The 72,089-nt window shown below is 41.8% G+C and overlaps 1 protein-coding gene across 1 annotated transcript; it reads right to left on the bottom strand.

The window, feature by feature from the left end:
• Nucleotides 1–28,620: 28,620 nt before the first annotated feature.
• On the bottom strand, nt 28,621–69,230 carry TAFA4 (TAFA chemokine like family member 4). Its single transcript, XM_058032119.1, has 4 exons — nt 69,151–69,230; nt 66,036–66,151; nt 32,283–32,438; nt 28,621–28,772 (listed from the first exon to the last, which is right to left on the bottom strand). Exons 1-4 carry the CDS (start codon nt 69,228–69,230, stop codon nt 28,621–28,623), a joined length of 504 nt encoding a protein of 167 aa, XP_057888102.1.
• Nucleotides 69,231–72,089: the final 2,859 nt, after the last annotated feature.

The raw sequence follows: 72,089 nt of genomic DNA, 5'->3' as shown, positions 1-72,089 counted from the left end.
AATGCCAGCTGCAAAGCACGTGGTGTGTGCTCTGCTCCTCTTCAGCAGCTTCCCCTTTGCACCCCCAGTTAATTACCACTTTGAGGAACAGTAGTCTGTAATCATGGATGTGCAAACTCATTTCTCTTTAAATGAAACCTGGCTAACAGTTGAGCTTTACTGGAACAGTTTTTAAACAAACAAGCTCTGAAAGTTAAAAGGAATCTTAAACTCCATTAAATAATACAGTTCCTTCACAGGGATTTCTCCTGGGAGGGGATGTCTTCGATTCAAGTGCCATGTTATGACAAGCATGACAGACTTGATAGCGATCTGTTCCAACTCATGACATTGCCTAAATTAGGTTAGATAGAATCTGTGCAGGCTTCCCAAGGAAAGCTCCTCTGGGTGAAAGCACTATTATTTTTATTAATGGCATTGAATTATGATTTCCTTCTCCTAGGAGTCATAAACTGTGTTGCTACACAGTACTACATCATGTAATGTATGTAGTACATGATTCCTTGGTAGGGGTGGAAACTGTTACATTTGCATACATTAGAGCCAGAGTTGTAATCAGAATGTGTTTTCCCGCTTCCTTCATTGAATATGTATGGATTTCTTTCCCACTTCCCCCTCTGCTGCACATGTCTCTCCTTGACCTGGTGTCTTGCTCCATCTCACTCAGGCTGTGGAAGGGCTCGTGCTCATGGCATGCTCCTGGTGCTCAGCAGTCACAGAGCCTGGCTCCTTTCAGGCTGCTCTGAGCCTCACTCACCTCCATGCACATGCAGCCCCAGCCTCAGCTGTGTGCACAGACAGATGGAGGCACAGAGCAGCTCCCCTCCATCGCTGTGGGCTCAGCAGCACATCCGGCCAGGCAGCTGCTGGTGGCACCAAGGAGATTTTAAGGTTGTAGCAACACCTGAGCAAGCCTGGAAACACCACAGGGTAGAAAGGCACAGATGCCTTCAGTGCTGTGCTTCTGTGTTCAGTACATTCCATACAGCTATTTCCAGGGGCTCAGATCTCTAAAGGTGCTCCTAAATCACTGAGGCTTTACTCAGAAATCATATTTAGCAGCCCACCAAGCAAACCCTGTATTCTTCCACAGCTTTGGTGGTTTACATTTAATTTAAAAAGAGTCATTCAAGTGCAAACACAGAGGATAGACTTAAAGGATTTGTTCTGAGCTCACATGAGCATTACCTGTTTTCCCATCAAGACAGGAGACTGACACCTATCTGTAATTTGCAGAGGGGCTGGGGCCATCTGAGCAACCTGGACAAAGGGAAGCAGCAAGTGCACTGGTTTTGATGCCACATGTGAGCACAGAAACAAAGCAGCAAAGCTGGAAGACTATGAGAAAGATCAAGAAGCAGAAGAAATTCAAATTGCTTTTGAATGCTATGAAACAACAAGAAGTTGTTATAAAGTTCTAAGAAAAAATGCTTGGATCTGAAGTGCACAAACCCACACTTGGTCCATTTTGCTAAATACATTGTCTGCACCTGGTGTGACAGCACATCTCCAGTGTCCCCTCCAGATGGAGTCTGTGCAAGTGCCTGAGGTCAGGGACAGAATGGGAGCTGGGTGAGATCCCTGGCTCCTGCTGGAGCACTCAGGTGCTGCCCAAGGCAGGGACTGGGGATGTGCTCCCAAGCACATTGGTGCTGATCAGAACAGAGTCAACCTTCCTGGTGTCCATCCTGCTGGCAAGGCTCAGCCACGTTTAGAGGAGGTTTCCCACCCATGTGTCAAAAGCCCTCGGTAATAATGGGCTGCACATTCAGAACTGAATTATTGCCCCCGCCAGGAGCCTAGAGAGGAACCAAGAGCATTCCTTACAGGCTCAAACCAATTTAATCTCAGGTTGCCAGAGTGACATGCTGTTATTTCTTAGCTGAGAGATGGTTCAAGGCAAACTTGAGCCCTGCAGGCAGCGTGTGGGCAGCCCAGGACACAGCCAGGGCAGGGGCTCCTGCGTGGGGCTGGGGCACTGCAGGACGGAGGGCACTGCCTCCAAAAGGACACAACAAGATCTCTGTGCTGCCACAGAGAGGATTTATGGCTGGGCTGCCAGGTGAGAGCTGCCTTTAATGGAAAGGAGCAGAGAGGGTGGCTGCAGAGTGAGATTCATGAGTGTGTGTAGACCATAGTAGTCCAAGGGTTTTAGTACATTACCAAAGATGTACTCACAGCTGAAAGATGACCAGGTGGCTAAAAATGCAGGGAAACACATCGGACCAGATCTCTGAGGAAGAAGGTTTATCCTGGGATGGGATTAAAGGAATTTCCAAGTCCTCCCAATCAATGGAAATGCAATGACAGGAGTATGGCACCTCTCTGCTTCTTAAAATTGCAGAAATAGCTCTGCAGAACTGGTCATTGTGCTGAAGAACAGTTGTAAAACTGAAAGGGAAAACAAATTTTAAATAGGATGTTGCAATTCCTGTGCCATTGGGAAAGGCTCAAAGCAAATAGCATCAGGTGATTTTACTTCCTGCATTTGAATTTGTGACAAGCTCATGGTAAAAAAAAATATTAAAAGCATCTTGAGATAACTTTGGCCTCTCTCTTTCCACATGAGACACTAATCATAATTATCTAATAATTATGTTACAGCCATGTGCGATCCTGGGAAGGACAGACACTGTCACTCAGCTGCTGCACTCATCCTGGAAAATCATTCACCTAATGCAAACAAGGAAGGAACTGGCTTTAAAACACTATCCAAACTCACAGTCCCTAAAGCTGGAGGGATCACACACCACTGAGCAGACACGAGTCCTCAGTTCCCACCCAGTTCAGGGCAGATGCCCCTGCAATCCCAATGTATGGGAAAATTTGCTATTGTATTGGATCATGGTTTTCCAGTTGTTAACCAGCAGATTGCAGTGTTGTTAATCTAAGATCTTTGTGAAAACAACATTATTTTCAAATAGAACTCTATATTTATGGCTGATAAGTGTCATTTGATCATTTTTGTGAAACTAAATTTAAGTTCATTCTGCATGCTCTCCAAACTACTCTATAAAATTACACTTAAAGCAAAAATTATATAAATCATAGACAAACTGATACAATCCTTAGCCCTTAAAAGTACTGCATGGGTATTATTTAACCATGATATATGCAAACGAAATGCAAATTAAATGGCAGTGGGTGTGGTATATATGCAAATTTCAAACCCTCCCCAGTCCCAATTTCCCCTTCATGAACTGCCTTACAGCTATAACTCAGAATTTATAATCCTCTCAGTTTCTAATGCAATCTCTGTCATGGGAATGAGGCAAAAAGAATGGAAAAGGATACAGAATCAATTTCTGCCTTAGGCCCTCTTCCTACCCAGGGATTTGGCCACCCAAGGAGGAGTTGGCTTGCAGATGGCCAAGCAAGGTGAGGCGCAGGAAGGTGTGGGACTCCTGAAAACCCCGTGTGCAGAGGGCACCTGGAGCTTTCTGTGTCATCCAGCAGGGAACTGAGAACTTGAGCGATGGAATTCACACATGGACAGCACCATGGACAGAGCTGGAATTCATTCATGGACAGCACCATGGACAGAGCTGGAATTCACCCATGGACAGCACCATGGACAGAGCTGGAATTCACACATGGACAGCACCATGGACAGAGAGTCGGAATTCATTCATGGACAGCACCATGGACAGAGCTGGAATTCACACATGGACAGCACCATGGACAGAGAGTCGGAATTCACACATGGACAGCACCATGGACAGAGCTGGAATTCACACATGGACAGCGAGCTGGAATTCACACATGGACAGCACCATGGACAGAGAGCTGCCCTCGCAGCAGCTCATGGGGACACCTCACTGGGGTATTTGCTGGGTCTCTAGGACAAAGGAGGAATTTATGAACTTGACTATCTCCTTAGAAGGCATATTAATTATATATTATATTGTATTGTATTGTATTACATTATATTCTGCTATACTAAAACTATACTAAAGAATAGAGAAAGGACACTTACAGAAGGCTTAATAAGATATTACTGAAAAACTCATGACTGACTCCTCAGAGTCCAACACAGCCGGAATGTGATTGGTTATTAATTAAAAACAATTCACATGTTGGATAAACCATTTCCAGCCACATTCCAAAGGAGCAAAACACAAAGAAGCAATCAGATAATTGCTTCTTTATCAGATAATTGTTGTTTTCATTTTTCTCTGAGACTTCTCAGCTTCCCAGGAGAAGAAATCCTGGTGAAGGGATTTTTCCAGAAAATGTGACAGTGACACCTGACCAAGGGGAAGCCCTGCAGCTGCTGTGCCCATCATACCCACTCTGCTCCAGCCCTCAGCCCTCTCATTTCCACCACAAATATCTCACTTTCCCACAGCACAAATTGCTTTCATCAGCATCTCCCCACGGCTTCAATGCAATCTGTCTCCTTGTTTCCCAGCAATAATGTGAAATGACAAATTCCATGAAGAACTCTATCACACCTCTACCTAGAGGGGATATTTTTTATGTTGCTAAGGCCTAAGTGCCTGGATTTAATTTCTATATAGACAGAGCCCAGGTGTTTGGACAGAAAATATTCCCCATTTCAAACCAAATTAATATTTTGGAGAGTCTTCACTGCTAAGGTGAGAACTGGCAGTAGAAATGACCTGTGCTTGGGACACATAGGCCAGTATTTTTCTGGAGGAAACATGAAATTCATCCTTTTGGCTGACTCGCCTGCCACTGGCACAGGACATCATCCCACTCACCCAGCACTGAAGGAGAAATGCCAACAGCTTGAGCTGAGCCCTATACTTCAAACCCACACTGGTCCCAGAAAGAAATTTTCCATATGCTAGACTGACAAAGCATTACAAGTGTTCTCCTCCATCTCTCCTAATACTTGAAGGCCTCCCTGCTTTTGACTCCCTTTTGAATTTTCTTTTCAAGCATTTGCTTGAGCCTTCTCTCAAAGGCTGTGGGACTTTCACCCTGTGACAGCCTCACTGTGTTTTCCTCAAGAGCTTTCCAGTGGCCTTGTTTCCCTCCAGGGCCCTCACCAGGGAGCCAAGGCACCACATTCAGTTTCAAGAGACTCAGTAACAGAGGATCTGTCTGCCAGACTCAGACCTTACAGATCTTTCCTTCACAGTTTCAAAAGCAATAGGACAAAGCAGCCCCTAAGTCTCTCCTTCACCTTGCTCCTTAACTCACACTACAAAAGGAAGTTGGTTATTTTTCATTCCTTTATTGGACTCACTGCATTTGTTCTCAAGTCTTTCCCTTTAGGACAAACCTTAAGCCACACCTAAAGGACAGAAATGAAGGTTTCCCTCATCCCACTGATGGAGGACTTGGAGAGGGAGCAGAGCAAAGCACACAAGACAGGTCTGTAAATCTGTCCAGTGCAGTTCCAGGACTCCCAGATGTGCCTCACCACCCCCAGCCCTGGCCACTGAGTGGATTTTCTGACTGTTACTACATTTTCTGCTTTTATTAGACCTTCACAAGCCACACAGCCTTCACAGTCACAGCCATGAAACTTAGTAGAAAGGAAACTTAGTATATACAGCAGAGACAGGGCTCAGAGAACAGAGGATTAAATAATTAATTTTAGTTCTGAGAAAGTACCTCAAAGAAGCACAAATGAGAGCCTACTTTTTAGTTCAAACTCAGTGAAGGCAAAATTTCTGTTCCTGGAGACTGAGAAAGTTGCCTTTTCCCCTGTGAACACCTTTTGGAGATAGCACAGTTTCTCTGAGTCCAGAGAAGCCTGAAAATTTCTGCATGACAAAAAGGTATTTGAAGAGGAAATCAAGGAAAAATGCAGCTTTGAGCACAAAGTTCTTGAAGCCCCATCCACTGCAAATAGAACACCCTAATTTGTGACTGCAAACCTGGGAGTAACACGATGATCAAAGGCAGTGTCTGATAGTGCAGTACTTGTGACTTGTTCCTGTCTGTTCTGTTCCCACCTAATTATCCCCTCCTGAAGTGAATGAAAAATAGTTTAATCTGTTTTTACAAAGCTCCTTCCATCAAATTAGCCAGTGAGGTACATGGTGCAGTCACTGCTGGTAAAACCCACACCTAGGAACAGCCAAAGACAGAGAAACTATCTCTCAGTGTCTTGGTCTTTTATTTGACAAATTTAAATTTAAGGGGAGGTAGGAAAAAAGTGTGCAGGAAAAGTCTCAGGAGACAGCACCTTGCACTGGCACTCAGGTGCCAGGATGGTGGTGCACATACAACACACCAACTCCTTTATCCCTATTGATAGAAACAAACAAAACAACAAAAACACAGCACCAAAAAAACACAGCACCTTTTTCTCTCCCCAGTCCTCTCTCTGCCCACAGGAGATATTCCATTACTGATGGTTAAACTCCACCAAGGCTGCTGTGATACGGGATGCTGTCCTCAGCCCTTCCAAAACTTCCTGAGGAATGCTCCCTCATACCAGGGACCACACAGCTCTGGTGAAAATCCCACACTCCTCAAGGATGGAGAGAGCAAGCAGTGTTTGGGTTAGCAGGGTTAGACAATTCAGGAGTGTCTCAGCCTGTCCTCACCCTTAGAAGGAGCAGCTCCTACCCTGGTCTCATTGGAGCATGAGCAGCTCTGGGAGCTCTCATTAGCAGCCAGCTCTTGCTTTATCAGCTGCTGTGAGGCTGCACCTGTGCTTTGGTCTCCTGAGTCTGTCAAAGCAATAATCCACTTGACATCTCCTCAGTCTGCTGTACATTTTATGGTTTTATGGCTTATTCCTCTCTCCCATCACTGTGTATGTGCACTTCGGGTGGGCTGACCTTGAGAGGCAGAAGCTGCTGTTAGATAACTACACCCATAAATCCAGCTCAGCCTTGTGTCCTGCTGATCCCTCTCCAAGCTGAGCCCAGACCAGGCCTGGCTGAAACTCCTGGGAAACCTCTGGCACCAGATATATTCTCCTTTATCCTCTCTTCATGCTTCTCTGACCAAGTAAGCTGTGGTGTTACTAAGCTTTCCATCTAAAAACAATCCTTCCTTATTTGGAAATAAATTTAAAGCAATGAATTAGGTAATTATGGAAGACAGATCCACAAGGGGACAGAAAAGGTTACCAGCCTGTTCCCCCAGTCCCAACAGAGAACCATATCTCCTTAAACTATTCATGAAAGATCTTCTTTAAGCTCTTTTGAGAGTTTCCAGGGGTGAACCCTGCTGCACTTGTATTTAGGCACAATTTTAAAATTATTCACATGGTTTAATCCTTGCACAGGTTTTCATCTCAATTCTAGGTCCATGGAGTGAATCAAATCAAAGATCATTATATTTGAGGGGGTGCCAAGGGGTGGTGTTTGCTTTAAAAGGGTGCGTAAAATACACAAGAAACTGTCAAAACAAGCTGGGAGTCTCTTTGTCTGCACTTTTCAATCTGAAAAGATTCCAAACTCTACAGCACAAAACACACCAAGTTGGAAAGCAACCTATGGGGAGAAATAATGAATAAAACAATTTGATGCCTTTCCAATCTGACAAAACAAAGAAACATTCTGAGCAGCAGTTCTAAGGGATAAAAATAATCCAGCTTTTCATTATATGTGTTAATTTATGCTTTACATATTTTAAAAAAACCTTGAATTTTTAACTTGGAAACCTGCTATTGCATCTCACTCTGAGTGACACTTGGGCAATACACAGAGAAGCACTGGTAGATCCAAGCACTGAGCATGGTGCATTTGCAGTTACTACCAACACTTGCTAATTTAGCAAAGGATGGGGCTTTGCTGAATAATTGGTTTTCCCAGGCACAGATGGCCATCTCCCTCCACCCACAGCTCTGGCCTTGGTGACATTGGTGGGAGGAAGGCCTTTGAGCATTTGACTCTGTCACCTTACAAGAACAACAAATTCTTTGACCTATACTTTAATTCGTTAAACAAGTTGCACCCACTTGAAAAAGAAATGCAAATCTTGCACAGAGTCCAGCAGAGCGGAGAGAAGCCAATCCCACTAGGGCTCAGGAAATAGAAACCACCAGGATGAAGTTGCCGTGATAGCAGTGCCCTAAACCTTCTCAAATTGCATAAAATATTTCTTCAAGGTTCCCCATTTGTTGAATCGTTTCTGAAGACAGTTGCTCATTCTGCAGCACCATTGAACAGAGCAGAGAGGGGGAAGCCTGACACTGTCAGGTGACTGCAAGATCAGATGCCAATAAACCCAGTCAGACTAGGCAGGATTTCAATTTGGCTGCTGCATTTAGTCATGACTGCCTCACTGAGACATGAACCAATGCTGTAGACTCTTGGAGAGACACCTCTCTCACCTTTGCTCCTTCTCATCAGAAAGTCTGGGACACATTCCACACTCTGGGATGTATTTTAGTACATACCAGACGAATGAAGAGGAGGGGTTAACTGTTCCTCAGTTTCAGATGTGCAGAAAGTATTCCTGCATTGAATAATCAGATTTAAAAATAAACACATGAAGAAAACCCATACAGCAAGAAAATTAGATGATCAGCAGCATGTTCTCCTCCAAAAAGAAAGACTTCTGACTCTCTGAATAAAATTATAGATCAGCTGCCTATCGCCACATGGAAACTTCATATGAAGACTATTATGTTATTATCTGGATTTTCTTATGAGGTGAACATATTTTGCATAATTTTTTAGTGCAAAATCTGAAATCTTGTATTCTGGAAGCACTAGGAATTTCAGACTCTGTTGGAATTATTACCAACTAATGAGAGCAGAGATCAGAGGCTAAACTACACACCAGCATGGCTTAGAACAACTGAAACTCCTTTGCCTTTCAAAGAAGCCTCAACTTGTCCTAGGTGAGCAAACCAGTCAGAAAAAAAATCACTGTATATTTTCTTCTACTGTTTAGATGTCCTCACTCTGCCTATTCCCTTTATCCCTACCAAGAAGGTCACCCCATGAATCTGTAAGCCAGCAAAACAAAAAGTTGTAGAGAAGTGTCAGCTTATTAATCAAGTGCATATGGCTCTCCCTGGAAAAGAAACTTTCACCTACAACCAAACTGATGTCTGTGTTTCTGTACTCCAGAAAAGTTCTTTTATTAAAAAAAAAAAAAAAAAAAAAAAAAAAAAAAAAAAAAAAAAAGCCAGGATTCTAAATAAGTATTAAAAAATCAAGTCTTCAAAATCCTTCTTTCAATGATAAATAATTTTCTCAACCTTTTCAAAAGCTGATCCTTGACCTTGAAGATTCTGACATGTGTTCTCCTCTTGATGCCTCCCTGCTCCCTGCCAGCTGTCTCACTTTGGCCAACATCCTGCACAGAACAGGGCTGCAGCCCCTGAAACAGCACAGAGGGCTCTGCTGGCACCCAGGTCTCGTTGTCACCATCTCCCTTCCACTCCTACATTAGTCTGCAGCCTTTGATATAAAAATTGAAGAAACAGCTCATAACAATAACACAATAACATAACAACAATAGAAGTGGACGGTTCAACCCCAACATAGCTGCTGTCAGTGGTGCCCAGCAAACCTAAGCATGGAGGCAGGCTCTGTTCTCCCATCCTTGAACAGCCCACAGACATCCATGTAGCCCTTCTTCCTCTCTTTAACTGGGAAGGATGGCTGGGAGAGATGGAGAAGGGGCTGCAGGCTTGGTGAGCAGCAGCCTGCAGAGGACAATGTCCTCATTCTCCACAGACAGCACCACTGACACTCACAGCACACCAGGGCCCCTCCAGGAGCTCAGCTCTTGGAGAGGAGCAGATGGCTTGAACTGCATCCAGGGAGGCTGAAGTGAGTGAATCCAAGCACAGCCAAAATGCAGGATGAGGGGAAAGATTTCTTTTAGCAGCCCATGGAAATGTTGTTTCCTCCTCTGTGGAAAAGCACACTGCTCACATTTGTCAGGGCTGTGCCTTGGGTCTCACACCTTGCAAAGTCTGGCTGCTTAGGTGGCATCAGTAATCCATGAATTTGTCACCTCTGGGCTGGATTATAATAATTCAATGTGTTTTGAAACTCAGTGTGGAAACTGTACACCAGCTCCAGCTGGTTGGGAATGGGGAACAACTGCTTGTTTGATGGCTTATGTTGCCAAGGGCATATCTGGTTTGTGCTCAAGCCTTTCCCATGGCTCCCAGCCAGTATCTGATGCCAGCTTAAGGCCCTGGTTCTATTTTTCAAAGCAATTAGTGTCTCAAGTTCCAACCACATCAAAGTTTGAATTCTCATCCATGAACCCCCATGGCATCTGTGAGATTTTGAGAGGTCTTAAAGCTCAGAACAAAGCACCTAGGGGAGCTGAGAAGAAAATAAGGTGGGTTTTATCAATAGCTGGGGAGTATTTTTCTAGCGGGTATCAGGCAAGTCCTGACTCTGGTACACTTCAGGCATATTTCTTTAAGGTGGATTTACTTCCTGACCTAAATTCACAACTCAGATAACTGTTTCATGCCAAAACTCTTCCCAAAGCCCTCATAGGATCAAATGTCATGAGTTTCTACTCCCATTTGGAAGAACTACAAAGCCCATTAGCCCACACTGCCACTGACCTTGCCCAACACACAGATGCTCCAGCAGGTTAATATCCATAGAGAAAGTACAGAAAAGCAAGAACAGGGAGAATGTGCTGATGCTTCAATCTGTCCTTGACATTTTTTAGATGACAGACCATACCAGAGAGGAAGTTAGAAATTATTTCCATTTGGTATAAACCTACCTTCCCCCATCTGGCAGTTTTGTAGCTTCATCAGATGAATTCTTTTGTTCCATTCCTATTATGAATTAAAAGTAGATTTGGGAGGTTTGTTATTTACTCCTCCAGGTTAAGCACCTTGACAAGAATCCAGGCTGATGTTATCCTACCTAGCACACCAGCCTGCAGGCAGACTGATTTGTCTCCAGTATCACCTAGTGGAATTACCAGTTTATTTCCTGTGAAAGCTTGGTTTTCCCACTCTCCATAATTTTAAGAATTACAAAAGGACATTCTTTTGTCAATGGACAGGATTTTATACACATTATGTGTGTCAATCAGACTTTAAAATGCAGTTTCTTTAGGAACTGTATTTTTTCTGTATGTTTTCACTCAATAATTCTCCTGCTGTTTTCTCCCCCTTCCCAGTGCATCCCTCTCCTCTTGAACTTTCTCAGCATCGAGTCCTGCTTGTGGTAGATGTGATTATCTTGCTGTTCCCACCAACATCCATGACATCTCTTGTTAAAAAACAAACCCCAAGTAGCACGGGCAACCCCTCACATTCATCATATTCTGCCCTTACTCAGACAAGATTAAAGACCTTTCAGTAATTAAAGATGGAAGGGTGTCATTGAAAGGCACAGGGCAGCAGGGGAAGGTGAGTTATCCAAGCAACACATCCATGAGTCTCTTGTCTCTTCTGACCCCTTCTTCTGAAGGCTACTGTTTGTAAATCAAGATTAATGAGAAGAACAGCACTTAAGTGCACCTGATCATAAATCTGGGAGAGTTAGTACACTCTCTGACAAGATGAATATATTTTATATCTGACACTGTCTGTGAAACATTCTGTGTTCAATTTATTACCGCCTCAGACCTGAAAGTGAAGCACGGATTTCCTTGCAGAGCAAATTTCACTTTTTGCAGAGTGTTTCATTTGCAACTCTGTATCCATTTTCATTTCTCTTGAGGTTATTTTCATTATGAAATAAACTTTTAATATAATTCCAGTATAATTACACATAAAGCAACATATTGGCAAAAAGCCACGGAAGAGTGTTGTTGGTTAGATCATTAAAACAATTCCGGAATTTTTTGAGGAAACATCAGTAAATGCCATTTCACCTAATTCAAAACATTTTGAATGAAGAATTGTTCAAAAATTTGTTAGCTAGGGAGAAAAAAATCGGTAACCTAAACTACTTTTTAATATACTTTTTTTACTTGAAACAGACTGAATTTCACATAGACCTGCTTTCTTCCTTTGAAATTTATAATGATCAGCAAATACTTCATTTACATTTTAAAAAGTCTGAACTCAAACTGAAGTAATTGCAATTTACTGAAACAGGTTTTTTCAACTAAGCCAGCTCCTTCCTTTAAATTCCCTCAGCTGATAAATAAGAATGGTTGAGATTTTGGGTTGCTGTCTCAATTTGAGATAACAGCACTTTTCAAATCTTGAATTTCTCAGCAGTTAGGAAATTATTCCCACGGTGCCATAACAGCCACAAGGACTCTACAACAAATTGTAGCAGATATTCAGATGTCCAGAAGTTCTTGAGCATGATCAGTGGACATGGTGATGATTAATTAGCTCCTCAAGCTCTCTTTGGTGGGCTTTGCACACCCGGGATCAGCACCAGACATTGCAGAGAGAATTGTTTTGTGCCAGGCCACACCAGCTGCAATGACAGTGTGACACAACACAAAACAAGGAAAGGTAAAGCCACCCAACTCATCCCTTGTAGCTGAAATGCAATGGAGCAAGGGGAAATGGGATTCAGTCCAATTGAAGGAACTCCTCTCCAGTTGCTTCCTCCCAGAGCTGCCCCAAGGTCCCAGGGAGTGAGTGAGCCCCAGGCAGGATGGGCTGGTGGCACATCTCCTCCCATGGCCATTCCCTCCTCCCAGGGCTGTACTCATACAATCATGCCAGGAAATGCCTCCTGTCCCCTGCTGAATCAAAACCAGACCTAGAGAATAACCAGAGGGCTCAGTTTTATTCCTCTGAAGAGCAACCAATGGACACAGAACATCTTTAGGATGCTCCTGCAATTCACACCACAGCTCCCCTGGCCTCCAGGCTGACACATGGCACAGGAAGAGCATGCCTGACAGAAGGCAATTTCCCTCCCAGGGCTCATCCCTGTTCTCAGCTCCTGTCTTTACCCTATTTGATTCCCCTTCACACAAAGGGCCCTGCTCTCACCAGCTCCTGCCCTCTGACACTGCGTTCCTAAAGGCAGCACCCCACAAGAAGTTTGCTTCTCATTATATTTCTTGATCTTCGCTGCCACTGTCACCTCCTCCCACCACACCATATGTTTCCTCATCCCTTCCCTGCTGAGCAGTCTCTGGTCTCTGCAATCTGACAGCTGAAGTGACCTCCCCCTCCTGGTCCCAGCCCTGCCTCAGCACAAGTCAGGGACTGCAGTTGGCACACTCTGCTCTCCTCAGGAGCACACCTGCAAACAAGGGTAAAAGCACGTCCTCATTCCACCCTTAACCAGCTCTCTCTCCTGATGCTCTGGGGGTTTTGGGACACAGAGGTCTTCTGTTATTTGGCTACAGAGTGTTTAAGCAGGTCCTCTCACCTGGTTGAGGTCACTGGGTGCGTCACAACACATAATCTGCCCCAAATATTACTGCAGATTTTCCATTTCTAAAGCCTTTTTGTCACATTTTTCTCATCAGCACCACAGAAGAGCTTCTGCCATAGTGTGAACTCTCAAAGAGATTCTCAAGACACAAGGTCACAATCTCACCCATATACAAACCAGTCACTCCTGTTCGTGCTTCAGCTCCACGGCCAGGACTGAAATAAAGCAAAGTCAAGTTCCCTAATCTTCCACAGTATAAAACACCCAGCAATCAGAGGCTTATTAGCAGATAATGATTTACTTTCTACCCACCAGTTATTTGCAAAGATCATCCACTCTCCCTGTCTGAAGTATCATCAGGGTTTCTCCAAAAGTCTACTCCATTTATCATTAGGGGGATTTACACTGTAAACAGGACAGCTGCATTACTAAGTCTAATTACCCTGAGAAGACAAAGCACCGTGTGCCTACACATCACCCTGGAATTAGAAGTCCAGGTAGAACAGAAGAGAGGCTTTTAATTAAACAAAGTCAGTTTCCTCTCACAGAAAGCCTACAATTTAATTTAAGCACACACACAGGAAAAACAGCAGGTCAAGCACCTTCCCCATCTTGTGAACCTGGAGTCTTAGTGATTGCCACACACCACAATCAGTTCTACCCACCTGCCTCACATTTCTCTTCAGGAGTATTTCATTCTCTTCTTGGCTTTCTTTCCTTTAATTAGGAGTAAGGAAAAGGTTGTAGTGACTTCATAGCATGTCAGATTTAATCTGCATAAGACATGTTGGGGGGATGTGTGGCAGGAGTTTTTAATAAAGGATTACAGAATGCACCTGCTGTGGCTGAAATATTGTGAGCTTTTTTGAAGCTCTGGGAGGCCTGCATAGGGTCAGCTTTGACTTGAACATTTATTACTTACCAACCTTTGGCATTGGGATGGAGTCTGGAGCATAGTGATGATATCAGCTGATTTAAATTGCCAAAAAAGTGATCAGGTTGCTTGCACAAAACCAGAGAAGTGTTTGTCTTAATGGCTGCTGCGGAGATGGGTAGGATTCCTCTGCCCCAGACAATATTGGTTTTTTGTTCCCAAATGTCATCAGATAATGACTTTTATGCCAACAAGTTAATTGCAAAAGCAAAGCAATGAAAATATATACCGAACCACAGTCACGTATTTCCTACATTTGCTTCCAATTTAATGTAATGAACAGAGAGCTTTGTGAAGGAAGATTGCAAATGCCATGGAATATAAATGCTGTTTCTGAGTAAAACCATCATGCAGCCAAATGAGCTGCCAGCTCCCCTTTTCTTGCCCTGTTCTATCTCCTCTATCTCCTCCAGGGTGTGGGGTCAGTCACCTTCTCCACATGAAGGAGCTCAGCCCAGAGCTCCCCAGGACACACCTTTGGCCACGTGGTGCAGGTTTGGGACAGACACCCTCACTCCAACAGCAGCTCCACACTGCACAGCCAGGTCCAGGACTGCTGGGGCAGCACCTGTACACTCCCCTATGTGTTTGAGGTGCCTCCTGCTCACACTTCCTTTCCATTCTCTGGTTTTGAGGTGGTCTGAGCTAAGAAAATCTCACTGTAGAGCGCTGCTGGATGTGCAGCTGCACTGCCTGGTTCAGCAGCTCTGACATCTCGAGCAGAGCCAGGAACCACAGGTACACAAACCACCTCCCCAGGGCTGCAGAGCTGCACCAAGCACAGCAGGAAAGAGCCCCCTCCGGAGTGTCAGGTGTCTCCTTCTGGATAAATCACTTGTCAGCTCATCGCTCACAGCTGCCAGGGTGCACCAGACTATTTACTGCATCCCAGCCCTGTGGTTCTAATGGCTCACGAAAGAAGTGAGAGACATCCTGAAAATACACAGAGCACTGACAAGTGCTAATGGGGCTGCTCTCCTGCTTTAAAGCAATTCTATTAACACATTATGCTGCACCTGAGGGTAATTATTTCCAAGGGAAATGGCTCCATGACCCAGGATGGGCTCTCATGATGGCGATTAAACTCACATGTGACTAATGCACAGAAGACATTAACTGAAGTTTGAGGATTTATTGAGATTTGCAGAGACATCTCCAGGGCCACAGAAGACAGTCTGCTTGGGTTGCAATACAAAGTAAGAAAAGTTGGCTCATAAAGCTGAATAAATTAATTTCAGATTTTTTGCAATACTTTCAATTATAAAGGAATACCTCTGCAAATCCAATATTTTATTTAGTAAACACATGAAAATGAAAGGGTTGTCACTCATTATAAGTAGTAAAGTATTACATCTCACCTTCAGTTAACACTAACCTACAAAAAGTGTTTGGACAACACTCTCAGGCCCATGGTGTGATTTCTGGGGCTGTCCTGTACAGGGCCAGGACTTTGATGACCTTTGTGGGTCTCTTCCAACTCAGGTTATTCTATGATTCTACCTCTAAATATTAAGATAATTTAGAAAAATTGGAAAGGGTTAAAAAACGGTGTTTGCATTCCATTGTTTCTCATCTAGCATTGTCTTTCTCTCCCTTCCTGCAACCTGATGGCAGCACAGCATTGTGCATTCAATCCCAGCCACACATACAAGCAAAATACTGATAAACGGGATTCTCCCTGTTCCTTTGCAGCACCCACCTGGCTAAGCCAGTGCTGGAGAGGGATGCAAGCCAGCAGCTGATTCCTCTGCCCCTGGAAAATCGCCACCTGTCTCCCCCATGACACTGACTCTCCATTACATGCCAGTCATGCTTTCACCTGCAACCCATGGAAATCCATCCCAATAGGAGCTATAAACAGGGCCAACAGCAAAACTGATCATGCAACTTCTGCTGTGCCATGCATGCTGCAGCCTCAGAGCAACAGCATGAAAGGAAATCCTTCCAGGGCATTCCACAGTGAGCTCTGTGAGCTCTGCCACCACAGATTACTGAGAGGGTCCCAGTGAGCCACCCACAGCTCTCAGGGTGGCTCAGCTGTGTCAGGATGGCAGCTGATGGCAGCCACAGAGCAGTTGGCAAACCTTTAGCCCTTTACAGAAACCATTCTGCAGCACCTGTCTGTAAGAACCAAATGCTCTCATGGAGAGTTTCCCCTGCACAATACTGTCAACACTCTTGAAGAACAAATTGTACTGTTTTGAAAGGATAAATGACTCTCATCTCATTCTGTCCATGCAAGAGCAGTGCAGGAGGCTTTAATGACTATCTCTCACTGCCTTTTGAATGCGTGTTTATGCACAGTTTGGATATAAGGAGTGGAAGGAAAAGGAGAACAGAAATGAGGAAAATTTAGATCTACGTCTCAGGCTGAATGAGCATAGCAGCAGCTTTTACCACACAGCCAAATTTTCCACTGCCTGTAAAGCCTCACAGTAGCTGCACACAGTCAGTATTTGATAGACAAGTTGGCAAAGCTCTTACATCTCACATTACCTGCTTGCTACACAGCAGAACTGGCTTGTAGGCAGTTGGGCTGCAGGAATCCACATTTGGGAAACACCAGTGTGGCTTCTCCTTGGACCTGTGCCCTGGGGACAGGATGGGAACAGCCCTGGCTTCTCAGCCCACACTGTCACAAGCAATTGAGCAAAGGGAGATAGAATTGCCTTCCAACATTGATAGAAAACCTTTGGGCTACCTCACTCACGCAGGATTTCTATGGATAAAGGATATCCACTGCATTTACCAACCTATCTGCATTTATTCAACCAGCCTGGCACTGCCTGTGTGTCACTGCCTGCAGCTGCATCTCAAACACAATCTCCATGGCAGGAATCTGGCTAGGAGCGGCACCAAATCCAGCATTCCTCTCGAGCTGGTGACACTCTCTCCCTGCTTGGGCACTCCCTGAAATCAGCTGAGAGCCAAACCCCAAAGGTGCAGAACAGGACAATGATGAACTTGACAGATTAAAAAAAAAATTAAATAAAAATGTAAAGGAGTGACTTCATCAGTCATCAAATATTGATTTGTCCTAGATCTGAGAATACGGGGAATCACACTCCAGAACACAATGTGCAGTGGGAAAAAACATTAAGGAAATAGTTCATAATTTCACAGGCTATTTATTCATATATATATGAATAGCAGATATATCTATCTATCCATCTCTCTCTATATATATATATGTCTACTTATCCAGCAGGTAAAACACAATTGGTAGGCTCAGTAATGTCATTCCTTCATTAAAAGCACCTCTAGAATCTCCAAAGCAATCCTTGAATTGGGCCTCCCATAAGGGAAAAAAAAAAATATTGTTGGAGAATACAGAAAACATTCCTGCCTCTTTCAGCTTGTCTGACAGAACATAATTCTGCACACCTATGGATCAGCAGATCAATGATCCAGGAACATAACTCTGTTGAAATATTCCTGATGTGGTGAGCATTAATGGCTCAGAATAGGCCTATGGGGTCTCACCCATCAGCGCACCTGCAGCAATTCAGAAAACTGTAGCATCTCTGAAAGTGCCATCAGCCCATTAAACCACAGATCTGCAGAAGTACCTCTCTCTAAAGGAGCAGCAAAATCTGATTTGATTTGGCAGACTCAAATAACCTCATCAGAGCTATAAACTAAAATACCTTCAAAGGTGCTTATGGGGGCTTTGGATCGTGTTGAAAACCCCACACCTGTTGCATGCTGTGAATCCAGAACTCCAATGGATAAACCAAGATTCCATTCATGAATTCGTGTCAAAACAACACAGAAAAACCTCCCCCCATAGCCCAGCCAGCCTTCCCCATCCATCAGGGTCTCTCCCCAAAGGGAGAACATCCAAAAGGGATTGGATTTGTGCCATCACTGCTCAAGGGTACAGGGGGCAAAAGACACAACATTCAGAGCTATACCAAATCCATATTTTAAAGGTTTCCCTGCAAAAATGCTTACAGATATTTGGATAAAGCCTCTTTAAAATAGAAACTAAAATATTGATACATTAATCATAAATAAACATGTACCACAAATGCAGCTCTGTAAGAAGAGGCTTGAAAGGTATTGTAAACAGCTCAAAAAATTTCTCCTTGCATGAGCTCCAACACTCCAGATCTGTTCGTTGCTAGGCTTAATTTTCATTCATGTGAAAAAAAGGTTTTGCTAAAATAATGCAAATATTCCTATGCTTCATAAAAGAAAGTTCCTTTTTTGACATGATTACCCCAATCTAATTAAAAACTGTGCTTGTCACATCTTGGAAAATTAACTGTCTTCACACAGGGCGAATGCTATCATTTCAAGAGGTCACAATAAATTACTTATAAACAAGAAAACAAAATTAATTCCTGATCTAAGCACCGAATTCTTTACAGACCTAATTAAAGAGCAAAACTCAGCATCCTAAAGTGACTCTGAACAGAAACCTGCAGAATAGAAATCTGTGTGTTTAAGGGAACAACTCAACACATTTGGGAAAGAGATGGAAAGCACCAAATGAATAATATAAAAGATGAGAGACAGGATTTTATGCAAATGCAATATGAATATCAATACACCCCAACACTAGAAGAGTGAGTGCATCATTATTGTGGAAACGGGGGAATTGGCTTTGTTGTCATTCAATGCCAAAAATCAATGCTCAGAATCTTTTTCTCATGACACTGTTACAATTCATAAATTATTAACTGGAGTCTTTTGTAAAAAGTTCCTGTTTACAAGGTTACTCTGTAAGTTAAAATGTTTGTTTGCCCTCAGATCTCCACTGTAAAGCATCTGTGGGTAGATTTACATGATGAAGTTGATAGATTTGTATTTTGACAGTACATCTGTCATCCTCGCTTCCCATGTCAAGGGGTCAGGTGTGCACTCGGTGTTATCAGGTGGCTCATTAGTGTCCTGTGGGATTTGCTACCTTGTCTGCTTTGCTTTTAGTGACAAAAAACGTTCTTTCCAGCCCTTGCTGCAGGAATTCACATCCCCTCTGCAACTGTTTGTGTTTTCCTGCTGTCAGATTATTGGATTCTTAGCACATGAACAGAGAGAACATGTCTGGACACAGCACCTGTGGGGGCAGAGCTCAATCCTTTCACACACACCCTGATCCATCTGAGAGTGGGAGTGCCCCCTTGGCCTCTTCTTTACAAGGCTTGGAATACACATTTAGACACTCGGCACAGCCACACTACACCTTGCACCATCCCTCTGTAAAAAATGCACATTAAGCAGAGCCAAGGATCCCTGAGCTCACTGCTAACATGGGCAGGCACCTGTGCACCTAATCCTCAGGCTCTGAAAGCCATGGGCCACTGCAGGAGGAAGCAGTTTCCCCATGACTTTCCAGGCCCTGTAAAAGTTGTTGAAAGCAGCAGCACATTCCTCTGCTCTTCCTGCGCTATTCCTCACGGATTTGCTAATGCCTCCTGCTGACTGCAGGCACATCTTCAAAAGGCAGAGAGAGAACTTCATTGTGCATTCATCTGCACCCCTGTGAACTCATCAGCTCCAGGAGTTCCACAGGAATCCCAGTGACAGCAGAGTTTAGTCCTGTGAATAGCAGGGCTGTTTTACAAAGCACCGATTTTATTTTGTTGGGAGTTAGAGTAATGCATTTTACATTGATTTTACCACTGTAGTAGATTACTTTGTGAGCTACTTAATTTAAAGGGTAAGCAAACAGCTGACAATTTTGCTTGCAAATCACTTGTTCTGGTGAATTTTAAGCAATGGGAATATCTGTCAAAAAACGTGGTAAAGAAAAAATCATCATGATTCTGTAAACTGGAAAAACACCCAGTGCACGATGAGCTTGGGTGGATCTGCAAAGTACTGTACAGCAGATAAATAGATTCTGTACCTAATTTTGTGCTGCCTTTTAGGCTCTTTTTCCACTGCTGTAATGTTCATCTCCTTCCCATGGTGGCTCATGGATGGCCTCATAGATGTTCCTTTAAGTTGCATGAAAATTATTTTGCAATTTATTGTGGCTCTCTAAAGCCTCAGCCATATGAAGGGCACAGGTTAAGAGTCCTTGAAATGTCTTGAATAATGCTTTGTATCAATAACATGAAGTGTCTTGAGGTAAAGTTATCTTACCCATGTCACATTGTCACTCTTTGGCTCACTGAGAACATTTGTGGGGTTGGATGAACTTTGCCCCTCACAGATTTCTTTTCATGTCCGAGCCAACCATTCCCTCTACTCAGAAGACCCAGTAACAAGTTTCCTGACTGGAAGGCATTTCTGTGAAAAACCTCTCTGGTGGTTCAAAGTTTTTTAAAAAATGGGAAAAAAGTACATCCACCCACAACCTTGAACTGCAAAGAGCACAAATCAGGATTCTGTAGCCAAGAGCCATCAATGGGATCCCCAAATCTTCAGCCAGAGAGAACACTGAAGAGCAGAAGGGATGCTGAATTACTACAATTTATACAATTTTGTGGAAATTCCTATACCAACCCATGCAACCTCATGGCAGCCCGGATTGTCATCAAGTGAAGCTCAGCTCCAGTAAGCAAACAAAACATTTGTGTTCCTATTTCTCTGCTGGAGGACTTCAGTGCATAAACACCAAGCATGTAATGGGGTCAGTTCTGCAAAATTTCATTCACAAAGATAAAAAAATATATCCCGAATTTACGAAGTCACTGCTAGTGCTGGATTATCCAGTGTCCCTAAATACCCCCAGTGCAGGTTATGGCTGAGACAGAAAACTGAGAGAGTTAAGAGAGCTTTAAAAGCTGCAACCTTCACAGCAGCCTGAGGTCCCTCACTTTGCTTTATAACCTCAAGGAAATATGGTACCTGCATTTCAGCTAAATCAGCTAAATTCAGCTTATCAGTGTCCTGATAAGATCACTGCTTAACCACTTGTGATCTGACCATGCTGTTAGACACCTTCCAAAATGGAAAACTTGCATTGGCTAGAAGAGATTTATAAATCTCTGAGTTTCAGTCCAGAAAAGTGTACAAAGACTGAAGGTGCAAGCATTTTCTTCTCTGTCATGGAATGGGACAGGAGAGTAAAAACAAAGCTGATTTTCCACTTAAGTCTCCCTCATGGCTGCACCTTTTACAAGTCATTACTTCTCAAAGGACCAGAATTATATATTCATTTCCAGGACCCATCTTGGGCTGGTAAAATGCAACATTGGCTTTTCACAGGCTAGAGCCTCCACATTCAGAGCAGCCTACAGTGATTTTTCTGGCAGCATTTCACTGACTGTCATTTTGCATAAATGATTGTAATAACAATATGCTACCAATAAAACATGCTACCAAAACTGCTCTTCTTTTGAGTGCATGTGATTTCTGGGTATTAATGGGAATGTCACACTCATACACACAGGGCATGGCAGAATGGCCCCTGAAGTGTTTTTACTCAATTTCTCCTGGTGGGTGACTTTGTCCTCATAACCATAATAAAGCTGTGGTACTTTATAAAATGCAAAAGGTCTCCTGAAGGTTGGTACATGCTGTTATTCTAACCCCCATTTGTGAAATTTCATGCAAATTAGAAAGATCTGGTAACTGAGATGTATTCACATAGCAGAGATCTAGACTCTAAAATACAAGCTGTTAACTCTGCCCAGGCACTTTTTTTGTTTGTCTTTTTAAGTAACTTTAACAACAAAAAACATAAAGGAAATTATTTGGAGATATGCTTATTCATCAAGGCAAAGTCATCATTTAGAAAAAAAAGCTCCAAGGTTCATCATTGTTTAGTTAATCCTGCTCTTGAAAATGAGATTCTGAAACTCCAAGGTAACTGCACTGAAAAACAGTACATACTTCACGTTTTCAGGTGTAGAATTCTCATTTCCAGGCAGTGAGAATCCCTGCAGCCTTAACCTTCAAAAAACCACCCTCCTGAACCATAACCAATATATTCCAAATTCCAAGGTGAGCACATCCATTCTGAGTTTGTCCAGAATTATTACCCCAATGCATTGCTGAGAGACACTGTGCTGCAAAAAGCACTTCTTTAAGTGACATTACTGCAGTTTAGAGGCACTAATTTATCCCAAATATTTGTTACAGGATCATCTCTATCTCAATAGATACAGAAGCATCTATTGTTATGACAGAAGTCTTAACTGTTCTCTTACCTCAGGGTCTTTTCAGTCTGCCAGCAAACTGTGAGTCTTCAAAGCCATTTTCTATTGTTGTAGGTTTGTTATAAACTAACCCTTGAGAAAATTTACAGCAAGTGTAAAAAATTTATCCACTCTCTTTAGATCCAGACTTGAACAAAAATCCTTGAAGATAAGACTTAGAGGTAAATGGAAAATGGAAAAAATCTATCATGAATTTAACAGAGTTGTAGGATGCAAGGGAAAACTTGAAGGGAGTTATATTATGATAATTTAGTTTCTAGATAAATAAAATGCCATAGATCTAGTTTAATCTATATATTCAAGCATTTATTTAGATACCACAGATATTTCCTTATCTAGCTGGAGAAGGCAAGGATGGTGTAAGGAATGGCTGGGGAGTGAACAGTGGCACTTCCTGCTCAAAGTGAGACAAGATGGAGATGGAGCTCCTCATCAGTCAGTCCTGGCAGTGCTCAACACTCCCAAAAACCAGCAATGGCAGATGCCAAATAAAGCACATAATTCTGGCAATCTGCGTTCAAAAATATTCACCAAAACTGCAAGGAGGGCTACAAAGACAGGCAGAGGGGAGAAAAAAGACCATGAAGAAGCCAAGGTTATTTTATACCTACTCAAATGTCACCTGGAGGAAAGGAAAGGCATCAGGGTCAGCCTGAGGAGGGACAAAAAGAACAAAGTCAAGAAATAAGATAAAGGTATAATCAGAATATGAATCAGCTCAGCTTGGATATTAATATATCATCAGAGAAGTGAGTGTCTGCAATAATCTTTGTTTGAAACTGCATGGAAAGACATTGCCACTTTTAGAGCAAGAGGATTATTCTCTGAACCAGCACAGGAGAGTGTCTGTCCAAACAAAACCCTGGGTGTGATGACCCACAGGATTTGGCCCCCAGAAGCTCAACAGTGGGAGCAGCCTGAGGCTGCAAAGAGCTGGTGAGGATTGCTGCCTACCAAAACCGCTCCTCTAGAAGCAGCAGTGAGACACAAACTATTCCAGAGAGAGCACACCGAGGATCTGAGGCACGGATCTCTCTCTTCCCCCAGCAGAGCAGCTGGCACAGATTTAATTCTGCTGCCTCCCAGCAGAAGGGCAAAGCTGGTGTCAGATGCCAGACAACAGCACTGGAAGCAGCAGCACTGCTCCAAAAGGAGAGGCAGGCACACATCACAGCACCTGTGCAACGAGTCAGAAAAGGCTATAAATTGACCCAAGATCCCCTGGAACAAAGCTTCTTTGGGAATATAAAATCTCTGCCATGGGCTGGGCTTCAACGAAAGCAAGTCATTCATTTGGGCCATATTTCATAATCCCCTACTACCAAATTTACATTGTAGTTTTCCCCTGTCCTCAGTGACAGCAAAAGCTTCCAGGGGGCCATTTCAGGGTATGTGACACATTTCACCCCTTTGGGGTAGCACTGAATTGAGAAGTTCTGGTTTTGTTCTCAATTCCACCACAAATCCAGTATATAACCACTGGAAAGTAACTTATTTTCTTTGAATTTACCTTCAAAAATAAACAACTTTTCTCTAAAACTCTTTTTTTCCCATCTAGAACATCTCAGAAATGGTTTTAACTTAACATCACCATAGAACACTTACCAAAATAAATAAAATTCCAGTTATGGGTAAACACTGTAAAAATAGCAAATGAAAAGGATCTCCCCTGATGACACCATGAATATATATGCAGAGAAACAATAGAAATAGTAATTTTAAAATTTAATTGGAAAATCAAAACAATGGAAAAATATTGGGAATGTAGAGCTCATTAGGGCAAGCAGAGTCTATTAACTGTTCAGCTGTCCAAGCACAGAGCAGAAAATCTCTTGTTTGCTTATCACTGAGTACAATGACCACTATGATCCCAGCTGTAATCAAATACATAATGGAAAGTGACCTAAACCGAGGAAATCAAAACCAAAAAAACACAGGGCCAGATCCTTCCACCACTGACTCTGGTGGAATTAACTGGCTGAATGCTCCCACTCACTCCAGCAAATCAGAATTTAATAATTATGACCCTGAACAGCTTCCCATTGCTGATGGGATCTTTCCCCTACACTAGAGAGCTTATGCACAATGACTTACATTAGTACTAGACAGCTTTTTTTTTTTCACCTTTCAGTCTGTATAAAAATTGGATGTGCATTGTTACCCCAATATTTACATAAAGCATAACAATGACTTCTGTCTCTGGGTCACCAGCAGTTCATCTGCACCATTGCACTTCAGTCTGCTGCAATGTCAGGGGGAGCAGACTGGCTGCAGCTTCACCTCTACCCTCTATTCTATTTATGAAGACTGATGACAAAAAATCTCTAACAGGCAAATAAGAAAAAGAGCATGAAATGCATCTACAATAATAGGGAACAATTACATGTCTCAAAATGTAACCACTTGGAAATTCAGTCTGTCAAGGAACTGGACATTTAATTATTATAATCATTCTAAACAAGAACTAATTGAAACTGAAAATTTACTTTTATCTAGAATTTTGCTTATGAATTTTAAGTATGTTACCTATTAGGATATAACCAAAGCAATGAAAATCCAAACAAATTACTCCCATTCCAGTAAGCCTTCCTTATGCAGTACAAGCCTGCTCTCCTTTTTTTTTGAGGCATCTCAATGAATATTTTTAGCTAATGGCTAAATTCTTTCCCATATCTAGATTCAAAGAGGCAAGGAATATGTATACTTTGCTATTCCCCTAGAGAATGGATTTATTTTAGGACAAGAAAAACTATGCCTGCTTTCAAATTTTATCTCTTCCTCATGCTTTCCTGTCATCACTTATGAATGTAAAGGTTAAACTACCTAGAACTATCTAAGGAAATAAATCTAATTGCACAGCTATAACCAAAGTTTATTGCCCTACAATAATTGCTACTAATTCTATAAGTTCCATCTTTTCACCTTCATACCACCTTGATAGGTACTAAATTACAGTTGAAAATACACTAAGACATAATTTACTAACACGGTCCCATCAATTCACTGGGATCAGCTTTGTATTTTGATGTTGTACTGTATGCAAGAAACACCTCAGACAAATCCATAGAATCATAGAGGTTGAAAAGACCTTAGAGATCATCTGTACCAGTTCTAGCATCAGCATTTTCTTTCTATGATCCCCTAAGTTACATTCATGACCTAAATTCATTTAAAACAATTTTACATATCTTTGTGTCATTAGGAAAGTCTTATCCTTGGTGCACCACAAGAAGTTCAGGTGTGTTCTTCCACAATTTTCAGCCAGGTCTCAGATCCTTGGGAATCCAAGGTGCATTTCAGGCAGAACCAAATCTCCCTGATTTTTCTTGTGAGATTGTAATGTACCAATATAGCAAAATCCAGGTTCAGGAGCTGCAGCCACAGTTCAAAGGAGAAGTGCTGTCCCTTTTTCCCAACTCCTTTGCAAGTTCAAAGGGTGAAGTCAATAACAGCATGACAAAAAAGGGTCTCTGTGTGACAGCCAAGGAACAGTTCCATGTGCCATAGTTCTGGGAGTGGCCCTCAGGTTTAGCCTTTGCTACCGTGTTACCTATAAAAGAAGAGGAAAGAGTTACTTACACAGAATCGACCAAAAAAAGGATATCAAGTGCATTGTTACTGCAAAAAACTGCACACAAATAGACAATGAATGAACTTGCCCCAGCCACACCTTTATATCACACAGAGAAGCAGAATCTCCCTAGAAATGTTAATTACATGTTATTTCATAGCATGAGGGAGATTTGCAGATAAAGAAATGGCAATTCACCGTTAAATTTGCCACCAACACCTCCTGGACATCTCCAATTTTACTTTGCTTCATGTCATTCCCAAGGCCTCCAACACAAGTGTAGGATTTACATCCCAAAGGGCCATTCATGCAAACTGCTGCCCATTCCCAAGGGTCCATCCCATGGGAGGGAATCAGGGACCTGGCAGCACATGGGAATAAATTGTTCCTGCAGCAGAAATCTCCCCCAGCCAGCAGAACTCCCTCAGGACCCTGGAGGGGCTGCAGGGATGTGTTGAAGCCTTGATGCACACACAGGACACAGCTCTGGCTGCACAGTGAGGAGGGTCCTGCTGGATTTCCTGTCCTGGAAATGGATGAGAACAGGCAGCTGGAAGGAGGAAAGCTTTGTCAGCTCTGCTCTGCAGTGTCTACATGTGTCACAAAACTAAACAGACACTCAGCATAGAGAAGTTTTTATTTCCTTCCCTGAGGGAACTGATGGAAGATGCAAATTCCTCAGCTTTGCACATTTTAACTGTCCCACTCAGACACTAACTGTTCATCTAAATACTGAGTCGTGTCAGCACTCTCCTCTGCTTCAAATATTTTAGTTACACTATTTTTGCTTATTTTCATGGAATGAGAAGATAGAGGACTTAAAGTTGATTAAATGACATTTCCTCTTTCAGTGTATAATTAACCTGTGGAAGCCACTGTCCCACGTAGCACTGATCCCAGGGTCTTAAAAAGCTTTAAAAATTGATTACAAATTTAAATGGCAATGAGATCATCTCTGGTGCATAACACAGAAAAAGAATTCGTATGGAATGGATCTCAACTATTGTGTTTTAGACATAAGGCAACTATTAAATTGGAAAAAATTCATGGATGCATACACTTTCTGTAATTGTCCCAAAAGGTTTTGCTGCATCTGATTTGAGCATCCCATTGCTGAGGCTCACAGGTGACTCAACAGTTTGGCTGTTCAAATAGGCCTCCTTGTGTAAAATTTTAATAACATACCTAAGAAATATTTGGTTTATTAATCTGAGACAAATCTTTGGTTCATTTTCAAAATAAAAATATATGCTATGCCATATTTCCCTTTTCCCTGGGACTCTCTTTCCATTCTAGTTTCCTTACAGCTGTCCAGAGGAAGGAAGAGGCAGCTGCATAATGAGGATCTGACAATTCAGACATCAGTGCCACCATAAAAGTCTTTGTTCTGCCACCCACCCCTCGAGTATCTGTCCAAGGCATCAAGGATAATTAACCCTCACTCAAAGAATAATTAACCTGACTCACTCTTCTCCAATAAAGTCCTTTTGGTATAAACTGCCAGCTCTCTCTTGGTATGTCCAGAGATGAAGTTGTCTTGTACAATATCTAGAACTCCTGTTCACCAGTCCCACCCTTCAGTGGATGCTACAATGCTACTCCTGATCTACAAATGAGTAGTTAAAAATCAGCCCTGGGGAAAAATCTGAAAGGCTGAGGGTAATTTTTAACTTGCAGTAACTGAGTCCCAGTTATCCACACTGATTCCAGGGTTTGCAGGCCAAATTCCAGATGTAGTGTCCATCACAGGAGATCAGCAGGACCCAGGCATGCTATAGACTACATCTTTGGCACTTGATAAATATCACTGGCCACAGAGTCATAGAAAGGTTGGGGTTGTAAAGGTTCTTGAAAGTCTTCTAGTTCCAACCCCTCTGCCACGAGCAGGGATGCCACTACCTTTGTGCAATGTCTACAGAGCACCAGTGCCACAGCACAGCTGCCCAAAACATCCAATTTCCTCTCATCCATCCACAAATTAGTGCAGTTTTCAGTGCTCAGAGCAGCCTTCACTAAACAACATTTGGTGACAGTATTGCTTATTAACTCAGACTGTAACCTAATGAAGAACATTCTTTCCCAGCTAGAAGAGGCTGTAAAGGGAAAAGCTGAGCATATGTCTCTCCTTGCTATTGCCTGCTAAAGACTCCTGGTTTATGATGTATTTAGACATGCAGTTTGCTGTGACTTGCTGAACTTCAATGCACTGAACTCATTTTAAATTGCCAGGCAGACAGAGGACATGATATTTTCTCTCCATTAGTTAAGAAATAAGATGACATAAGCAAAGGTTTTGTTTAAAAAAAAATAAATCAGGCCAGCTACAGGGTGGTCTGTAATTAGAAATATTCTGAACCAGTCTGATTTCCAGTGATGCTCAGTATGGCACACTGTCATCAGTGCAGGTTCTCAGCAACTCCCAAGCCATACTGGTACTTTCAAAAGGTAAAATGCTGTCCAGCACAGGAATCTAAGTTTATGTGACAGTGGTAAAGATCTTGGATCCCTGTACTCAGCCTGCAAATTGAAGAATTGGTTCTGGAACATGATTATCCCTCTAGCACTGAGCACAATGAATTAATTTCTTTGGCTCACTGCAGACTGAATCAGGGCCATTTTCAGTGTGATTGCAGGAGTGAAGGGGCAGTTCTGACCTAATATTTCCTCTCTCAGAGCAACTAATTAATCACAGCTTTCCAAAACTTTGCAAAGGCCAAGACTGGTGCTCACACCCACAGACAAAATGCAATAAGAGCAATCAGCAGAATGGCACCTTTAAATATAGGTGATCTCTGTACTTGCCTTTGTGGTTTTGACTTTATTTCCACTGCTGCAAGACCAACCTGAATAGTCTGGTAGTACTTTACAGTCCTCTCCATCCAAACAGGGGTTCATGTGACACCACCACTTCTGCAGGACAATGGAAGCTGAAAAAGAAGCAGGAAACAGAAACAATATATTTTTTGTCACCCTTGTTTTATGGCAGGGCGGTTGTCTGTGCCATGTTCAATTAGTTGATTTCAAAATGGAAAATCAACGATGACTGGTTTAATAGTGAATTACATGGAGTGTGTTTGAGGTAAAAAAGTGACAGAACACTTCACCAGCTCTCAGAAAGGTAAATGCCATATCCAAATGAGAAAGAGGCAGGCACCACCAGAGACTGATTCCAAGATTTGAATTGACCTCTGGAAGTGCCTTTCCATCTCCACAGACTACAAAAACGACTTTTCTCCTTCATTTGCATGCTTCAGTCATGTACCTGCTGTAAGGGGGAATGAAGCTGAGACTTCTTGTTTAATCCATACATGCATATGGGAGACTGGACAGAGAAATGCCAGTTTCTCCCTTCACTGGGTGAGAAAATAGAATTGCACAGAGACGTAAACCCCAGCGGTGTGTCAGCAAATACTGCAGGTAAGAACAGGGAAACCTCTGGCAAGCACTAGAATATTGACTAAAAATCCATTTGCAGTCACTCTGCCACTTCTGCAATATGTTTTGGAAGGCCACAGTTGTACACCTTAACTGGGCAAATTTATTAATTCTCTACCCTTAAGCCAATTTCTATTAAGACCATGCCTATTCTTTTTAGAAATGTAGCCATGACCTTATAAACCTGCTGTTAACAACAGCACAAACACCTGCATGCATTTCTCAGGTTTGCATTGTTCATGGCACTCATCAAATCCCAGAAAATTGTTATGAATCATATCAGTACACAATCCTACATAATCTATATTGGATTTCAAAATAAAACATGGCTTAAGATGTGGATTCAGCCAGTCTACATTATCCTACTATGTGCACAAACTATTGAATCACATGCCTTAAAAGATAACACATTCAGATGAGATGAACAAAAATAATGGAGTCTACTTCTTGTAAAGCACTTTTTTCCCTTTTAATTTCAAGACATATTTGTTCTTCTGCAACCTTTAAATTGGGGTGTCAAGCAGGGAAGCTGACATCAGGATATTGCTGAAATGTTCATTCAGTTACCTTTGTTTTGCACTTTTACTGAAAAATGTTATGAAAAGACACACTTTTGGAACACAGCTTTGGCTTTTATAAACTAATATTTCAGCCTTATAACATTACAAAATAAATGTATGAGCTTTCATCTGGGTCTCAGATCATTTGCATTGATACTGATTGATTGTGGACAAAAAATGGGTGAAACCTGACTGTCCTTCCCTGGGAGGTGAGAGATCATTTCTGATAAAGCCTGCACTCAGGACAAAGCCCCTAAATGTCTGTATCAGTCTGTAGTATGCAAATTGAAGACTCAAACAGTTTCTTGCTTTCACTGTGTAGGAGTCTACTGCAGGGTATGTACAGAGTGGGAGAAAACACATCAGATCCTGAGGCTGAGGAAAGGGAGTTTCAGCTTCTGTGCTGCAGCAACTCACTCCAGTCCCAGATGCTGGCAAAAATAAGCTAAGCCTGGTAAAGCATTACCCTAAGGAGTGAGGGGAATCAAAAGCTTCCACTTGAACAGTCAAAATCTAACATTCATAATATTTTGTTACACTTAATTGCAACTATACTTCAATAAAAAAAAAAACTAAATTCCTTCAGCAACTGTTGGCTGAATCAAGCTTCTGCAGTATTTATATATTTCTGCCATAGAATGACAGTGTCACTTCTGCAGTCTTTAAGTGAGCTTAAAATAATGCCTGACTTCTATTATCTGCTACATGTAAAAGTATTTCTGCTATTTGATGTGTTACCTAAAAATGCAGAAGACACTCCTGATGTAACAAGAAAACTCCCTAAGAAAATGCACCATTAAACTGAACTGCTGAATTATAAAGCATAAAAACACTAGGCATCTATTTTTTTTAAATCTGCTTTTAAAAAATATCTGTTTTGACAGCTTTGTAATAGGTAAAAAAAAAAAAATCAAAAAACAGATTCACGTTTACACAGAACACAAATTTACATAGAACATATTTACATTCACACAGAACATAGAGTTCTATGTCTGACACTAAATATTTCTGAATATTAGATTAGAATTGGACTTAAAAACTTTTTTTTTATGTTTAAGTGAACTGGTTGCGATTTTAGGCACAAAAGAATAAAAACAGGATCTTGCTTATGAATTAATGGAATGAGGGATTTTGGTAACTTTAAGATGAAGAAAAAAATCTGTCTTGGAGTAGATTTAATAACTTAACAAGAGCAACAACCCCTAAAAAAATAGGCAAATTAAATGGTGAATATTGATTTAGAGAAAAGCTCTCCATGTCAGATGTCCCAGCCCCATGTGCATTCCCAGTCTTAGGGCTGCATTTATTATCCAGTGAATTTTTAGCCAAGCTACTAAGTCTTAAGACATCTGGAAGAGTTAATATCATAAGCCTGAATTTCTTGGCTTATGCTGTTTTCAAACTAGTTTTAGAGGAGAATTCTTCTGTGGGAAAAAATTAAGTTTTATTGGCACAGACATGAAATGGACCAGCACATATATTAAGAGGATTAATTACACCAAGATTTATGCACAGGCTCATTATCAACAACACACAGAGATGTCTCTAAAATTAACAAAAGGAAGGATTATGCTTTTTTGAGGCAGTGGGAAGTCAGACATCAAGGAGAATAAACTCAAACAATCTTAACGAGGCAGGAGTGAGCAGAGGCTCTCACTATCGGAATATTTACCAATATAGGTGGACAGGACGTGCCTGAGCTTGTCTGGCCTTGGTGCTGAACCAAATGGCAGCACTGTGGTGTTTCACCTCAGAGACACTTTTGGCCAGCTGGGTGTGTGATGTTTCACCCCACAGACACTTTTGGCAGGCTGGATGTTGGTGTTTCACCTCACAGACACTTTTGGCTGGCTGGGTGTGTGGTGTTTCACCCCACAGACACTTTTGGCTGGCTGGATGCTGCAGCTGGCCTTGTGGAGACAAGTCCAGGCCTGCAGGAGCTCTGGTGGAGGTGGGATGGAGCCTCCTCCCTTAAGAGGGTCTGCTCCTCAGGTGTTCCCCTGACAGAGAAGGTTTCATCTCTTTCCTTCACCTTTAAGGCGATGGTGTAGGAAAGGAGTCGGTTCTGATGGAGGGTTTGGATCCAGAGCTTTATTCTGGCCCACAGGCCTCTGAATGCAGCAGCAGCTCCAACAGAACTCCCTGAGCCCGTGGTTGCTGTTCCTTTGAACCCCAGGGAGAGGGGTAGGGAGCCACCAACCAGGTACATGAGAGGTCTCAAGGGACAAAGGACACCTGGATGACCCAATGCCCCCCAGGGGTAGAGGGCATCCTTTGATTCTGCCAATCACTCAACGCCCTTCTGGAATTGCAGGACTGACAGACAGTGCTGGGAGGCATCAGGGAGGGGAAAGGAAGGATGACTGACACACCTGGGAGAGAATCTTCAGGGGAGGGACACAGGTTTTGGGGTAAAGCCTGAAATGACAACCCAGCACTCACCTTCCACGCAGGAGGGCTGGGCCCGCGTGGTGCCGGCCACCTGGCCTGGGAAGCAGGAGCACTTCACGGTCTGCGAGCGCTCCTCGATCCGGTTCTTGTTGCAGCACCGGTGCACGGCCACCACCTCACACGTGCCCTGCTTCACCTGGTGCTGCCCTAACAGCCCCAGAGGCAAAGGATGGAGAGAAAAAACACATCAGTGCCTGTGAGAAACCATCGAAATGGGATGACCGTTGTGGCAGGGAGGAATGATGAGGGGGACTTCATCTTATTAGAAGGTGAAGCTTTTTGGAAGCTTTCTCCACGGCCTCAGGTCAAATGCAGCGTTCTCTTGGGGGTCAGTGTCTGTCAGCACAAAAAGCTTAAATTCTCAGCAGCCAGGGTTCCAACAGGATCTGGCTCATTCCCTGAGTTTATATACTATTCTTCCTTATGAAATTAGTTTTTGTAAGTCAGTTTTCCAATCTATCTTCCCTCACTCTTACAAAAACAGAGCAGGTCAGAGTAATCAGTTAAATGATGAAGGCAAAAAGAGCACAGTCATCTTCCTTTGCCGTCCTGACATCCATCAGGTTTTATATTTAGATCTTTCCCTTCATAAATGAACACAGTGGATAGAGTAATATTTAATACAAGAAAGACATCTTAAACAGTAGGGAAACTTTTTGACACATCCACATGTAAGCACTGCTTGCTATGCTTGCCATCACAGACAGGCTGAGAACAAGGTAGGCTGTAAAGCTGTCAGAGATAGTCAAGTTTTGTCCATAAGGAGAAAAAATAAACATACCCAAACTGTATGGATTTCTTCAGTTCCCTCCCAGACCATTCTGAACAAACCTCTGATAAATATTGTCTGCTCCTGCTTTTCTCCAAGTTGATTTTTCCCCTCCTTTGCTCTTGCCTTCACATCTCACCTCAGTGCTCCCTGCAGCTGATCATTTTCCTCCCCTGCCAAACTTCCTCTCCATCCTGCCTAAACCTCCTCTCAGAAACTCCACTTCACAAGCCCCTCAGCTCCTTGCATAAAGTCATTTCCATGTCCTCACTTTCCTGAGCAGCCTTCAAGTGCTTCATCTTGCATTTGTCTTGTCTTATTTAGAGTAGAGCCTTGGATGGCTCTTATCTGTGTTTGTGAAGCACCTTGTAAATTAACAGCACTACAGAGCAGGGTGAGTTATTTCATAAGAGAGAGAGACAGAGACAACACTGAGAATAACAAAAATAGTCACCATCAAAGCAGCACAAAGCATGAGAAGAGAGACAGCCCAGATATTGGTGTAGGTGTGGCTGATACCAAAGGCACAGAGAACAAAAAATGCAGGGGGAAGGCAGACAACTCTCCACAAACAGAAAATCCTCCAAGCGACAAACCTCAGAGTTATCCTGCTTCTTCCTCACTCCATGTTTACCCTGTTTGGAGGTTTTTGTTTGGATTTTTTGGGTTGGGTTATTTTATTACAGTATCTGCTGCTAACTAACATCAGGCACACCTTTACAAATGAAATTTTCCTGAGGAATAAAGATCACTGTAATTTTTGTGCAGAAAATGTTATGACTTGATTAGTGTGAGATCTTAACTTTCAAAAAGAGTTAGCAATGCAATTTATACTTCTATGAGGGGAGTTCTTAAAAAAAAAGTACTAAATACATACATATAACTTTTTCAAAAAGTTGGCTTGGCAGTGTTCCTTGCTGTGTATGTTTTGGTTTCACAAGTATTTCAAGTACAGCTGAAATACTTGTGAAAACACTTGGCTGCCTGGATTTTCTTGCCAAATTTGTATTCATAACAACCTCAATGGACAAGAAACTATGCATATTCAATCTTGGAGTGGAAATGTGGTGTTCTACTTGAGCACTCAACTTTTTTAAAAATTATATCTACACAGAGCTTTTTGAGGTTTTTTCCTTTTTCTTTCCCTGAGGACAAAGCTACACTACTTTTAAGCAAAATTTGCTACAGTAGAAAAATGTATAAGGTATTTTACAGCAAGTTGGCAAAATGCTGAAGACAACATAAAAGTATCTTCAGAGCCACTGTAATAAGTTTATTGAGAGACTGACTTTTCATGAAAGTACTTAATAATAAACATGGAAAAAATGAAAACAGCTACTAGTCAGGAGAACAGCAGCTTCTCTGTAAGTCAATATGGAAAACACACAAAAGAGAAAGCAAATTTCTCACTTCATCCCAAAGCACTGTTCCTCAAAATACCTGACATGACAATGCTTGGAGAAAAGGTGGCACAAGTTCTGACAGAAAAGATTTCGTAAAATGAGATTGTTATTTAAGAGAGGTTGTTAATTTACTTATTTAATAACTTTAATATTTATTTAATTATCTGGTTTTTTAGTGCTATAGCTTGAATCAAAACTCTTTGGAGTAAACAGGAAAAATTTCCATTGGTTTCCTACAGTGCTCACTGTGCTTGTCCTGCATTCACTGGAATCAACAGCAGAGTTTCTATTCACTTCAGGAGAGCAAGGTCAGAGTCTGCTTGGTCTCTTGAGAATGAGATTTTACAAAGGAAGAAATATAAAGCAAAAATTCTGAGCTGCTCAGGCCACATATTTGTGTTTGCCACATATCTCATCTGAAAAACCAAGTGGCCAGCCTTGTCCTTAAGCAAAGTCACAATTCACCAGACATCAGATGCTGAGATAAGAGAAGCCTTTTTTCCAGAGGGTACGTCATAAGGATGGACAAGATCCAGCTCCAAGGATCAATATGTAGCTGCAAGGGTGTCTATTTTCCACCCCAAACCCTGCTTCCTTTAGGTGTACAGTCCTGTTAAGCCAATACCAAAGGAAATCAAACACTCTGGCCCTGATCATACAGCCCCAAAAACCTGGGGCTGCCTTTCAATTATCTTGTTTGACTTTTGAAGCAGTGACAGTGGTGCCCTGGAGTGCCAGGAGTCAACAGACACACTGCTGTTTGCAGAAGCTGAGATTAAGATGCCTCCTGAAAGCAGCCCTGGGTTCAGGAGCTGTTTCACTCACATTCCTCTTTGGCAGCTCCACCAGCAGGTGAGGGAAGGTGTCCCCTCTCCATCTCCTGGCATGAGGGGGATGCCAGGTCTGAAAACAGCCCTGCCACACAAGGGAAGGCAGCACTCCCCTCCCTCACCCCTCATGCACAGCTCTTATGGAGTACAGCACTAAAAAGCCCCAGACATCTGCATGCATCATTTGCATTAATTGGATTGCCCTTGTAATAGTCTTTCCCCTCCTACACGCTCACATCGATATTTCCTCCTGCTTGTTCACACACATCCTGACACTTTTTATGCTGTTGAGCACCATATGAATTTCTCCTTAATATTCAGGCACATCTGTGAGCAGGTGCTGAACAAATGCTGAGGGTTAAAGTGGTGCCTTTCAGTCCTGTTTTTGCCAGTACTCAGGAATCTAGAGGATAAACACTTGTTTGCAGAGTGGCTTCCACATTTAAGAAAACTCACAAAAAATCTTAACCAACCCTAACTCAATCTATTCCTCCCTAGATCTACTGAAACCTGTTGTATTTGCATTCAAGTGCCCAACAGCAGCAAAAAGAAAGAATATAAGAATTCTCTCCTGTACATTTTAATATTCATCTTGCACTAAATAAACCTTCACCTCGGGTTTAAAGTACACTTAACATGCAGCTGAGATTATACTGACAGAAACACTCAAGAAATGCCTTAAAATATTTTATAATTGATGGATTCTCTGGAAGCCAAGTCATTAGAAGAGCAGAGAGTGAAGAGTTTTCAAAATGTGAAGATCACAGTAAATGAATTCTATGCTGGACACATCAGGAAAGCCATTTCAGGGAGAAATGCAGTGGGAGAGAGGGAGAAAAGCTGTGGAGAGCAAAGCCCATAAATTCATAGCTCATCATGTGTAAACCTACTCAGATCTGTGACTTCAGGGCTGTCAGCATTTGGGGTTGAAATTTGGTTACATGTTCCCTTTTAAATAAGAAAACCCTCCAGAGGGAGAAACATTTTATCAGCATCACAGGAAGGTCTGTGTCACAGAGCAGCTTCTGCACACTGAAGGGAGAGCATGGGCCAGCCAGGCATGGCACAGGACAAGGGATGGGTGTTGAAAACCACACAGCTCTGTGTTTCCTCCTATCAGCAGTTTGGCATGTGCCATATCCTAATTTCCTTACAGCTTTTCCTCCCCAGAAACACCAGTGCTGCTCTGGTTCACTTTCTCTGTCTCCCATAAAAGCACAGACACAATGGGACAGGGCTCCCTGATGGAACAACCTCCAGGATTATCCCTGCCTTGAATTTTGCTGCCTTCCATAATGAAATACCTACAGATAACAGCAGCCCTCAGGTGACCAGGTCTAGAATGCTTCTTAATGACCTCAAGAAGTGGCCACATGAAGGTTCTGTGACCATTTACTTGCCATCTGTAGGATCTTTATCACAGGAGAATGTTCTGTGCAGAGCTGCAATGCAGCCCCCCAGGATTTCAGAGAACACAGACATCTCTGAAGAACAAGAAAGCACAAACTAGAAAATTATTGAACTTGAACATTACTCACAGCAGTTGTGTTGGCTTGTGGAGATGACTCAATAATCACTACTGAACTGTTTATTCCCAGTGGTATTCTTAATATTCTCAGTATTACTCTTAGTACTTTTTTTTCAACAAACATATTTGACAAGACCTTATTTTCACTTTCTTCATAGGAGTCAAAGGGCAGATACCAATTAATACTTCTAAAACTCTTCAAAATGCTCAAAAGAAAAGAGGGAAATACAATTATTGTTAATAAAATATCAAACATGGTAGTGATGCACTTCAAAACCACAGGGAACATATCAAAGAAAGAAGGAGGCTTTCAGAAGGTTGCTAACCAATTCTGTCCACATGCATTTCATCTCTGTGACTAATTCTGATCACTCCCAGGGAGTGCTGTCTCAATGCAATATACATGCAGGCAGCATGCCTCCACCAGAAATCCTGAACAAACGCCTCTTTCTGCTCATTTCTTGGCTAAGAAACATAAGGATAATACAAATTTAAAGGGAGTTTTTATCTCTGTTTCATAATCTGCCACCTCTGATGAAGAGAGCTACTATGCTGTGGAGGGCAGCAAATCTGGAGTAGGATGAGCCCAGCTCAGCACATTCCTCAGAAAGCCTCAAAAGCAGCAAGCTTGGTCTGCACAAAATCAACTGCATCATTTATTTAAAGGGTAAGAGGATGGATGTCAATAGGAGGATGAACAGCCATGGAACTAAATATTGCAGACAACATTAAGAGAAACAAATGAGTTTAGAAGTCAGTACTGATGCTGTTTGGAAGAGGAAAGCACTTTAAGAAGCTTGGTGCCAGTTCATCATCTGCCTTCATCTCATGCTGGCTTTTGCTTACAAATACATGGGCATAGGAAGCACACACCAGAAGGCAAATATTGTTAGAAAAACACAAACATTAGAGGAAATAACACTTCCTATTTTGCATATTATTTGCCAAACATATTTACAAGAACCAATCCAGCTCACAGGGCAGGGGTTTTCGAGGGGTAAAAGTGGAAAAAGGCTGTTTCTAAAGATGACAACTCTTCTCAAGAAAAGAAGCTAAAAGTCACTTGGAAAGTAAAAACTACACACCATGTTAGAGGCTGAAAGTATCAGCAGAGCTTTTTCTTTACTACTATTCCATAAGCTACTGGGATTTTTCATAATTTCACATTCATGTCCCAAGGTTCTATCTTAGATGCTCTCCTCCTTCAAGGGTACAGATATATGTATACACAGACACACTTTCTCAGAAATTGTCTCTGAATATACAAATCAGTGCAGTTCCACTTTTAAAGTTCAACCTTTTCACTTATGGGCAGTAAGGGAGTGCTCAGAGATAGTCCAGATCTGCCCCAAAAGCCCAGTTCAGCTGTTCTAGGAATAAACAGACAAGAAATATCTTCCCATAATCTGCCCATGATAGTAGGCAAAGTAGGATGTAACACACAAAAAAATCAAACAAAAATAAAAAAAAGGGGGAAAAGAATCCTGTTTGCTAACCATTACTCTTACAGTCCTCAAATACACTGCAGGATTGTGATTCCTAGTGCTAACATCTGTAAGAAAAAGGCAGGTAAATATACAGCCATTTAACAGATGTAGGAATAGAGGATGGAGCCTCCATAATGTGCAGGTTTCAAACCAAAGAGTTTTTCTTACAATTTATAAAGTTACAGATTTTGTTCTCATCAAGCCATTTGTGCTTTTTTCCTTGTGGAAACCAGCAGCGTGGTATGTGCAAAATCACAAGATTTTAACTGGGGATTCAGGCAAGCAGCCCTGAACCACTTTAAGTTGTTTCAGGTGAGAAGAAACACATGGGGTAAAAAAACAAACAGCTCTCAAAACAAGCACCTAAATAGAAAGAAACCCCAGGGGTACAGTGGGTGTACCTCCATATCAGAAAATAGGTGAGTGACCTCAAACCCTGATAATGAGACCCAAAGAGTTAATGAAATCATAACCCTTCAGAGCAGGTGGAGGAAGCTGCTGACACAGCTGGAGAGAACCATGTAACACAGAGAATTCTGTGCTGAGTGTCAGGGGTCACATCCATATGGAGATTAAAGTCCCCTGGAATAAGTAGCACAGGTGACCTTAGATCAGACACAAGCACAGAGACTTCTCTGAGGGATGAAGCATTAAATCTGAGTGGTCAATAAATCAAAACAGCTGAGAAGGTGCTGGAAATGCAGGGGGGAGGAGGGGAAAGCTGCTGCAAATGGGAAGGTGGATGAAGGGTGACCTGGAAGCAAAAACAAATTAAAGCATGAGTGGTCTCTGTCTGCCAGGGGGCTCGCTGAAGTCAATCAATGAGGTCTGCTGCCTTTCAGCTGGGCACCAATATTCATCTGCTTCAAGCACACACATCACTTGTACAGACAGAATCCAAGACTTAAAACCTCATAAGGCACCTCAGAGCAAAGCAGTGTTAATAATTTCCTACGGGCAGCTTCCCGCTGAGGGGCTATTTTAGGTGAGGCAGAGGAGAAAATGCAAAGGAAAGATTTGGTTTTCAATCATAACTTGGAGCAAATGAGCAACATTGTGCTCTCTAATATAGAAGAATTTCCCAGGTGTCCCATTAACATTCACTCCCGCTATTACATGTGGACCACTATTTTTCTCTCATTTGTTCCTTCCTTCACAAATTTATCATGAGAGAAAAGAAAGAGAATGAAACCAGTTCCCTGGAGAGATTTCTGCTTGCCTGGAGAAAGCAGGTACACACACATCCATACAGGCCAGGCTTATGGTTACCACTTTGTAAGCAAAAATTTAATTTTCTGCCTCAAGTGAGAGCTGATTTCCTCCTACAAAAGGGTTGTTCTTGCCATAGGAAAGCAAAAATAGCATATTTGGGACCACAAACTGAGAAAGGCAATCCCATCCACAGCAATAATGAAGCCATCCTGCCCAAGGTGTCACTAACACAGCCCTTGCAGGCACCAGGAGCTCACTGCCATTTGCAGTTGCTCTCCACACCCAGTCTCGGTGCAGCTTATTGCTGCTCATCTATGGCATGACAGAAGTTCATTTAATAGTATCATAATCTTCAAGAAATTAAAAAAAAAAAAAACAAGAACAAAAACAAAAAATCAAAACCTTTTAAGTCTATCATATGCATGCAACAAAATATATTTTGAGGATTAAGCCTTGTGCCTTTCTGAGCATTCCTCCAGCACCTGAAATATCTAATGATCATTTCAGGCTTACTTGTGTAAAACAAACATTTGTAATCTACTAAATACCAGAGGTATTTTTAACCCAGTTCAAGGTCATTCATCAGAAAAGAATTATATTTGTTTAGAGAATATGAAACACTAATTGTCATCTAAGTCATTAGGCTCTGCAGATTAAGTAAATGGAAGCTGCCAGAAAACAAAGTAGATGTTTGGGGAAAAAAGCATTCTCTTCATTTCAAGTGAAAATTGAATCTTTATTCTCGTGTCCAAATAGAATCAGTGAAACTGGGGAGAGCAACCAAGGAAACATGTACTGTACTCCATTTCACTGCTCAAAACAGCTCACACTCACAAAGCATAAAGGGATTCTGCTTCTCTGGGGTTTATTTTTATAATGCCAAGGTATATTTCCCTCCTTAAATTACTTTGATGGGACTATAGAATAATAGGACTTTGCCCAAATTTGATAGTTAAAATTGGCAAATAACTAATTATTCATTAATTAACCCTCATTTGGCAATCTGTTCCAGAAAGATCTAGACATAACTGTTATCATTAAATGGTGTGGTTTATGAAACACTTCTGCTTGTCCTGTTTGACATTCTTAATTTAAAAGATGGGCTGTGAATCCCTCTTTCCACTAATTACTCTGTGTTTATTAAAATCAGAGCAGCATTTGTTGCCAGTGGAAGAACTGTCTTTTGCAGAAACCAGAACCAGCAGATAAGACTGAATGTGAATGATAGATTTCACTGCACAAGTGGGATGGAGTTTTCCTGTGATAGGCAAATCAGGCAAATGGAATTCTGAGGAATGTTACAAGCAATCAGAGGAGTCAATGCACTGGGCACCAGGCCACCAGCTCCTCAGCTGCTCTTTAATCCCTGGGAAAAGCCCTCTGTCTTGATCACTAGTGATTAATTATTTTCAAAGTTTGTCTCATTTTATAATCAGCTGTAATGATTACCTTAGGTTTATCTGATGGAATAGACAAGGAAAGCATCACAGCAGCCCAAATATAAGATCCAGCTGCCAGTTATGCAATAACAGGCCATAAAACTAAATTGAACAAATGCATTTTTAACTCTGAGTGCCATGAGGACTTTTAAGTGGTTTCAGCATGTACAGACTCTATCCCACCTGGCTGAACAGTTAATTAAACTTAAGTTATTTTAACTGCCAGATCCAGCAGTGCAAAGCATAAGTGATGTTTCCAGAATGTCAACAGACTTTTTTTTAGTCAGCACTGTTGAAACATGGTGGGTTTTCTTACACACTGCAGACTGCCCGGCACTTGATGCTGCAATGTAACAGACACACAATAAAATATAATCACAATAAAATAAAGTGAGAATCAACCTGGTAACTGTTTCCCATAGGCCCACGTTTAAACTCCTGACCCCAACTTACACTGCTAATGACAGAAAAATAATTTTAAGGTCAGAATTCAGAAGCTATCAGGGTCTGCACATTTTCCATTTTATACTGCCGACTCTGTCAAAACATCACCATTAATTCTTCTTTCTCTTCTCAAGATTCTGCAGCTTTCTTGAGCCTCTCAACTTTCACTTTTTAATCTTCTTTACCTAAGAATAAAGGTGCAAGACTACAATTTTTAACATTCCAATTGCAGGCTATAACCCAAAAAAATCCCAGAAGGGTGCAGTTCAAAGAGCCAAATGTGGAGATCTCTGCTCAGTACCTGGGCATGCACAAGTGGGTGCTGCCACAACACACAAACTGCTGTGATCTCACACTTTATTTTCTCCATGCCATTTATATGATCGACCCTATTATTTTGTGCAGCAAAAAGCTGATTTGGAAGTCAGTGTACAGCTAGTTCTACATAAATTTAGCTTTTTTTATTTGGCACCTAGCAACAATCAAGACATTTCACCCAGGCTTAAAATGTGAATTATTATAAAAAGGCTGTTCAAATCAGTAAAGACAGAGTGTTAACAGACCCTTCTCAGAAATGAAAGAGCGATCAGTTAAAACATTATTTTTTTTGTTCCATGCATCCCATTCCAAGCATCCAAGAATCCAGTTCTTCTTCCATTCTTATTAAAATTGACAGTCCTTGACAAAAATTTGGTAGATTTTCTATTTTAATTAAGCCATTCAGCTTAAAGTGAAAAGTTAAAATATAACTTTATAATAACAGAAGCCACCATATCCTGCAATACATACCACAGGAACAAATGGGAACGTAGTTTCAAAAGCTTCCTCCCAGACCATGTCACAGCTTTGACAGAAAGAGACCACAACTCTGGGAGTTTGATCCTTGAATGAAATTCAATCCTCACTACCAACCTCAAAGGACTAAGAGAGCTCTTGACTCTTGCAGATTATTATATTTGGAAGGGGGTTTTTGACCATGAGATGGAAATTTGCCCCCCAATAACTGAGCACATTTCTTTTGGGATGCAGCAGATGCAATAATAGCATTTCCCTGTGCCTGTAGGAAACCAGACAGACACTGGCTTAGCTCCAGGACACTTGACAAAGCATATTTGGATTAGAAGCTCAGAGGAGTTAGAATTGAAGAGGAAGTCTCAAATTCCCAAGGGCTTTTAAGTGTCCCGTTCCTATGCTGGCAATGAAATCTATTTGAAATTACAGCAATTAGATGCTTAACTAGCAGGAGAACACTTGGATATTTTTCTAGATGTTGGCCAGAAAAGAAGTAAGTCATGCATGTAATTCTGAAAAGGAGATTTACGTCATTCACCGCAGAAGAGAGGGATTGCTCTTTTTAGCAGGAACACTTGTCACAACTGGGCAAGTTGCAGAACCAATGTAGTGAAATTGTCCCTTGAAAGTGTCCCAGCCAGCTTGTCAGATTTGACAAAGTTGCATTCTTACCAGAAAACAACAGGCTTCCTCACCTGGGGAATTTTCCCTTGGCCCTAATAAGACTATCAGCAAATGCAGAGATGAATTAGAATAGTCATTAAGGAGACAGAGCATAAAAAATGAGCCACAGGAAAGGTCAGAGCAGCGAGGGTGAATGAAGAAGAGCACGTGCCCTGTCACCACCGCTGCAGATGTGAGGGAAACAACCAAGGGAGAGAAGCAGATGTTCCAGTTAAAGCCTTGCAAATTTCATGGCTGCTTTCAAGGATAATGGAGCAGCCATACGTGGCAGGAGAGGACATGTCATTACCTTCTGCAGTGCTGGTGAGTCTCCCCCAAGAGCCATTGACTTTAACAGCAATGCTCCACCATCTCCTGTGTGAGCAAGTTAAAGGTGACCTGGCACAGTTGTCATTAGTTTCACTCCTTCCACAAGGATGGTACTCTAAATAAAGCAGTTGGGTTTTCCTCTTGAAATCAGCATATTAAAAAGGAGAAGCTATTAACAGGTTTTTTCTGATGGTATTCTCAAAAAAACCTTTCAACCCCCAGTTTCTGCAGAGGTTTACTACCCTTAAAAATTGTGTTGATTTAACTCACTAGAAAACAGTTTCTGCCAGTGTGGCTTTTCTTGATCTCAAAACACACATTGCCTTGCAATATAAATTGTCAGAACAGTAGATAGCTTTGAAAATCTATGGACATTGTGAGATTATATTCAGTGTCCTTTTGATGCTTCCTTCAACTCAGTGCCTCAGCAGGGACAGGGTGGGAAGCAGCCATTGTTTGCAATAGATATTCCTACAGAGCAGCAGCAGCTCCACAAAGGCACATTCCTCTAAAGACCCCTTGCTTGAAGGTCCTGAGAAGCCAAGAAAAGGTCAGTTTAATGTGAAGTGAATGCCAGCAGCAGGAGACAGTGAGAGCTGCATTAGTGGCACTGTCTGTGCATTAGTGGCACTGTCTGTGAGGAGCTGCCAGGTGAACATGCCCATGGAAAAAGACTTCCCTTCCGTTCACACCTGCTCAACTCCTGTTATTTTCAAAGCTTCTCAGGACGCTGTGTGGGGTTGGACAGCCTCCCTCACACTGTTCTTTGAGCCTTTAAACGTGAACTTCTGGCAGGCTCTGCTTTAAACAGGAACTGCTGCCCTGCCTCCTGCTGCTGGGCTCCCTCCAGTGCCCACGCCAGAGCTCTCGTGTCCAGCAGCATCATCACTGCCCAGCAGGCAGCTCCCAGCTGCAGGAACCTGCCCAGAATCACATTCATCTCCCTCAGTCAGCACAACCCAAGAAAACAGCAGAAATTCTGTCTCCTCTCTAGATAAGAGGGAAGGAGACAGCCAGAGAGAAAAGCACAGCCATGGCTTTTCTCCAGTGAATTTGTACTTATCAACAGCCCTGAGAGCTCCAGCTCTCTGCAAACCCAGCACCTGTCTGAGGGCACCTCCTGCCTCAGGAACAACCTTGAGGTGAAAGGCTCTATATCTCATTACTAATCCATCAAAGCTTCCTGATCTCATGTGATTGCATCTTGCAATTATTTGCAGGCACCTCTTCTGAGCACAAGAAATTACAAGATTTTCTTTATAGTGACTATCCACCTTCAGAGCATGCAAACCTGGCCAGCTGAGATTAAACAATATAATTAACAGGTTGGTTTCTGCCCTACCTGAAGAGAATTCAATTGTCAGCACACTGACAGTCCTGCCTAGCCCAGTTTAATTCTACCTCGACAAACAGAACTCTCAAGGAAAATAACTCACCCACTTGAACTGCCATGACTTTTCTTTAATGAAATAGTCTGAGCCTTGTAATGTAAAAATACCTACATTTCTGCACTTAATAAAAATGAGTTTTGCTTAACAAATATTAAAAAAATTTATTGTTGGGGAACAGGCATGGTGGTATTCAACATGACAATGTAGAAATAGAATGGCTTTTCAAAAGTCTTTTGTTATTTCATATATGATTAAATGCCTGCAAGATTTCTGTTTAAATACTTCTAACAAAGTCATTTACTTTTTACTCCTGAATTACAGGTGAAATATGCAATAATTTTAATTGCAGTCCCCAACAAATTCCTTCTGAGGAGGCAAAATGGCAGTACAGAATCTAAGGTAAAATTTTCCCTTTATTTTTGGGGAAAGGCTAAGAGAGAGACAAAAAATGTGGAAGACTTAAAAGATTCTAAAATTAGTATAAAAAACTTATTGGGCTTAAAACAAGAAAATACAGCAAAAGATACATTCCACTGTGAATCAGTGGCTGTGATAAGGCAGGATACATCTAGAATGAATATTTTAATTCATTCTGAAATCAGTGGCAGATGGCCTGAGGTTATCATAAATATGTACACTTTGGAAGTAGCCTTAGCTGAGAAGGGATCCAGCTTCAGCAACAAAACCCCCGAAGAGCTCACTTACAAACAAGAAAACAGGTTTCTCACTATCCTGATCCAAGTATTCTATGTTCTATGAGGCTGCAAAATGATGATTTATCTTTAATCACAATTCAAACCTACACAGCAAACCAGATCAATGAGCTGAAAATAAACATGCTCATAATTTGACCTGGCCATGTACAGAGTGCTCCTAACTCCAATTTACACAAAGCACAGCTTCACAAGGCTCAGCACCAGAGAGAATTAGACCTTCAGATATTGGAAATATCTGACACTTCACTTAGAGTTTCCTACTTTTACCTGAAGGAAATTTGCCATGCAAGTTTCCTGAAAAAGCAGGAAAGCATCAGAAACCACATGCATTGCCAGCACCCCCAGTTCCACATGGGACGAGTAAATTGCAAATTTCAGCATCACCTGTTTCTCAGAGGCTCTTAACTCTCACACATCCTAGAGGCAAGAGCTGGACAACTGAACCATCACAAAGATGTGATTCCCCTAGGTACCAGGACAACCCCGGGGAAGGGAACATCCACATGAGAGTCCCTGAGCCAAACATTCTGCACTGGTGGTGGGTGGGACAGTGGCAGAAAAGTGAGATAATCATAAAATCATCAAATCATAGGCTTGGGTTAGAAGGGACGTGGAAAATCAGTCCCAACCTGCCTGCCATGGGCTTCTTTGGGCAAACATCCCCACAGCAAAAAATTCCTTCCCAATATCCCATCTAAAGCTGCTCTCTTTCAGTTTGAAGCCCTTCCCCCTTCTCTTGTCATTACAGGCCCCTGTAAATTAGTCTCATTAGTCTCTCTCCATCTCTCTCTCAGCCCCCTTCAGCCCTCACAAGGATTTCCCTGCTGTCTCTCCACAGAGCCCACAGTACAGGGTTCTGATGGAGCCAGCTGGCAAATGATCTCCAGAAAAGAACTTGGAGGAGTTTTCAAGTATTTCTTCCAAACTGACTGCAGCAGTGGGGCACCTGAAGGCCCGAACCACTGCATTTAGTATAAATTTCATTCCCTACATAAGTTTTAGGTATAATTACCTTCAATATCAAGTACCGGAAATATCAATAGTAAAATCTCAGACCACCAACACCCTCCCTTAGTTAAAAGGCTGCCCTTTTTCACTCCTCTTGAAATCTATTGAGCCTGTGAGCCAGGGTGGGTTTGTTCCCAGCGTGCCCTGGCTTCACATTTATTCTTTCACACAGGCAAGGCACTGAGAGCACTGAATTGCCACCTGTGGGTATCTTTTACAAGCCACTGAACAGCAGGGTGTGTTAAAGAAGAACTCAGCTCCCTTCCTACTGAGAACCATTCCACTTTTCAGTTTGTACTCATTAAATTCCACTAACTATTAGACATGAAATCAGACATGTTATTTGGCAACAAACCTGACATCTACTTGTAATTGTCTAGGAAAAAAAACAGCATTATTTCTCCTTCAGGAATGCATTTTGTTCTCTAAGATTAAAAGGTACAGTATTTTGAGAATCATAATTCATTCTCCCTTTTATTTATTTAAAATCACTGACATTTTATCAGGAACTTCAGTAATATATTGTTATTCAAAAAGCACTGAAGTTGGGTAAGAGAGAATAGGTTTCTATTTCTTCTAACATTCCTGTCAGTTCAAACCAGAAGAATTTTTTTTTCGTTAACTTTTTACGTGTCCATCAAATTTCAGGAAAAAAATTCAGTGAGTAGAGAAGAAAAATCTGTTAATCTAGACCCCATAAAACCTGAAAATACTGCAATTGAAGAAACAAACATATTTGTGCATGAAACATCTTGTCAAAACTGGGACTCTTTTAAAGAGTTTCTCACCTCGCATTTCTCCTTCCCAGCATTGTGAGATCAGAGCTATGACTGACCATGGTGCACAACCTGAAGCACAGGTGATTTCCATGGGAGAGGTGGATGGCAATGACCAGGATGAATAGATCCTGTGTCAGAGATCCAGCATGCTGCCAGTCCAACACATCAGCCTTTGTCTTGAGTAACTTTAAGCATCTGTACAGGGGTGGATTTTTAGTAGTTTATGTTTTATGGCACACAGAGCATTTATGGGGAGTCTGTTAGAAGTGGAAAGCAGCTTTGTTTGCAGGATTCTGTGAATGGTTTCCTCAGATACCTTCACACTGCAAGGTGCTGCTGTCATGGGGGCTGAGCAGGGACCCTTTTCTCCCAGCTGACAGTTCAGACCACACCACAACATGGAAAGTGATGAATTAAAGTAAAGGGACAATTCTGGAGCAGGGGTGACCAGTTTCTGGCTAGAGGCAGAGGGAAAACACAGGATTTGTGTTGCTTGCAGTAAGGAATCAGGCCTGCATGTAAAGGTAAATGCAACCTGGTTTGTGTCTTGTCTTTAGAAGTACTGAACCAAGACAGGCAATTAGCCAAAATGAGAATGGACTCAGTGAAACAACTTGATATTTGTTTATTATTCACTAACATCTGATAGAGACTCCACAGAAACAAAATCCCTTCCTGGAGGTCTTTGCCTTGCTTAGAACTCATTACCCCAGAGACTGGAGATATCACTGATGCTATTTTAGTCCACTAAGCTGCTGCTGCTTAACTATGTGGCAATTCTTATAAAACTCTGCTCTGCACAAAGCAAAACCTTCTCTCTCCTGGCAAGAAGTCCTTGAACCTGAAGGTTTGAATCTCTAGCAAGTCAGACTGTGGCAAAATGACTAGTCATAATAGCAGTGCAGGATAATGCCTTACATTTCCAAATTTCAGGTTTTGCTGTACTGTATTAGTGCACATCCAGCAGCTCTTGTCACCAATAATTACTATCCCACAGCAACTACACTAAAGTACCCACCAATTAACTAATTTCATTTTGACAGTTTTAGAAGCAGAAGAGGAGAAATATTGATGTCTCCCAAGCACAGTCAGCAGCTGACACACATCTTCTTTCTATCCAAAGGAGCTGCTGTCAAATGAATTGCTTAAAAAGGTATTTGAGGTGGTTCTACAGAATGCAGCAAGGATGCACTGCAGAGCCTCCTGCAAGTATTCATTCTTGTTATTAAGATTGGTACAAATGAAAAATACTCCTTGCTGCAAGAAATGACAACTTGAGAAAAGTAGTATTTATAGATGGCCAGTGTTTTAAAGGCTGAGTGAGTTTTTAGAATAGACATTTCTTCTAAGAAATAAAGCAAATCTTGACTTTTTCAGCAATATGCATTAAATATTTAATAAGAGATCCTGGAGCTCAGGAAGGTTTAAGACACTGTGTTAGAATATTGAACTAATAAGCTCCTCCAGAAAGCCTCTAAATACGTATAGTTAAACATTACCTAGTTTATTTTAATTATTTAACACAGAGACTGAAGGAGGTTAATGTGACCCAGTGGACTTGTTTATGTTGAAAACTATTGCCTCTCCTTACTCAAAAATCTGCATGCTGAGCTGCATCAGAGCACAGAGCTACAAGGGAGCCATAAGGAATAGAGGTTTACAGCTGCCTGCTAACACCAGGATGGGAGTGTTTGCACCAGGGCTGAGCCTGCACAGAGACACAGCCCATAAACAAAGTCAGGCCCATTAATTTTATTTACAACACTTGGAAAACTAATATACCTAAGTTAGAGGTATAGCTGAGAATGCCCTGGATGGTGGGGGATATTGCTCCTTTGCAAAATTTCGTTTCAGAAATATAAAAATCTTTGTCCTTTACTCTTCAATTCACAAATCCTGATAGCTAGTTGTCCTTCTCTTTCTTCAGACTATGGATGATACTTCACTTGGATCTTCAGCCTGGTCCTCCAGCTATGACAGGAGAGAAAGCTGCCTTCACTAAGCCACAGAAAACAAAGAAATCACCCAAACCACTCTGGAAAAGTCAAGTCACAGAGGATAGGTACTAAATATTATGGAGAGAAAACCAGCTTTGCATACAAAAATAAGATTAGGGAAAGGCAGCTATCCATGGCCCCCACCAGGGAAGGGAGGGAATAACCCAGTTTTAAGCAATACCAGGTAAGACCCAGTGTGTTCACCTGGATATCTCTTCTTTAGAAAGACTAAAAGCTAGTCTTGCATAAGTAAAAGCCTTGAGTTTCATTTTAACTGGTTATCTTCTTTATCAAAAGAAATCTCATTCAACATTTGTTTTCATTTGTCCTTGGGAATGCCAGCACTGGCTGAGGCTTGTGTTCCTTCTTGCACATGGAATGCAAAATCATCCTCTCATGCACAGCATAACCTGCCAATGAACATGGCTCAGCTCTGCAATCTCTGCTTCAGAGAAATGTTCAGAGCCATCATTTCCATTCTCTAAACTGGTATTTTTAAATAAAGGTTGTCACAGATTAGGGAGAAAAGCCGCAGAGAGCAGAAGTCAGGGGCCCTTAGAGGATCAGCTGGCAGAAGGAAGGCACTGGAGTTCACTGCACTCATGGAGTCACACGCACTCAGAAGGGAACAGATAATGAAAATTTTGCATATGTGTTTCCCAGAAACAAAGAATCCTCTGTGCTAGAGCAATCCCATCAGCAGATCCATGCACAAAGCTCTGTGCTGCTCTGCCATTGGAGATCTACTGGCTTTAAACTGCAGAATCCTGCCCAAAAGGATGGCAACCTCCTATTTCAGCTTCACAGAAGACCTGCTCTGCCACCTCCACCCTTCCTCACCACCAGCACCTTCCTGGAGGTTATAACCATGACTGTTTTGTTTCTAATTCATTGCTCTGCTTGAATGAAAGGTGTATTTCTAAACCTTCACAATTCCACAGTTATTCAGTTTCCAAGACTTATTTAAGTTGGTGTTTGTGCTTTGGAGTTTTGCCCTCTAGAAAAACAAAACTTCATGAAAATTACTGATCTCACAGTAAAAACAGCCTGGTTTTCAAACAAAGCTGAGGTAAAACAATGCAAAACCTCCAAGTAACAGCAACATCATCTTCAATCACCTAAAAATCTCAGTACTGGGGAAATCAATGGGGTAGAAACTCATCCACACAAAAAGAATATAATAATTAGTGATTCACATGTTTTATCTGAGAGTGAACCCAGGGGGTAGCAAAGTCTTTTTAACCCCAGTCCTGAATAAAAATAGCACATTTAAGTCTTAATTTTGTTGGCTTATTTTTCCTTTTCTGCAGGAATTTCATTAGTGCTTTCCCTTAAAGCTCTCCCAAAACTCGGTTATGTGCCTGGAGAGCTTTTAAAGGAAAAGCTCTTACTCATTTGGCATCTCCCTCCAGCCCCTCCTAGCTCTAATTACAAGGTACAGATTAAAAATACAAATTAGTTGTAGCATTGCATCCTCGGCCTTTTGGGAAAAAAAAAAAAAAAAAAAAAGGATAAAAACCCCAAAACTCACACAACAAAAACATAAGCAAAACACCAAGGGGGAAAAAAAAGGTGAAGTATCCAACCTAAGGTAAAATGTTAAAGTCAAGGAGCTTGTACTGGGAGAGAGGGGAAGAAAAGATGAAGTCCAATTTAAAAAAAAATTTCAGTACAAAGCTCACATGCCCGTGGCAGTCTTGCTTGAGTACAAAATTGTGCAGCATGCAGGTGACATAATTAGGTCACAGGGGGCAAGGCTTCTTGGAACTATTATATAAAGAAATCCATAAGAATTCTCAAATTACACACCTTCCAGGTTTCTAGAAGGTTCAGAACAGCAACTCTGCAAGCAACCTGGTGTGAGTCCTTCCAGCAGTACAAAGCATTGCAGTTAAATGATCTGGCTAACTAGTTGCTTTCCATCACTATTCTGTTCTCAGCTTGCAGTTATTTATGGCATCCTGCTACACATATTTCATAACTTTGTCACTGAACACAAAAAAACCACTAAAGAAATTAAAGGTGAGCTACTACTGGTGTTACCCTGTCATTTGAGGATGAGGAATGACATTGTTCATGTAACAAATGTGACTAATGAGAGAGTTGAAAGGTGGGATTTTCAGAAGAGTCTTAAGGGAACACTGAAAACAATGACCTTTCCAGTTCAGCATTTGCTGATGATATCTAATGCTTGATGTCTCAAAGGGATGAGATCTAATAATCAAAATTTAATGGAACAGAAACCAAGTGTGAGCTGGACACTGACACCTGAGAACAGCACAGGCTGTGCTGGGAGGGATGGAGCCCAGTGTTTGGGTCATAGTCTGCACTGACACAACCTCTGCTGGCCCAGCACTCTCAAAAATTACTGGAGAGTCAGTGGCAGGTGGAGGCACTGGAAAATATCATCTCTCCTGCTCCTTTAGAATTTCAGTCCTTCAGGGTTAAGAAGTGTTTGAAATTCAAGGTGCACACATGGCTGCCCTTTAGGAAAGCACTGTGAAACACAGTCTCACTAAACTCAGCAAACCACAGCAATCTCCTGTTCTCTGCAGAAGTCCCAGTTCCATTTACTCTGAGGCATTTCATAATTAATTCAGAACATGCTGGACTGTTGGATTGACAAATATAATAAGAGCAAATTGAAATGTAACAAACTAGGACAAAAACAAAGCATTGTTCTCATCACCTGTAGCCCATCCCAACACTTGGAACAAGGCACCAATATCAGGATGAATTTAGCAGCCTGTCTATACCACTGTTAGAGGTGCATAAATCACCTCTTGATTAAACTGTATCATTTCATAATGAATGTACAGGACCAAGTCCCAGTGCACTTCTAAGCAGTGGCCTTAAAACTTCCAAAGTTCCCTAAAACTCCCCAGTTTCATATGGATTATTTTATGTCTGCCTGCTAGAGCTGCTCTGTCCTCTCCATGGATATTCTATCTTCTGTCACCTGGAGCATGCACAGCACTCTCCCACAGGGCCAGGCAGAGTCCTAGATTAATAATGCTAATGAAATACCTTCCCTGGATGGCACAATTAACCCAAAACTAAGGGATCTCTTTACTTTTTAAAAATTCTCCTTCAAAGCAATTTTTCCTTGCAGCTTTTCAGTCAACCAGATCAATCCAACAGCTGGGAGAGTCATGTAAATCAAACAGCCCCAATTTCCACAGTGCACCATCAGATAATGCATTCAGCCAGTGCTGGCGTTGATAAGTTTGAAAGAGTTTTGTGTCACTGTATCTGCAAGCAAGTTCAGAAGGAGGTGAACAAGTTGCCAAAATCTTGTTTCATTCCAGGATTAAGGGCTATAACAGAGGTCATGTCTGTACCAGCTCCAAGCTTGCAATTTTTTTTCCATATAGCAATTTTCCTCACTTCATTGTCTCCATCTTCGTGCCTAAAACCATCATAAAGACCTGTGGCTGGGATTAAGTCTCTTCTACATATCCAAAAGGAAATGCTGTGGATTTACTGTTAATAATTCAGCACTTATAACCCTGCTGTTCTAGGGAAATAGTCTGTTCTGATATCATACTTCCTGCTTGCACAAACAGCACTATCCTTATTGCAACCACTTAATGCCATATTCACACCCTTGTAAAAACAAATATTTTCTCTTAAACCTAGAACCACTTCCAAAGAAAGCAGGTGTGATCTAAAATAAAAATTTTTATCGTCAAGGGTTTCTCTTTAACATGAGAAAGTCTCACAAAAATTAAAATTCAAATGATAGCAACATCTTGGGTATCTAGGTAGAGCCCAAACTTCAATGAACAAGACAGAGCTTTTTAGTTTTTAACATCTGGTCTCCTGCAACTAAATATTCAGTCGATACATTTCTTTAAATTGCTCTTGGATAATTAGTAAATTCTGTAGCTGACAGCAAGATATTTTCTCTCACAGTACAGAGTCCACACATGAATAGCTGAAAAATACAGCAGTGACACTGAGGTGAACTGCCCACACTTTTATCATAATAGATTGTTAGCCTTGGAGCTGTGCTGGATCTCATTTAAATACGAGCACACATATAAAGTATGGCAGGTCCAAGCACTCAGCATAAAATCATGGCATCTGGTTGTGAAACATTTAGTTATTATGTACCTTTATAACATAAACGTTAAACATCTTGATGCCATACGAGATGCTGCTACAAATTTTAAGAAACATAATTTACATTTTAAATGGACCCCAAAATTCAGATAACTGCTTCTAACACGAGGATACCAACATGAGGAATGTGGGGCTGCTTAAGGTCAAACCTAATTACAAAGCCTGCTAAGACGAGGATCGTTTTTTAAGCAGTGCAAAATTAAATTATTTGTCAGCGCTATCAGGCAGTAAATACCTGCCTGTTTTAATTGCTGTTGATACAGCCTAATAAAACTTGGAAAGGAAACGTTCAGGCTCAATTTCATTTCTCTTCCCAGGTCCAGATGCGCCTGAGAAGCAGCGGGCTGGGCTGGTCCTGCTGCAGGGTCACCTCACCAGGGATGTGTCCCCTCCTCACTGCCTCGCCTGGCCCCTGCTCCTGCAAAACCTGCAGCAGCAACGCGCGTGTTGGACACTGAGCCAGCTAAACACCGAGCTGTGCCTCTCCTGGACACACGGAGAGGTAAATAAGAGATGAAGTGGGGAGAAATCCCGTGGAAATGTGGGAGAGCGCGTTCCCAATGGGAGCGCGGCGGTGCTCAGGCTGTGGCTGTCGCGCTGCTGCCATCCAGCGGGGCTCGGCACAGGGACCCGGCCGGGGATGGGGAGAGAGCCACGGGCACAGGGATGCTCCTGCTGCTCCTCCTGGCAATGCCCAGCAAGGCTAAGGTGTGCAGGGAAAGGAAAATAAAGCGTGAATGAGAAGCCTGTCACAGACGTGTTTTACGAACAACCCTTTCCTTAGGATTTTTTCTCCTGAGAAGCTGAGAGGCCTCAAGAACAAGATGTAAACAATGGTTATCTGCTGCTGTGGAAAGCAACAGGTAGATCTTTGATTAGTCCATGTTAGTTGTTTCTAATTAATGGCCAACAACAGCCCAGCTGGCTCAGACAGAGTCTGACAGCTGCCTTTGTTATCATTCCTTCTTCTTCTATTCTTAGCTAGCCTTCTGAAGAAATCTTTTCTTCTATTCTTTTAGCATAGTTTTAATATAATATATATCATAAAATAATAAATCAAGCCTTCTGAAACATGGAGTCAGATCCTCATCTCTTCCCTCAACCTGAAACCCCTGTGAAAAGGGTCACAAGAGGCCTCAGGAACAACATGAAAACAATGGTTATCTGCTGCTGTGGAGTGCAACAGGTAGATCTTTGATTAGTCCATGTTAGTTGTTTCTAATTAATGGACAATCACAGTCCAGCTGTCTCAGACTCTTGGTCAGTCACAAGCTTTTATCATTCCTTTTCTTTCTTTGCTTTCAAGCCTTCTGATGAAATCCTTCCTTCTATTCTTTTAGTATAGTTTTAATATTATATATATATATATAATAAAATAATAAATTAGCCCTCTGAAACATGGAGTCAGATTCTCATCTCCTCCCTCTTCCTGGGACCCCTGTGAACACCACCACAGAAGCCTTTGTAAGAATCTGCTCCTTCTGCACAAGGAACAAAGAGGCACCTCCTGCCCAGACTCACTCCTGGTGCTGCCTGAGAAATCACTCCATGGGCTCAATCCATCTCCACCCTGCAGCTCTTGAGGTGTTTGAGATGCTGGAGCTGAGAGAGGAATGGTGACACAGAGCTTTGTAACATGCAGGATCTTATACCAGCACAAATTCCAAGTCTTCGGATCTAGAATTTCACTACACTTAAAATGGAGGTTCAGCACATACCTTGCATAAACCCACTAGAAAAATCCTACTGGCTGTTAATCTGCTGTGATAGGTACCTAAATATCTTGTTAAATCTAGTGTTAAAAGCCTGTATCTGCCTTGTTTCAGTATTTGGGAACTCAGAACACACGTAGAGCAAAATGAGACTTTGATATTCTGCTATCTACTTATCATCTCCTCAAAGATTACAGACAAGCTAAGAATTTGTAAATGATAGCATAACATTTTCATTACCAACATCATTACTTGTGGATGATGAAGCAGAGACAGTGACAACAATTTAAAGCCAACACAAATTGTCAGGGTACTACAGGGCAATTTATGAAGAAGATAAATTCCTGATGCTAATAGGAGACTACAGCAAGACATCAATGGCATAGACTCCTCCAAATCAAGGAGAATGGGAGGGAAGCAGAGGGAAAGTTGGCTGATTTGGGACCAGGAAAGAGGAAAAGAAGATTTCCTCAGCAGTTCAGCTGCACTATCAGTGCTCTGCTCTGAGACACTGCTGAGACAGAAGTGTCAGTCTCTGTATTTTTCAGACCTTCATATTTCCTGTAAAATTGCTACAAGAAACATAAAATGATCATTTATCCTTCTAATTTAACTCATCTTTAAATCCCACTAAACAGAATTCTCCCAAAGAACAGCAGTGGTGTAGCAGCCAACAAAGAAGGGGATGCTGCTTTATTTTTGGTGTATGGGGAGAAACAGGTGACTGATAAGCACTCACCAGTACCTGATATTCAACTGCACCATTGGCAGAGTGGGAGAATCATAATCCACATTTCATCTGGTTTGATTATCTTGGGGTTTTGGTAACAGTTTGAAAGCCTGACACGTTGTCCTCCCTGTTCAGTCAACCTGCCAGGAAAGCAGGGGCACAACCAGAACTCCTCCACTCTCCAGGAAGTCCTGAGTGCTATAAAATCAATCTGCTGGAGTCACAGGCAGAAGCCAGGGCTGCCCTGTGATTACAGGCTGCACCAGGCACCAAGTCAGCTTTTACAGAGACTCTGCAAGGGTATCTGCTTTGATTTACTGCCCTGTGTTCAGTTCAGCTCTGTCTGAGCAAGACACCCAGCTCAGGACACTCCCAGTGATTAATTTCAGGAGGACTCATTTAGGATAGTTGTGCTTTGTCAGTAGAGAGATATCCTTGATTTGCCTCTGTACCAAAACACAATAAATCCATTTACCTGTTAAACAAGCTAACTGGAGCATTAAAGCCCTGATCATTCACACACCCCTACAAACAAGACTTGCACAGCACCTAACATGAAGAATAAACTCAGCTTTGGACATTTCCACGATGTTACTTCTCAAATGCATTTTGAACTTTAGCACTTTTTTTGACACAGGACCGCAGACTTAACAGAAAACGTACAACATATTATTTGATTCTAGACAAGAGGTTATGTAATCATTAGTGCAGACCTATTTATCTCCCTCTCATGTCATCATTCAGAAATTTAAATGTGATTTTTGAATTTCAATTGGCCTATCAAGTGTTCAATGACATCACGAGATCCTGTCTCCACTGAAAGGGATTTCTGCCTTTCTTTTCCCTAAGACTCGCATCCTGTTCACTCCATCCTGCAGTCCTTTCACAAAGCAAATAGCTTAAATCACCAGATTTATACAAAAAAGACTAAATAACTCTCATTGCCCCAGAGAGCACTTTGCAATTGGATTTTTACACACACTCTTACTGAAGCATGGTGTTTATCCTTGTGATTTTCATACCAATTTCTTTTTATATTCAGAATCACTTTGTTTATTGCTTTATTTACAGTGCATTATAACATCACTGATCCCTCCTCTGCTGGAGGCCAGTACCTGCTGCCCCTCAGCTCCAGGTTCCTTGGTGTCACCTGTGTTTCACACTGCATGAAACCAGGGTCAACCAGTGGGTGCACAACCCCTGTGCTCTCACCTGAGACACCAGGAGCCCATTTCTTCTCTCCCCATCCCCACAGCCAAGTAGCAAACCAGTTCCTAATCACCATGCTAATATAAGAGCAGTGGCAATTAGCAATATCCTCTCAGTACAACCATCTGCTGAGGCTGCCACAAAGCAGACATCTTCCCTCTGCTTGTCCCTGACTGAATTCATCACTGCACAACAGGCAGCTTTCCCCTGGTCAAGGAGTGACCCTGCTAATGATATTTATCATCTAACAGATCTCAGGCTGAAAGGTCATGTCACATTTCACCAAAATATATAGTGAGCCAAACCTAATAAATAAGAATAAATGTCCTTTCTTTGCAGTGCCTTTTGACCAACTCAGCTGACAGACTCTGGACTGAGAAATGCTGGAAATGAGTTTGGGAAGGAGCTCCCCAGTCACGTGCCAGCTCTAACTGGTGGTACCTGTGCTGGCCAGCACAGTGATGGTGTTTAAGTGTGGTGTTTGCATAAATCACAGCCCAGCCACCAAGTCCCAGGCAGGACAATCCAAACCAAAGTTCTGCACCTGAGACCCGTTGGTTCCCATGACACTGAAGTGTTCACCATGCACACAAGGGTTTCATCTCCATCTCTTAAATGAGAATGATCACACTTCCCTTTGGTTTGGCTGCCAGAGGAGAAATCACTGTTTATTTAGGCTGCAGGATTTGGGGCAAAGACCCCTCTCTTTTTTGGAGGGATGACACAGAGAAAATGCTGAATCACCTTTATTCCCTGATTAACTGCTCCTTCTGCAGCCATAGCTCTTTTTAATGCTGCTTTGATGCTGTTCTGGCTACAGCCAAAAGAAAAATGGAAATGATTTTGCAAAAAACCCTACTCAGGTCTTGGGTTTGATCCAGAATTCAGTCAATCCAAATCCCTTGATACCAGGGAAGGGTCAGGAAAATTCTTTCAAGTCAGTGCTGGATTTGTTGCCCCAGAAGAGGACATGTTTTCAGAGTAAACTCTCTTTTCTCTCTAGCTTGGCACAAACTATCATGTGATACAGCCTGATAAAAGGATGTTTCATCACATTAGCATAGCAGACTTATTTGTCAGTTGCAGACTAATTATCTTGGCTCCTTGTTTGGGGACTGTGGCATCCCTTGCAGTAAATTGCATTTTGCTGAGGGCAGCAATTTTACTCAATTTCTAAAGAGTGTCAACACAAAGTTGAGGGGTCTTTTGTATTTCCAAATGAAATATTAAAAATAGTGTGTGGTAGGGGAAGAAAAATAGCCCATCTGTCACAGTGTTTCTGAATGAAATATCAAACTATTGCTTTTTTCTATATAATTCAAACAACATTGAACATAGATCTGATAATAAAACCCAATATATTGTCTCCATATTTCTGAAACCTTGGAAGAGGAACAAAGGCTGAAAAATTAACTCTAGGCAAGTAAATTATTAAACTCAGTTGTCAGCAGCCATTTCTAAAAACAGATAGAGTTGGACACCCAGCCAAGCAAGTGACAATCCTTGCAGAGCAATCAGACTTTCTTTTAACAACATGCATTTAGAAACACTGAAAATAAAATTATCAGCTATACTTTTTTCCTCAGTGACACAACAGTACTAACTCCAATGGAGTGCCTGCAGAGAACAGCAAGGACCTATTTCTGCATTCAAACTCTTTTAGATGAGCAAATTTCAGTTGACTGAATTTTAGTAGGGTTTTTTGGGGTTTTTTTGTTTGTTTGTTTTTGGTGTTTTTTGTTGTTGTTGTTTTGTTGCTTTGATTTATTTTTTCCAGCTGGAAGAATACCAGCATCTGCTGAAAGGACTCACTGGACAGAAATCATCAGCACAGCCACAATTCATGCCAGACACTCTCATTGCTGGGTGAGTTAAGCCAACTGACATCATATGCTCTTTTCTCAAGTTATATTCTGACTTGATTTTTAACATCTTCAATAAATTATGTTTTCTAAAGACAAATCTGAGAAAATTTAGTAACAAGTGTCAGTGCTGACACAGAGTCTTAAGATCTTCCTGTTTGATCCCCTCTGAAAAGGGCATCTCCTCAACATGGGAAGTCAGGAGAGATTTTGTGTCCCTTTCAGAGACAATCAGGGACACCACGAACAAGGAAGATCAGTGTCTGCTCCCTCTCAGCCTTATTTGCTGCTATGCAAAAGGAAATCTCCTGGGAAAAGAATGGAAGCTGTAGAAGATGGGATATACAGAGCACAAAAGATATTTTAATGTTTTACACCCAATCTGAAAATAAAATAAACCCAAAAGTTGGGTTCATTTATGAAATGTACACCTTGATTGGGTTCATTTATGAAATGTACACCTTGATACATTTGTATTTTTGCTTTACAATCATAATTTTGTTTTTGCTATCAGGCAAAACCAGCCAACGTGATGCAACACCCTACAAACAGCTGTTAACACACCCCAGGTCTGCTAAACACAGAGCTTGCCATTCCACCCCAGCTAATTTGTGACTCTTTGTACAAAAAAAAAAAAAAAAAAAAAAAAAAAAAGACACCAAAATAAATCTGCTTATTCCAAAATATGGACTTCATCTTAAGATGCTACCTGAAGAAAACACAGGTAAAAAAAGAACTGGTATCAGGAGGATGCAAGTAGGAAAGAAAGCTAAGGGAAATCTTGCCTCACACTTCCCTGATCATTATTTCCCAAAATAACAACATAAATCAGAAAACTAGTGATCATTCACAGACTGCAAGGCATATGGATGATATCCATAAGGAGAAAAAATAAGTGGAAATAAAGGAAATAAATAAATAAATAAAGGCCAAACACTAAGCAACAGGACAGTTGATCCCAGAATTTTCCACTCATAACTTCTGGCATTTCTGGAGGTATTGTTAAAGATTGCCACCCTGGAAGATAATGAATGTCAGGTGTAGCTTCCATGTCCAGTGTGATGAGGAGAGATTACCCTGCTGAAGCCTACAAGACATCTTTAATCTCCTGATTTAGAATCCATTGTCTGCTATCAGTTGTCACTCTCCTGAAGGAATGCAAGAATGCCGCCAAACACTGAAAAACAGCAGCAGCAAAGGGCTACCAGCAGCAATCCCGAGGTACTCTGCCAGCAAAACACTTAAATGTTAGTAAAAAAAAAATTCCATCTCCAGGTTCTTCCATTATTAATTAATAACGGTTTCCAAGAAGTGCTTGCTCAAAGACGCCCTTGAAACCAGGCACATCAGCACCACAAACTTTCAAAGTTAAAGTTGAGGGGCAGATCTCTGGAGGACAGAGCACCGTGCTTGGCACCAGAGCAGAGCTGGGCACTCCAGAGTGTGAGCGGAGCAGGCACAGCTGGACCATGCCTGATGCTACAGCCAAGGATGACTGCAGATCTCCTGCTCTTCAACACAAGGTGAGTATTTTGTACCCACCCACAGCCAGGTGGGCAAATGAAACCCACCAGGGAGAGTAATCCCTCCCTGGGCAGCCTCTGAGCCTCCCTCCACCAGGCAGACAGACAAAAACAGACAGCCTAAACAAATCACCAGAAACTGCTGCCCATTGCCATGGGCATCCATTCAGGCCTGGGCAGCCACCCATTTGGGATGAGAGGCCTCACAATTACACTGAAATGGGACTGTGATTCTGGGGCAGGCTCTGCCCTGCTGTCACAATCAATGTTAACTGGAAGGCTGTGGCAGTGCAGCCCAGCCAGTGAGCACAGAGCTGGGGATCAATAGAAGAACAGACCCTAAAAGAGTTTCCATCCTTCAAAAAGGCAGTGATTTGCCAGTGGTGAATGCTGTGAGTGACTGCTTTTAGCTTTAATAAAACCATAACTATGGAGTTTAACTTTTCTGCTGAGACACATCCGGAGTGGGCTGGAAACTAAATCACAGAAGAATCAAACTCCCACTTCAGTGGGGTCAGGACTTCATCTTAGGCAGGTCTTTTAATCATTTCAGAGCAAGGAACTGATGCAAGTCCTTTACATCTCAATCTCTTGCCTTCATCACTCTGGCATCCATCCTCCCAAGGACTCAGCAGGCTGACCTCCATGGAAACCCAGAACAGAGCTTTTTGTTGCATCACTTCACTCAAGTGAACACCAAGGACGAGATCTTTTCCATTCTATTTGTGGATTTACACTTATCCAACCATTTCTGTCTCACACTAGCACAAGACAATCCATTTACAAGGTAATATTTTTTTTCTGTTATCAGATCTAAGTTTGGGAGAAGTAGGTTTAAAAGAAAAGACACAGAATAAAGAAAGCTTTCCTGGTTAGAATTTTGGTCAATGGAATATAAAGATTATCATTTACAGCAGATGGCAGTTATGTAAAAAAATGATGGTGCCAATGTAAAATGACAATATTTTCACAAGATTTCCCCAATGGCTTTAAAATAAGGTCCCTTTGATACTGCAGGAAAGAGCTTGGTATCAGCCTCCTGCTCTACAGTTTGACAAACTGTGCTTGACCATTTGTATTAAATGAGACTCTCTCTTATTTATTACAGAATTTGCCTCCCACTTTTGAAACAATGACATTTGAAACACAACACACGCACAGTTAAAAGTTTGTCTGTAATTCTCCCCCTCCCACCCCTCAGCTCCCAGGAATACACAAATATTTCCATATGCAATCACATAGTTAAAGTGTGCATTCTTGGAAAATGATACCAGAAGCTACATTTTACTCTATTAAAAAAAAAAATCAACACTGAATTCTTACTGGTAACATAGATATGCATCTAATTTTAAGTCGTTATCAAAGTCTGTCGTATATATCAAAAGCTCTCATTGTTATTTAGAAAATAATTAAAATGGAAAATAAATATTTCTTACACTTTTTTCTCCACAAAAATAAGTACAACGGCAAACGTCACACTGAGAATTCTGCTCCTTTTTGTCTTAAAGAGAACCTATTTCTCAAGTGAATTGCCTTCCCTACCTTATTACTTGAAGAGATTACAGTCAGGGCTGTATATTGCAGCCACCCTGTATTTAGAAGCTGGGTAATAAACCACATAAATAGCACACTGAATAAAACATTAAGACATAAAAGGAGTTAAATAGAACAAAGGGCTAAAGCTTATTGTGCAGTAACCATGCCTGACCCGTGGAAATACAGAAAACTCATAATTCTAGTTAGCAAAATGCAGAGTTGGGATTTAAATCAGGAGGAAGCTGGTGGTGGCTGAGCGCTGGAGCCCCTTGCACAGCCTTGCAGGGCCCTCTGGTGGAAGCAGGAATCCATCTCACGGCTGCCCAGCAGCGCTGCCAGGAAAAACGAGGCTCCAACCCCAAAATAAAGGGACAGCAAGCAGCATGGGTTTTCCCTGTTTTCTTAAAAGCAGCAATATTTCTGATATAAAGCTGCGTTTTTCAGCTCTCCTTTAGGGAGATTAAATCCCGGAACCTGTGTAAGTAAGGAATTTTTCCTCTGACTCCAGTGGGAGCAGAGTCCCTCTACAAAGCCCTGAAAGTAGAGAAAAGAAGTCCTTAAAGCTGTGAAAGGCAGCAGTAATGTGGAACATTCTGCCCAAAAATTTAGACCCTTCAGCAAAGCTGGAAGCATTGCAGGTGAGCATCACCACATAAACCAGTCTCCAAAAAGCCAGGTAATTCATGGCAGAAACTGCTCAGCTGGCTGTGCCAGCTCAGGGTCTGCAGGGCCAGCCCTCACACGAGCTGACCTGACAAAATGTCTTTTCAATGCTTCTTAATTTGTGGCTTTGAGCAGTGAGGTGGAAACAAACCTTTTCTGGTGCTAAATGTATGTTGCTTCATCCAGAACAGCATGGAATTGATCATTATGTTGGTATTAGGTACTCAAAAAGCCTGAAATACTGCCCATTTTTTTTTTTTTTTTTTTTTTTAATAAGTAAAATTGGTGCTTATGCTTCCCTTAGTTATTGTCAGGGCAAAAGAGAAACTCTTCAGAAGGGCATTCACAGCAACAGAGTCAGATGAACATTCTCAGGTTTCTTCTCCACACAAATATACAAGGGGCTGCTAAAATAATCTGCACAAGCAGCATCTTTAATGATCTAAAAATGGCATTTTTAATGACCTAATGGTGATGAGAAGGAAAATTCCTCCTCTGCCTTTTGCTGCTGTCAGTCAGGGCAATAATCACTGTTCCAATGAAAAACAGGCTGCAGTCTCCAAGCTGAGTTCAAGACCCAAACTGCTCCAAAGCAAGGCAGGATTGAGCATCTCTCCTCTGACAGGTATTTCAGGGGATACTTGTGGTGAATATTTCACAGAGCAAAAGAGAGAACCAGGTCTGTCTTACACTTCATTCCAGGGAAGAGCCTCCATTGTCAAAGGGATTTCTCAATGCCATTGTCTCCCACTTTTCAGGAGCAGGATGGCTCTTGGGTCCATAAGATCCAGTCTCTGTCCTGGCCTGAATAGGGCACACAGTTGCCAAATGTGATTTTTTCAAGCACCATCTAGCATGACCTAGGTCAATAATTGTCTTTTCCCAGATTAGGCTCCTTAAAAATGGCAGCATTTTGAAAAGAAGATGTCAATTCCCACTTTTCATCTTGAATTCTCTTGTCTGCTCTTGGTTAACAAAGTTTCTTAGCTGTAGTGAGCACACACTTATTTAAAGGTGCTGATGATGCCAAGTAAATAATTTGAAACACAATGAGTGTCAGGAGCAGACACAACCTGCTCTCAAAAACCAGCTCCTCTCAAAGCACCCCAGGCTGGGCTCCTGATGCCTCCCAGCTCAGCAGTACCTGCTGGACCTAAAGGACAAAGCCCTTGCTGAACCCAAGCCTTGGATTCATCCCTCTAATGTGCTTCAGGACATTTTACTTTGAAAAATGGGAATGCTGCCTATTGACTGCAAAAATTTTATCTCAATTGCTATCCAAGAACATGCTAATTTGTATGAAATAAATGAGGCTAATTATTTGCTTTCCACAAAACAGGCTCTGCTAAAAGCTCTGAATTATTTGTTTTCCTGATGAACAAGGCAGCACCTTGCTCACATAATAGATTCCATCAGAGATTTGATTATCCATTAGAAGGGCAATCTATGTGTTGTGTCAGGCAGCAAAGATAAGATGGGGCTGGGAAACGCAGGGCCCTTGAGAACGGATCCCTAAACCCTCTGTGGTGCCAAGAGTCGGATTTAGAGAATCAAAATTGGGATCACTGCTTCATCTACCACAGGGAATCAAAGAGGGATGGGGGTCACTTCAGTGTGCAAGGAGGGAAACTCACACTTGGGGAAGAACAGGATACCATGATCTAAAAAAGGTGCATGAAGGCTCCAGCTTCAAGGGGGTCCATCTGAAAAAACAGCTCCACAGCTGGACCAAGCTATTGATGAGGAGCAGAACCTTCATTTAGCTCACCAGAGAAATCACAGCACACAAACATGATTAAAGTCAAGTAACTTGACTGTGTTCGTGGTACCTCTTTGACAGGGAGGAAGGAATTCCTGGTGTCAATTTAAAGTATGCTCTCAAGTAGTCCGAAATTTCATGTAAAAAATATTGTCATGATTCACATAATACACTGTGTTCATCATACAAGCCCGCAATACAATATCACTGCTGCCTTATTATAGGTATTTCCCTTAGGTATACAGGCAAAGTGCATCTTGAAAGGACAAAAATAACATTTCTTCTGACATGACCACTCCCCAAATGACAAAAGCTGCAGAAGGCTCCTCTCCAGGTTTGTCTGCAGAGTCAGCTCTGAAATGTTTTGCTATCAACTTGTGACTGTGCACAGACCTCCCTTCCTCATGGAAGGGACACAACTAATTCCCAGAGCAAAGCAGCAACGTGGGTCATCCTCCACCACTGCATTCTCTGGAGTCACTCCTCAGGCTTTTGCCTCTCAATGCAGTTACTTTCCATAAACTGTGGCTGTGTTTTGCAGCAACCAGAGTGCTGCACAGCCAGGGAAAGCAGAGCTGGTGATGGGGGAAGGCAAGGAGGAGGCTTTGTAGCTCTCAGAGACGCAGCAGCTACGTGCAGGTCAGCCAGCCCTGCCTGCCAGTTCTGGAGGTATTTTGGTGAGCACAGGAGGAGCCTTCAGCTCTTGCCCAGACAGCCACTGAAGCAGCCAGGAAAGAGATCAATAGTTTGTCTCTCCTGGAGGATGGAGCCTCTACCAAATGCGTCCTCACCTCCCAGCCCTGAGGGGAGTGGATGCTAACATTAGACCTGGACCCACAAGGAGTCTGGCTCAGAGCTAAGAACATTGCATATGGATTTGAGGAGTAACACCTGATTTAGGGGCACATCACAGAGAGGAACACTTGCAGAAATCCCCAAGCCATGAAGCTGTCTATGGTGCTGAGAACAAACCCATTGTGGGGTTTGCAGCCAGACTTTTGATCTCTCCTGAGAGCAGCTCTGACAGGGGGTATTTTGCTACCTTACCTCTCTCTAGTGGGATCAAAGGTAGCAGAGTCTTAGCACAGCTATCCCATTTTATTCAGGACTTGCACAGATACCTTCACCGCTACATCTCCATCTCTTTCTGCTCTCAAGCTGATGTCTGCATGATCCTACCAGAGATGTTGCCACTGGTAAAAAAATCCAGTCTGGAAGCCAATCCAGCTCATTCTGAGCTTTTTCTGGCATTAATAATATGATAACACATCTTATTATTAATGCCTGGTAGGTATTTCCCTACTACAATAGTGCATCCCTTAAAAGCAAGATCTTTGTTTTCCTCATTATGCCAGTTAGGAAAAGGAGGAGAGTATCAGAGGCTGATCTAAGCACAGGTCAGAATTTGTGTCAGTCAGTGGGAGAACTGGCTAACATGAGTCTGAGGGCTTCGATTTATTGCCCACCACTGCTGTAAAGTCAGTTGATAACAATAGGATTAAGAGGGTGAAGATAAAGATACATTTCAGAATGTTTTTGGATAAGGATAGAGCAAAATGACACAAACAAATGCCAAAGACCTAGCAGTCATGAAGTCACTCCAAAAACCTCCTGGCGAGCTTCAGTACATAAATAACTAGAGAAAAGCCATGAACATTTACAATAACTCTTTTTTTTTTTTCCTTCCTTGTTGGTGGTGTATTTTTAACCTATTGCACTGATTATAACATGCTGTCAACAGCCTCATCAATTATCCATTGCTAGAAAGTGGGCTCTAACATGCTGCAAGTGGTATTAATTGGTCTCAGTAGCACATAATGAGTTTAAAAGCTCCTACCTGTGTGCCCCCGGGGATGGTGACTAGAGGCGGACAACAATTTACAGCAGACCATTAACACATAGAGCAGAAAGAGCCAGTCAGACAGAAGCATTGATTTGGCACAGAATCTCATCCTGGAGGCAGAAAAGGAAGCAGTTGAGTGAAAGAACAATGCAAGTAGGGAATAACATAAAAACGATGCGGGGAGGAAAAGCTGAAGGGATGCTGAAGAATAACTGATGTGGGTTATTGCAAGGCAACGTTCACAAAATCATATTCATTACTTGGTTGGGATCAATTCTTTGCTAAGGACATTTTATAATTACAAGCAATGTCTATCACACATCACATTACCCACAAACACATGTTTATAATAACACATTATGAGTGCCATGCAGTTGTATGAATCTGAGATAAGGGATGGGTTCTTTTTTCTTTTATCAAGATCCAGCCAGATTCAAAGTTAAACACACACATTTATGAGTTGTGCTACTATTTTTGAACTGCACCTCCCCCAATGACAGAAAAAAAAAGTCATTTTTACTTAACACTTCTCAAGACATATTAACTAAATAAATATATCATATAATAATTTATTGTAATATAATGTAAAATTTACTGTAGCCTTGCACAGTTCTGGGCTGGGTCTCCCCAACACACAATATTTGGGAGATTTCCTGGAGATCACCCAAATATTTACTGAGGGTGAAACACTCACGAAGCAGCACCTCAATCAAACATGCAAGGACTCACTTCTCTGTGTTGGAAACTGCATTTCAGAAAATATTTGCTCTAAAGAAGGTGTTGTTACTCTTATTCCTGTTATTCTTAGAACTAAGATCCCAAATCCTCCATCATTTTTCTGCAAATATCTAGAATTAAATCCCTCAATAGCTTATGTTATGCCATTCATCATACAGAAAGGGAATCTAATAATCTTTTTAAACTGAGTTATGATGATTTATTGCTTGCATGATACATAAATGGGCGTTATGTACTTGAACCCTTAGATACTGTGTTCCACAATTTCAGCAAATTCTGCGAGCAGGAATACATCAAATTAATTAAAGGCAATTTATAGATTTGCATAAATTGAAGCAAATACTGTTTTCATGGCAGTGACGTTAGTCTGCAGCTAATCAGCATGCTGGGATTTGGGCAAGCCTATGACGAATTTATTTGCACCAAAAAGTCCTTTGGGAACTGCTTTTCCTCTGCAGATTCCAGTTCTGAGTGTTTTCTACAACAAAATTATCTGTATTTCTTGAAAATACCTAAGAACATTCAGCTAATCCAATATTCAAGTGCTAAAGAGACAAATTTTAAAAGGAAATCCCAAGCAACACATGCCTTAGACAGATCTACCATCACAGCCAGGTGACACACTTGGATCTTGTTTAAATTTGATGAACATCTACCAATGAAACCAAAACAGAGGCCTTGTTTTCTCTCTTAAAATTGCTCACACAATTTCCCTTTTCAAGCTTTGCAGAACAATATTTTTCTCTAATTGCAAATGTTGATAAAGCCCAAACAAATAAAAAATGCACTTATTAATATCAAAAGTTAAGAGACCAGAAGCCTGCTGCATGTAAATAGATTTTAGCAACAAATTCTGGTTTACGCTGTAGAAAGAAATACATTGGTGCAAACCCCAGCACCTTCAGCCTACAATTAAAAAAAAAAATTACATAAATATTGCAAATAAACCAGCTCACCATGTCTACAGATTTCAGAGAATGAAAATTATATGTAAAGAAGCCACACTTTAAGCATGGATTTGGCAAGAGGGTACCTTTTCTGGCTTTGAGAAGATGCTCTGTTTTGAGCCCAGTATATTTCCATGCTGAATGCAGGAACAAACACCCTGCTGGCCTTTTACAGCTGTTTGTAGGAGACTTCTGTGAGCATGAATCAAGCCCAGCAGATAAAGACATCACTGCTCCTCACCCACCCTGTAAGTGCCCTCTCCTGGAGCACTCCCAGGCTAATTCAGAGCAGCTGAACCAAATTCACCTCTTGCATGCAGCTGAACCCATAATGTCACTGCAGCTAATGGGATTGAGTCACTGTGAAACCAGCATAAATGTCACTATTGCTCTTGGTCCAGTATTAGCCTAGGAAAACTGCCTAGTAAGTTCTAAAATCACTGTACCATTTCAGATTTTGGTCATCCAAATCTTTCCCAGGTGACTGAACTCTTTTTTTTTTTTTTTTTTTTTTTTTTTTTTTTTTTTTTTTTTTTTGAGAGAGAGAGCTGAATTTAACCTTAGTTTTCAAAACACACAGGTTACAGCTCATGAACAGGACGTCATCATCTGCTCAGCTTCCAACCCCATCCTTCTGTTGCTCTAAATGCAAATACTCAGATCTGATCCAAGTTCTGGTGTCACTCTGATGTGTCACCGTGAAGACACAAACCTTCCTCCAGCTTTCCTGTGGAATTAAACACCCCTTAAACACTGCTCAGGCATTCTGAACGTGCCATTTCTGGTGGGAGGTGGTGGAAGGGGCAGGTGTGATGATGGACAGGTCCTAAATCATGCATCATATGCTCAACAGTTGCTGTTCCAGCACTTTATTGGACCCAGGTGTTCCCACCACTCCCAGTGCAGCAGCAAAACCGGTCTCAGTGGAAATAGAATTGTACTGACCTATTTCCAAAAGTTTTCCCCAGCTGAGTTTGACTCTTTTGAGACACTAAACAAGGAATGTGAAACCAGGGCTCATCAGGTTAACAGGGCAACCTCAGCCCTGAGTAAGAACATTCAATTCCAGGAGGAAGTGTATCACCACAAAGCATCCACTCGCTCCTATCCAAACTGAAAGGCTGCTAAAAGCATCCAGTGCCATCCAAAGGACACATCTGCAGGCTTTAGTCTGCCTTGCAGGTAGGCAGGACACAAGTTTTCAGCCTGCTAATGTAAAGAAATACAAGAGGATCTTTGAAAAGGCAGGGAAAAAATGAAATTTGGCAGACAGATGCAGCAAGGGGTGCTGAGCCCTTCAGCGTCAGTGGGCTGCTGCTTTCAGAAATGTCAAGCCTTCATTCTCTATTGGATTCAAGTGGATATTGTTGCTAACCAGAACAGAGAATCTTCAGTGTCATTTGAAAGATAAAAAGTGCTCTTACCTTGGGGACTTTGCAAGAATTTTGTTCCAGTCAAACACAATTATTTCAGTGTGTTTTTCATAGTTATTCCAGATTCCCATTTGCAGCAGCAAATAAGCCTTTCTGCATCTCAGAATTTTTTCCTTCACTTCGGGGACCTAGAAAGAAAGCCACATTACACTGCAATTAACGTCTGCAAAGGTGCTGTAAAACACATCTTTGTTACCAAAATCTTAGTTTCACAGTGCCATCTACAGTGCAATCCGGGGCAAAAGGCAGCAGGTTTATTTCTCTTTTCTTTCTGAGAGCACAGAGGAGCTGTGGTGAGGCAGCTCTGGGGTGTCACTACATTAACCAAAGGCAGAGTTTGCTGTACATGGGGTTGCAAACAGAATGTGAGCAGCTCTCTGGGGTCTCTCCACCCAACACCCAAGAGTTTGAAGCAGAGATTATTAAAAATAGTGGGGAAAATCTGTCACTGTCTTCATAAAGATTTGGCCCAGGCCCTGTGCCTGCCTCAGCAGAGAGGGTCACACCCCCAGGAGAGTGTCTGGAATTGTGCATTATTGCACCCTCTGACCCTGCTGCCTCTCCTTGCAAGCTCTAAAAATCTACCATTCAGATTTTGGTCATCCAAATCTTTCCCAGGTGACTGAACTTTTTTTTTTTTAACCTTAGTTTTCTCAGCCTCTCCACGAGAAACACACAGGTTACAGCTGATGCTGTAATCCAGGAGTTACACTTTGAAACCTCCACGTGGAAGCACTTTCACAGCAGCTCTGACACATGTTCTGCAGAATGAGGAGCTCAAACACTCCATTTTATAGACACTCAGGCCTCTTTGCTTTTGCTGTTTATATTTGTTCTCTCACTTCCATTCCTGGGCACAACTTGACCTTCTGCTACTGAAAATATGACACAGAGCAGTTTGTGAGAGTGGTAATAATGTGGTCTTCACCTAGACAGCAATCCCAACCTTTTCTTATCCTACCCACCATTCTTTCCATTTCACTCATCCTTTAATCAATTAGAAATTTGCTTTTAAGAAACATGAAATTACAGCACCACACTGGAGAGCAGAGCTGTCTGGGGTCATAAAAGCACATAAAAGCTCCTTTCAGAGCTCAGGACAGGAAAGCCCCTGCTCAACACACTCATGGGATCACAGAACCTTCCAATCACAGGTTGGAAGGGACCTTAAAGCTCATCTTGTTCCAAACCATGGCAAGGACACCTTCCACTGGACCAGGCTGCTCAAAGCCCCATCCAACCTGGCCCCAACAACTCTTATTTGTTTAGAATGCCATGAGAAAATAGAGTAATTGCTGGAATTAAAGAGGTGCCAGGCCAGCAATCTATAATTAATCACATTTTGCTCTCTTTGCTTTCCAATGTGGAATTCCAGGCCAAGCCAAAACCAGCAGTTCTATCAAATCAGCAGTGGATATCAAAACAAAATGTAGGCAAAGAGTTGTCTTAAGAAAAAGCACTACCATCCTGCATTCATCCTTTCTTCCACAAATACACATAAAATAAAAAAATAAAAAATAAAAATAAAACAAGAGTGTGCCTCAAAAGGCCTATTAAAAGAAGCAAACAAACAGGATTTTCAATACAGCACTGACTGACTGAAATGGTTATGTGGTACATTTTTACCCATTTCATAATAGGACAGGTAGATAAATACACTCTTACAGTGCTCTTGAAGAAATCAATACTGCAGTACACTAACTTGGGTTTTAGTGCTTATCTGTTCCATAATTTTTATTAGAGAGGAAAATAAAACCCCGTGCAGATGCAGCTACAGGTAAATACAAACATCAGTGGAACCTGCTCTGTAAACACATGTTAAACACTGGTAAAAGGCAAGGGAGTATTGATTAGTCCAGCTCATCCTAATTAAGTGGATGCACTGAAAGTGACAGATGATACCTCCACCTGCATATCTCCAGGCTTTCTGATGCCTTCCAGGCACTGATATTTCTTTAAAAAATAGAGTTGTATAAGGGGAGATTAAGGCAAACTCCTGAAACCAGCTTCAGCTGGCTTATGTCAATAAAGGAGACAGATCAGAACAGAAACAAGAGGCTCTGGTTAAGAGCTGTAAAAGGAATTCCAGGCTTTTGATGGCAGAAGCATGCTTTGTGTGTGCTGTGTGAACAGTGGGTTTAGCTGCTGGCCCTGTCTTGTCTCAGGGTGACACATTACTCTGGAAAACAGAGCTGTTTGTTTGTTTTTATGCAGTGAGCTCTGCCCAGTGAGCAGCTGAACCCACCTCCATCTCCAGCAAAGATACAGAAAAGAAGGAAGAGGGAATTGGAGAGAAGAAGGGCTGAATTTTTCAGCATTTATGCATGGACTGGCCATGAGCAACTCCTGCTTTGCACAGGGGCTCCCCAGAGGCTACACCCCTCCCCTGGGTCAGTATTTAGGGGATGAAGATTGTGGGATCTGGAGAGAATTGCAATGGTCAGGGCTGGTGCACAGTCTGCTCCCTGTGCCTCTGCACTTGAGTAAAATGGGTATAAACAGCATTTCCCTGTGCCAGGGAAGAGTTTCAAGAACAGAAACAATAAAGGTCTAAAGTTATTTGAAAACTGTATAGGCACTGTATAATTCCTTTGACAGATGGAATAAGATAACACTTTAAATTAGGTACATTTCCTACCAATATTTACATGTTGTAAAATACTTTTTATGGCTACTTTCTGCAAAGAATAAATTACCAAACCATTTTGTGCCATCCTTTATAATAAGCTATTAAATAATTTAGAAAACCTCCTTTCGTTAAATATTTAAAAGGCCTTAATTTCTCCATTCTGAATAATTCCTCACTTAAAATACAACTGTGCATCTCTTAAAGTCTCCTCTTCTGTAAAGCAAGGGGTGAGAAGGAAAGAAATTTGGGGGCCATGTACTGTTTAGGGGATTTTCCAGCCTGACTTCAGCCCCAATGTCAG

Source organism: Melospiza georgiana, chromosome 11, assembly GCF_028018845.1.
Source record: "Melospiza georgiana isolate bMelGeo1 chromosome 11, bMelGeo1.pri, whole genome shotgun sequence".
In the NCBI taxonomy this organism is placed as follows: domain Eukaryota; kingdom Metazoa; phylum Chordata; class Aves; order Passeriformes; family Passerellidae; genus Melospiza; species Melospiza georgiana.
Note: the sequence above shows the minus strand (reverse complement) of the source record. Positions and strands in the feature narration are given on the sequence as shown.

Excerpts from the sequence above, each read along its gene's own strand:
- TAFA4 (XM_058032119.1), bottom strand. The coding sequence starts at position 69,230 with ATGGGAATCTGGAATAACTATGAAAAACACACTGAAATAATTGTGTTT. Across the intron at positions 66,152-69,150 it reads ATTCTTGCAAAGTCCCCAAG|GATGAGATTCTGTGCCAAAT; the intron begins GTAAGAGCACTT and ends TTCTGCCTCCAG. Across the intron at positions 32,439-66,035 it reads CCATCCCCGGGGGCACACAG|GGCAGCACCAGGTGAAGCAG; the intron begins GTAGGAGCTTTT and ends TGGGGCTGTTAG.